At 34.4% G+C, this 68,421-nt stretch overlaps 1 protein-coding gene and 6 long non-coding RNA genes across 7 annotated transcripts; 6 read left to right on the forward strand and 1 right to left on the reverse strand.

Annotated features, from left to right (window-relative positions):
- The first annotated feature begins 5,464 nt into the window (after positions 1-5,464).
- On the forward strand, positions 5,465-7,503 carry LOC124450573. Its single transcript, XR_006950102.1, has 2 exons — positions 5,465-5,680; positions 6,778-7,503. It is a non-coding gene; the product is annotated as an uncharacterized LOC124450573 (long non-coding RNA).
- A 178-nt stretch (positions 7,504-7,681) lies between these two features.
- Positions 7,682-14,650, forward strand: LOC124450574. Its single transcript, XR_006950103.1, has 3 exons — positions 7,682-7,692; positions 9,587-9,592; positions 14,542-14,650. It is a non-coding gene; the product is annotated as an uncharacterized LOC124450574 (long non-coding RNA).
- On the forward strand, positions 9,867-11,299 carry LOC124450576. Its single transcript, XR_006950106.1, has 3 exons — positions 9,867-10,207; positions 10,648-10,746; positions 10,922-11,299. It is a non-coding gene; the product is annotated as an uncharacterized LOC124450576 (long non-coding RNA).
- A 664-nt stretch (positions 14,651-15,314) lies between the features above and the next one.
- LOC124450577 lies at positions 15,315-18,795 on the forward strand. Its single transcript, XR_006950107.1, has 3 exons — positions 15,315-15,583; positions 15,953-16,056; positions 18,740-18,795. It is a non-coding gene; the product is annotated as an uncharacterized LOC124450577 (long non-coding RNA).
- Positions 18,796-21,304: 2,509 nt separating this feature from the next.
- LOC124450568 lies at positions 21,305-23,285 on the forward strand. Its single transcript, XR_006950099.1, has 6 exons — positions 21,305-21,571; positions 21,664-21,814; positions 22,135-22,173; positions 22,293-22,316; positions 22,542-22,612; positions 22,992-23,285. It is a non-coding gene; the product is annotated as an uncharacterized LOC124450568 (long non-coding RNA).
- A 17,259-nt stretch (positions 23,286-40,544) lies between these two features.
- LOC124452084 (protein ALP1-like) lies at positions 40,545-41,258 on the forward strand. Its single transcript, XM_047002677.1, has one exon. It carries the CDS (start codon positions 40,545-40,547, stop codon positions 41,256-41,258), a length of 714 nt encoding a protein of 237 aa, XP_046858633.1.
- A 21,825-nt stretch (positions 41,259-63,083) lies between these two features.
- LOC124450578 lies at positions 63,084-63,965 on the reverse strand. The gene is made up of 3 exons (XR_006950108.1): positions 63,841-63,965; positions 63,540-63,731; positions 63,084-63,463 (listed from the first exon to the last, which is right to left on the reverse strand). It is a non-coding gene; the product is annotated as an uncharacterized LOC124450578 (long non-coding RNA).
- Positions 63,966-68,421: the final 4,456 nt, after the last annotated feature.

Consider the following 68,421-nt stretch of genomic DNA (forward strand, 5'->3'; position numbering starts at 1 on the left):
GGGACATTGCTAGGAAATCCACACGTAATGCGGATGCACGCCTGAAAAAATTGCAAGAAGTCTTAATAAACAGCCATATTCCGATTTCCCGAAATGCGGGAACGATTAGTACCTCTCTTGAAACAAACCCTACAACACCTGCGCTGACACCAGAGGTTATCTGGGATGGGCTGTCCACATCTATTAAGTTCCTCGCTTCAGCTTATTATGATCTGAACACGTGCCGCAGGGACTTGTTCAAAGTTGACCTTGATGAAAATTACAAGGCAATCTGTAGTAACAAAGAACCTGTTGCTGCAGAACTGTTTGGTGATGATTTAAAGGAAAACAGTAAAAGAAAGCAAATGATCAACGGTCGACCAGCTCATATAATTCCAATGTGCCTTTTTTATTCCAACACCGGGCGGTCATTTGCAAAGCCGACCGCAACGACGCAACTATTATCAAAACCAACCCAAGAGGAAAGTCGAGACAGGGGGAAAAACACTAAGAAAACAGTGACTCCTACTCTCGACCGTGTAGGTTCTAGTAAACGCGAGTGTAGTACTTCTATCATATCTGGGGGAAACAATGATTGTAGTATAGTTGCAGGTCGGATACAACAATTTATTGGGAAGTGGAGGGAGCTAACTCACAATCCTTCCAAAGGTTGATTTTTCTATAGACCCAGTCCAGCTGAAACAACTCCACTCTATAAACATGTCTCCTTCGGAAGTCCAAAATGTCGATCGTCAAGTTACAAAATTTCTAGAGAAAGGTATCATTGTTACAAGCATGCATGAACAGGGCGAGTTTATCTCTAATATCTCTCTTAGAGCAAAGAAAGATGGATCTTTTAGAATGATATTAAACCTAAAACAGCTCAACACATTTGTAACATATCACTTAAAAATGGAATCTATCCATACTTGTACTCAGCTCATGTGACCTGGGTGCTACATGGCATCCGTTGACCTTAGAGATGGCTATTACTCAATACCAATACACATAGAACATCAAAAATACTTAAAATTTATGTGGAAAGTTAATGTGTACCAATTCACATGCCTTGCTCAAGGATTATCTTCGCTCAAGATACTCAAGCCTGTATATTCTAAGCTGAGGGAGTTTGGGAACATTTCTAGTGGTTACATTGATGACTCTTTTTTAATGGACTACTCCTATTCAGAATGCGAGCAAAACGTATATGACACTCTGAAATTGTTTCAGAAGTTAGGATTTCTACCCCATAAAGACAAGTCTGTTACAGAACTCACACAGATTTTACAACATTTAGGGTTTGTGTTAAATTCTATAGATATGACTATCTCTATATCCATAGAGAAACACAACAAATAAGCAAGGTTGCCAGGTGAGTGATAAAATCTGACTCTCCTAGCATACGGGAAGTGGCTAAGTTAATTGGTATGATGGTAGCTTGTTTCCCTGGCGTTGGATATGGCCCACTGTTTTATCGTGATTTGATAGGGACAAAACAATAGCTTTTAAGTCTAACAGGGTAACTTTGATGCTACATTGAAACTCTCCCTTTGGCACTGGATGACGTATCTTGGTGGATTAATAATGCATAAGAGTCAAAAAACATCTGAATCACGGCAAGATTGACCACGTATTGTATACGGATGCGTCAACCAAAGGATGGGGCGCAAGTATTGACAAACAGTCCACCGGAGGCGAATGGTCAATCGCCGAAAAAGACTCGCATATTAATTGTCTGGAACTCAAAGCAATACTGTTTGGGCTACAATCTCTCTGTAGAGACCTAACCCACACCCACATTAAAGTAATGACTGACAATACCACGGCCTTTGCATATATTAACCACATGGGGGCTGCCACTCTCACCATTGCGATAAAATTGCAAGGAAAATATGGGCGTGGTGCAGAATCAGGGACATATGGCTAACTGTCAGCTATATCCCTGGGGAACTTAATGTGGTGGCTGACAAAGCTTCCAGAGCATTTGATGATTCCAAAGAATGGAAGCTTGATGCTGAATTATTTCTTAAATAACAGCATATTCTGGGACCCCAGGAGTTGACATGTTTGCTTCTAGACTAAACTATCAACTTAAACCCTATTATCGCGGCACCCAGATTCACAGGCGTGGGCTATTGACGCTTTTTGCATGGATTGGAATAAATTATTTCTTTATGCTTTTCCACCTTTTAGTGTTATATCACAACTTTTACGAAAAGTAGAAATGGCCCAGGCACGGACAATTCTCATCGTGCCAAATTGGCCAACTCAATCCTGGTATCCGATGCTGGCAAGATTAATGATTCACCGACCCATTCTCCTACCCAATAATAAAAGCAACGTGAGCTTGCCATCCAATCAAACAAAAGAGCATCCTCTCAAAGGGAGACTGATAGCTTGTCTCTTATCCGGAGATCGCTTTCAAGTAAGGGCATTTCACCACAAGCTCAAACAACAATACTTAATTCTTGGCAGCCAGGAACACAAAAACAATATCAGGTGTACCTTAACAAATGGCAACTCTATGTTAATAAACGGAATGCAGATCCATTTCATCCAACTTTACAGGTAGTTCTAGACTTTCTACAGCACCTATTTGATCAAAGGATGAGTTACAGTTGCATAAACACAGCTCGAAGTATGTTATCTTCATTCTTTATTACTGAAGAAAATTCTACGATTGGTACACATTAAATGGTTCAGAGATTTATGAAGGGAGTGTTCCATTCTAGACCAGCACTACCAATATATCAAGTGACCTGGGACACTTCCATTGTTTTAGAGTATTTAAAGACATATCACGCCATAGAAGACTTAACCCTACAACAGCTTACTCATAAGTTGGTAATGCTCTGTGCATTAGTCACAAGGCAGCGTGCCCAATCACTATATCTCATGAACCTCTTAACTGTAATGAAGGAAGAGGACTCATACACCTTCTATATCGACCAACTTGTCAAACAGTCTGGACCAACACGCATTCAACTTACTTTAGTGATACCAAACTCCTTGCCGATCACCGACTATGTGTTGTCTGAGTCATGGAAGAATATATTAAACGCACTGTTCCCATCGGGGTCAGGAAAATCAACTATTTCTTAGCACAATTCGATGCTTTCATAAAGTATCAAAGTCATCTATATCTCGTTTGATAAAGGTTGTCATGCAAGCTGCAGGAATTGATATAGAAACGTTCAAACCACATAGTACACGAGCCGCAGCCACCAGGAAAGCGAAGCAATGTGATTTTTCGATAAACTCTATACTGAAAGCTGCAAGTTGGAAGACTGATTGCGTTTTTCATCGGTTTTACAATAAGAACGTTGTGTCTCAACGTAGCGATGCGGAGTTTGGGAATGCCATTCTTTCAGCGTCCTAATAAGAAAGATATTGGATGAGAATTCTCTTTAGTTGAACTTGCTAGGGAGTTCAGAACACATATACTTGCATGTATAGTGCAAAAGAAAAATACTTTGAATTCATATTTGTTACTATTTCTAGGAGTGTTTGATACATCTCCAAATATGTTTATTACTTAATGTCGTATTTGCGTGTAGGCATGAAGTGTGTCCACATGACTTTCAAATCTCGTGGGATCTCTGCGGTAGATGCTAATAGTATTAAGAAATTGAACGAGACTTACCTGAAGTTTAAATTCGATTGGGATTCTATTAGCATCTACAGAGCAGAGATTACACGCCCACCCATCATGTTACTGCCTCCCTGCATATCTTTTATATGCACAGATAGGTTCATGTGGCCACTATCTTTGAAATGTGACCAATGTGCGCATGCGTAGCACCTCGTGTATTCTCATAACCAGGACAAGCAGACAATTTCAAGTAATACAAAATAAAAAAAATTCCAAAGAGGGTATCTCGTTTTCTTGATATTCAAGATAGTACAAGAGTATTCTCTGCTCTGTAGATGCTAATAGATCCCAATCGAACTTCAACTTCAGGTAAGTCTCGTTCAATTTCCTAATTTTCTAAAGAATGATAGAAACTACAATCAGATGGAATTTAGGGAAATCTTTTACAAATTCATGTATTGACATGATTGCTGCTATCCAGACTGTGAATTTTTTCAAAAGGGTGAAAAATTTATGGATGAACTGTAAATGCTTGGCAAAGACGTTCTCGCGAGTGACATTTCAGTTATTGATGTTCAAAAGCAAGCCAACATTGTTTTGAGCTTTATCAGCAGAAATTTACATCCAAAATCGTAAGTAAAGGACAACTGAAGTGTATGCATGAATGTAAAATATCAAAGTCCATTTATGGGAGTATGTGATGCGATTTATGTCAATATGGCGTATGGTAAGCAGATTGATGTTTCTAAAATTGTTGTTGCCGTAGGAATTTTAACTATGATTTCTTTAGTGCTTGGGGAATCATGGCCGTTATATGACAGCGAAATCCTACATTCCTGCAAATATATTTCAATGGACAAACAATCTGTAGCCATAAGGCGCCATACTATTATTTACGTTATCATAAACAAATGTTTGGGACTTTTCAGTTTATGATCGTTGAACATTCGATCATTGGACAGTTATACTACATATTGTTTAAGATTTGATAAAACTAACATTGATTAAATGAGAAGCTGTTTACTATAACCTGTGATTTTGAGTCTCCAGACCAATTCCTGACAAATTGACTGGAATGGTATTAAACCTGAGTATATCACATACATGAAATGTTGTCCCATGTTACATATTGTCCCTTTTTAACTGAGCACCTCATGTAGAGATGTCAAGGTGTTCTGATCTACGGCTCGGTACACTACTGCCTAAAGTATTGTCAGCTACGTACATATACTTGCGCAAAAGCTTTTCTGATACTGAGAATTTTACACAAGTTCTAACAACGAAACATGCGCTGAAATGTACCACAGAGATTAGCATCGTCATCAGGTCTTGAAATTTCACGATAGGTTAGTTTCTAAATGTCGTCTTTGATGCACCCTGTAGATAGCCCGTTCATATAAACGTGCCTGCTATAGTGTATATTTCGTCTACTAGATTTCGGTCGGCCTTCGCCGACGTGCAGTTGTACTACTTAGCGACATACGTACAATTGTACCATCGTTAGTATGTTAAACCTTCAAAATGTGTTTGGCATGACGATTTATTTATGTAACAATGGTTTGAAAATAACATATCAGCTTAAATAGTTGCATTTCGTTTATTATATGTAGCAATAACTCCAAATTTATCTGTGTAAAATACAAAGTACTTTCAATTAGAACTATCCATCTTGTTGTTATTCTAATTAAATAAGCCCGATCTATATATAAGTTATAACTTACCTTTTTTCTTATATAAAGTTTCTCTTTATTGGCGCATGAAATCGAGTTGATATTCGTCCATGGAATAAAATTAAATTGAAACCTCAGTTTTTAACGCAAGTGCGGGAACCAATGGCGCGATTGATTGGTTGAAATAAAAAAGTATTTTTAGTGTTACTTATGTTTCACTTTCTCCCGAGTCCCCCAGACAGACATATTCCGCGCGTACAATCATTGTACAATCGAATTTGCCCGTTTGTTTATAAGTGTTTGGAAAAAGATATGCATGCGAGCAAAAATAGAATAAAAACTGTATGTAAGTGACCACTAAAGATGCAATTTCAAATAAAAAGGAGAACCGTAAATACATTGCGATAAATGTTTACAACACAGTATGAAATATACAGAGGTGAGTTAAATATATTGATGATTTAGTATAGTGGATTTTGAACTAAACCGTATTTTTCAATTTTTTATGAATTGTGATGTATAGTGAAATGTCCGAAAGGCAGCACATTTTTTTGTTCATTTTATTTTATATTTTTAAATGTCATTTCCGCATTCGTTCTAGCCCGGTTTCCATATAATTGTCTCGATCTTCAATCGTCTGAAAGCGTGCAAGGGCGATTAGAGCGATTTTATGGAAACATATTCAAGACTATCGAAACGAACGAGGCCATCAAAGCGATTACAATTGTTAAGATGGAACTCTGTTCTATCTAGACGATTAAAACGACTGCGTGCAATATCGTCCCTGCACGCTTTCAGACGACAGACGATCGAGACGATTATATGGAAACCGGGTTTTATGTGTTAAATTAGACTACACACCAATGACCCAAGAATGTAACAGAAACAAAATATTTAAACAATAGCATCAACCTCTGTTTGGTTTAATACTATGATGTTTTTCAAAGTCATACTTTAAGACTTAACATAAAGTAAGATACTTTTTTACTATTCCCAAGATATTGACTTATAATTATATATTGACTACATATAATTACTATATAATTATATATATATTGACTTGTAATTATAACTAATCTTGCATTCTGAGTTACCGATTGGAACATGGCATTATTTGCATCTTCACAAAACACTGTTACAATTTTACCTTATCATGTGCATTAAGCAAATTATATATTTCAAGTCAATACATGGAATCATAGTGCACTTTTTTATCTTTTTAATAGCATAGTAGGGTTATCAAAATGTCATAAAAGTTTAAGTTTGTTTTTGAAGCTAAATTAGTGAATGTTTCAATCTAGATGGCTTTCTATCAATGTTATCAACTATAGATTGCCTTGATTTTTGTGAGAGAAATTTAAGCAAAGGGGTTCCTTCCCTCAAATACCAATTTGAACCCTTTACTATGCCTAACTTGCATATTAATATACGTAAATGATGCATTTGAATTACAGAGTTTTGTTTTACTATGCTTGGAGTATTACAGGAATTTGTTACTTTGTTTTATATCTTCCTAATCTCTCTACATTTCTTTAGATAGCTTCAACCAACTTCTCCAAGAAGCTAGACATTACCTTTGTTTGAAAAATCGTTTGTGGCTATAGTTGAAACTTGTATTAAAGATGAAGCTAGTAGTGTGGTGAATCAACATGAGAATCTCCATTCGACAAATATAATTACCCAAAGTTGCTGCATCCTTGAGGAAACTATGGAAGCAAGGTTTGCCTATAAACAGTGCATTTTTTGGTGTCATTGATAAAGGGGTGTTTTTTATTTCACATCAACTGCATCACAACTTTGACAATTTGACTATCTTCTGTTTTGATAGGTGAAATTATAACCTGCCTTATTTTTACAACAATATTCTACCAATTCACACTTTTCCACAATTATGGAACACTTAATTTATACATTGCAGATTTTTTGCCTTAATTAAGTTATACAATGGAACTTTATGTCCATAATAGCATTTTCAAAGAAAAGACCATGACTAATGTCTGTCAAAGGAAAAAATATGAATCAAACAGAGCTAGTTGTAGTTAATAGGGAGGAAAGGGTTATTTTAAATATATGAACATGTCTGTTGTGGGTTTTCAACTCTTTGCTACCTACTGTAGGAATCAAAAGGCACAAAAAAGTCAACCTTTTTTTTATTAGTTTATTGTCATTATTTATATTGTATAATCCTTAATCACTATGGATTTCAAAAGAAACTAAATAACTAATATAGTAAAACATGTATACGATATATAAATATTAGTGTCCCCCCCCCAATCTTCAATCAATAACCGCTACGCAATAAAATGTCCTCCCCAAAAACATGTTTTCAGTCACGTTTTTTTTCTTACATAATCATCTTCTTAAAATTTTTTTCAAATTGATCCTACCATTGTTGGGACACGTTTTTAAAACATAAAACAACTATTACACTAAACCAAGCATCAACGCAAAGTAATGACAAAAATTCTATTCAATACTATTCTAAAACGATTCTATACTTACCATAAGAAAAATCTTCTCGAGATACCCACCCCCCCTTCCCCTATAATAGCGTCGAAATCATTTAACGCCTCACTGAATCCCGGTTAGCCATGCTCATATAAACAGCCCCTTAAGTGACTAATTTGCCGTTGTTAACATTTCTTTAATTGACGTCATGTCTAAAATTTTTTATTGTGATTGGCTCTTCAGGAGCATGTCATCTTCCACAAAGACTTGCGTTCAAATCACCTTCAATGCGTTTAAATAAAAAAAGTCATTAGAATTTTCAGATATTTTTACGTTTTAATGTCGTTATGCAAAGTAACGATGCATGATGTAGGTTTAGATTCATGAGACGATATTATATTAAATTTGGAACTGTACTTTAATTTTGTCCAAATATTTATTGAATCTTGAAGTCGCATCTTGCTAAATTAAGGTTAGGAGAGGGTTTAAGGATGTTTTGGTTGACTTCACCAACATCTTAATGCCCAAAACGATGATATTTGTGTTGTTTAATAGCCTGAACAACTTTAATTAATCAAGGATTTGCGTAATATCACAGAAAAATGGTCAAGTATCGTTTACATTTTACGTATATTAATGAAGGGAGAACATATTTCTTTTGTTTGGCAACAATATGTTTGTTTTTAAAAATTAGATTTGATAGATACCTGGTAATTTGTTCAAGTACGAACTTTGATTGTTTAACAATCATGTGGAACAAATACATATAATGACATGCTTAACACCATGCATAAAAATACTATTCACTTCAAGTGTTGCCACAAGTAAATCACCTGGCATCGTGGAAAGCAGATGTTGCTCACATGAGATGGAACAAGACTATACACATAGACGACAAGTATAAAGATTTGCGATTGTGCAAAGCAAAATAAAGGTGTTGCCTTCAAACCCTTTTGAAATGTTTACCCACGTACTTGCTTCGGTATCATGTATAAAAATAAATCCCACGGCTGGAAACTAAATGTAAGTGACTACGCTGACGATAAATGATTATTTGCTTCTTGATTTATCTCTATTTTGCTCTTCTGAAAATTTCAATGTTTTTTTATTGATGCTATTGACTTTTGGTTTATTTCTTCAATGTCACATTAGTCATTATTGAATAGATGCAATGATAAATACACTAAATTTGTCGTCTGTCTCCAACGCACTATGTGGTTAAGCGCTAGAGGTGCAGTTTTTTCAGATTGTTGTGAAGAATTGCAATGAACGAGATCCATAATTGTCTTTTTCTTGAATTTCTTACAATATTTTTAGTAGTCGAGAAAACTCAGGGCAAACAGAACGCATTTAAGCCCTCTCCTAACCTTAACCTAGCAAGATATGACTACAAGATGCAATAAATATTTGGACAAAATTAAAGTCTAGTTTCTACATTAATTATCGTCACTTGAATCACAACCTACAACATCATATCCCGTTACTTTGCATAACGACATATAAACGCAAAAAAATCTGAAAACTTTGACGAATTATTTTTATTTAAAAGCACCGAAGCCTTCACTGAAGGATTACTTATTGTCTTTTTGAATGGGTGACATGCTCCTAAGGAGACAATCACAAAAAATTTCAGTCATGAATTCAATTAAAGAAATGTTAACAACGATTTATTCACTTTAATGTTAGAAAATAAGGTAAATTCTCTCCTTTTTACTGACTAAGTAGTGAAGTATGAGTTACATGGAATAACAACTAGTCTTATTTGTTGGCTTTGTAATATGAAAGCTTTCACTTTAAAATGCTTCGACCACGATGTTAAGCATTTGATCGTTTGAAAGTTCTTGTTGCATCGTTCAATTTTCAAACTCAACTGACTAATGCTATTCATGAAATGTAGGTAAATGTTTTACCATTTGGATAATCAAGCAGAAAACATATTGTAACTTGCTCATCCTCTATATATCTGATTCATATTTTCTTATATCGTAGATCCCACATGTATGGAGTTGTGAAAGTCCCTTTACCACCTGTGTCATTCACTACAGTTACTCTTACTAGTTTGTCATTACTCATGTGTCATGGTGATTCATGGCCAAGAATGTTCATTTGTAGTTTGGATTCTTTGTTGATGTCAGGTGTTTGTTATTGTAATGATGATGGGCCCCATTGTTATATGAGCCCACCTAAAGGTGGTCAAATGATATTCACAGAAGATTAACTCTGCACTAAGCATTCTTTGAGTGATGATATAACTGGGGTATTGAAATGATCCCTTTTCCTTTGCTTGAAGTTACCAATTGTAAATTATGGAAATAGCGATTCATGATCTCAGTAGCTACTTTATTTGTTAATGATGCTGGTAACTTCGTGTATGGAATGGTACAAACGTTTTGAATGGACATTGTATAACGGCATATGTACGTATGAACATTAACATTGGAGTGATTGGACTAAAAACGTACTGTATTCTACGAAAATGGAAAACAAGCGAGAGGAAAAACACAATCCATGTCTTGAGGTTTGTAGCTTGAGTGGATGAGTGTTAAAATTAACTTCTATAAGTAGTAACTGCATGAGATAGTCGAAAAGGATACTGATTCTTTTATGTAGAGGGTTTTACCAGATCCACCGGTTTTCCCTCACATTTCGTTTTGTTTTGGAAAAACAGTGTCCTCATTTGGGGCCAAGCGAATATTTTATCAGAACACTATTTATTGTAGCTATCATGAACATTCACGTTTCTTTTCTTCATTTCATGGCCTTTGGGTATACCTCCCAAAACACTGCGTTTATTAAATACATGACATACATTTTAAGAAAATAGGTACGCAATGCGTACATGTTAGCCTGCAAGTATATAGCTACTGAATGAAGTAGATTTAATCAACATAGATAAAACAAAATTATATATTTAATATTATTCCTGTCAAACTTTTCAAGATTTGAAAATGCTTTTAGTTATATGACCAGGTAATTTCCTAACCCTGGAATCCGTTACTATACTACCAAGTATTTGCAGCTGCTGGAATCCGATACTACAATCGTTGAAGATCGAAGGTGAATAATTTTAGAATATCTCAAATCTTTTCTTGTTTTACGAAAAAATAGCCTACACCGAAGAAAGCCATTAAAATGCTTGATGCATTTCCACAAAAATGACAACAAACACCGGTTACACCACTTAACCTAATTCATTAAATCTCTTGGAAGCAACGTCATTGCATTTCTTTAGATCGCTATTGGAGCCAGTGTCCTTCTGCCAGAAATAAAGTGGAAGATCACATTCACTGACTTAAATGGTTCAGCCCGTCGGCCTGTTGTGCATACTTTTGGTCCTTAACTTGAAGTTCCAAGCACCTATCAGTGCTAAATGAAGTAGCGGAAGATTCTTTATCCATTCTTCGCGAGAAAAGTTCATGGACGTTCGATATTGTCTAGTGAGGACGTTAAAGTCATATCTACACATCTAAGTTCCCGTTTGCACTATACCGGATTGCTATCGTAGCAGGTTGAATATTCTTTATATTAAAAGGCAGGGAAATTGTTCAATGTCAGAAACACAATCAAATGGACTAAATCTATCAGCTTAATAGGCTTTTACTCCGAGCAGTTACCCTTAAAAGCAAATGAAGATGTCGTGATCAGCGAATACGGTATAGTGTAAACGCAGCCTAAATATTATATGACATTCCGATATTGTATTTGCTGTTTGTGGTGAAAACCATAATATACTGTTGAAACAATTATTTCACCAACTGATTGAATTATTATTTGTATTTTGTAGAAACTATAAATATCTGCTTTAGTTAGCTTTCAGTCTGGGTTTTTTTGCAACAACCATGTAGGATTTTGTCATCACTTCCTTAACAGTATTGTAACGTATAAAAGTGCTTGTAGTTTTGTTTTAATAATTTCTACTAATGTAATATTGTATTGCTTCTTCGATCTTGTGAATGTAAGCTCGGAGTATTAAGTAGCTAGCAATTAACATGTAAACAATTTGTGTTTGTGTATTTTTGTTTGTGTTCGTGTACTTTTGTTTGTGTTCGTGTACTTCTGTTTGTGCTCATGTATTGTGCTTATGGTCATCCTTATCGCGGTAGCTTGATTGCAATTTTTCTTAACCGCACGACTAACATCTGTATCAAACGCATGTAGAGATATAAGTAAAGGAATATTTTGGAATATTATAGGAAGCTAATGAAATTTGCATAATTTTACTTGATTAACTTGTGAACATGTCCTATTTCTTATTGCGAGATCATCTTTATATCTATCATAAATGAAATTTCGCTCTATAAATTGTCTAAGAATTTTCGATGAATTAATACGTCATTTTCAATGAATAAGAACGTTTCAATATAGTGAGTCTCAAGTTGTGATTCTTTTTTCATGCAGAGAACTACCTATGATATATAGTGAAGGTCCTTTATCACTGGTGATGCAAAACGTAAAATGATTTGACAAAAACGTGGAATCAAGCGATCACAAAACCATATAATTTGATCATGAAAACGCAGGAAATAGCGTTTTCGACCCCTATTTTCAATTTTTCAATTTTTCCAGGGAGATCGTGTCCGGCGTGAGATTGTGTCTCAAGCCTGCATCTGCCCCAACGAAGCCCATAAAACAATGGAAGTCTATAGTTTTTTCGTGTCTTGCTGGGTGAATATTTTATTGACAAAAGGAACAGGCAATAGTTAAACTGTCATTTTTTCCAGGAGAAGTTGACATTATAATTTAGTTTGTGATTTTATATGAAGTAAAAGAGCATCAAATATATGAACACATAATACTGCCTTTTATCTATTTAATATTATATTCATATTATTTTGAAACATATCGTAATTAATTCATTTTGTTACATTCGGACACAAATACATGTCATACAGACACGACGAAGCTGTGTCATCATTAATATTTACACAATAAAAGCTCATGATTGTATTAATAATATTTTACAAAAAAGTGAGGTACACACTACTAAAATTTATGTCATCCTGGGGTAGAAATCTCAGTGGTGTCGAGGGGCAACTGCTTCCCCATTTTTTGTCAAATCGCCGATTTTGTCGGAGATTTGAAAACAACTTAATGTACTGAAATACATAGAAATAATGCAAGAGCAGTGAAGAGTGAATAATTCCACTTGGTAATTCATGCATAAACCTTATTATTTTTAATCTATTTTCTTTGTATGTGCTGTTAGTTGCCAGAGAGCTATAACTGCCTCCATCGATTCTAATATTCAGTGAATCGATCTTTGAAAACAGATAATAAAAATGATTTATAAATTTTGTTGATAATAAAAGAATTTTTGAGGTTTATCAAGGAATTCTCAAACCCCCCAAAAATTGTCGAAAAATTTCGACGCTTTGAGCCCCCCTGCCGCCAAAAAATGAATTTCCAAATCCGTTGGGAAAAATCACACTTCACGTGGCGTCTTTTCATCCGCTAATCAACTATTTTCAATGTCAAAAATGTGGAAGAAAACAAACCTTGTTCATCGCCACTCCAGTCTCCTGTACGGGCAATGCGAAGCCGTTCAATTTCGTGGCGAAGACTTTCGTGGTGACTTGAAATGCAAATATCGTTGGAAGATGGAGTGATTGGTGACTCCGAATAGATCTTAGTAAACTCATCACCAGTGATGTTGGTCAAGTCATTATCATCTGGGTTTACATATAATGAGTGGGACTGAGGTTGAGTGGACTCAAAAAGAGACAACTCGTCTTCCTCAAGATTACTATTGACAATTATCATTGCTCTCTACGTTGAAAAAGTTTGAGTGGTTAAGTTAAAAATATAGAAAATGCCAATAAAAATAAAAACTGTTAAATTGCCAATAACTATTAAACCAGCATTATTGTTTGTTAACAATTCTGTTTGTTTAGTTTTCTTAAAAAAATTTAGAAAAATGATTTGCTGAGCATTAAGTTATTTTTTCGTGGATATATATTCTGGGTTTTTTTACGTGCATTGATACCATACTTTGCTATCGCTATCAGGAAAAATATTCCTGTACTTGAATCATAAATTAGACATGTTTCGACATCTTATGATGCCATCTTCAGTACGAGTGAAATAATAAGTGATACAAGGTTTACATAAAAGTAATATTGTACATAAATTACAACAATAAAAAGGAAATTAGATAAATTAATGGGGAGCGTCCAAGCGTATTATAAACTAAATATTGGCACACACTTATAAGCACACACTTGTAGGCACACACTTATAGGCACACACTTTTATAGGCACACATATACGCACACAATGGCACACACTTCACACATTTATAGGCACACACTTTTATAGGCACACACTTATAGGCACACACTTATAGGCACACACTTTTATAGGCACACACTTATAGGCACACACTTATAGGCACACACTTATTTGCACACACCACAGATCTAATAATACACTAGATACTGCCATACAAGTTGAAGCCGGGCAAATTTATTTCCGGAGCCCCAAAGTAGTGAGAATCAATATGACGTTGTATTAGAAAATATGTGGTCCAAGTTAATATCTCGCAATTATTAGCAAATCGCGAAGGTTGCATCAACTTTTTTGCACTATTTATTAAATAAATCATTGTGACTAAAGTTTGTAAGAAAAAAATTGCAGAATACGCCAATACATCGCCGTAAAATTGATTTCAAGTGTAGCTCGATTTGAAAGCATCAGCAGCGACGAAGGCTTAAGTACTGGAATTTGCACATTTAAATATCGTATCACAGCACAATCTGCGATAGTGTGGCTTAGTTCGATTTACACGTTAGAGATATTATGGGGAAAAAGAACTTGATATTTTTTGTATCCAATAATTTCTAGTTAAATAAGGAGGGGCGCCCTATCTGTTGTAACCAAATAAGTTTTATGTTGTCAATAAGTTATTGGAATTGTCAAGGTTAGCCGAGAAGTTCATTAAATATTCAACAATTAACAAATTCAATAAACATTGGGAATAATCAATCATTGTAACTGTACATTAACTTTATTCGTAAGTATGCTTAACATATTGGTCAATGAGCAATGTGTAAATTGGTTATATTCAACGGAATTTTTTATCCCTCTTTTTGTTTCTAAGCACAGTAGATCTGAGATTCATCGTATATATTAATCACATTCTGCTTCTCCTAGCCTTGATAACTTTCTTATGTAATCAACACCTTGGTCCTTTGGGCTTTTAATTCTTGGAAAAAATGTTTTGAAAAAACAATTTCTAAGATGTTGCTGTTTCCGTAGAGCAAGTAATATAATGACTTTAAAAAAGTTATCTATAAAATGGCCATTTTCAGCCGTCTAGAGATCTGAATTTTCAAAGTTTTCTCATGATTTTGCTTCCTCAGATCATTTGCTCATCTAATCATCTAGAGCATATATTTCTTGAACTAAGAATTCCTATTGGAAAAGAAAAAATCATGTATCACAACTTCGTAAAGCATTGTAAACCTTCGTAAGTGAGGGCCTGGGGGATGTTAAAGTAAAATGACACGTGACATCATCAATGACATGCGTGGGCGAATAATGTGTGGTCACAGAATAAGGATTGTAACGTATCTATTCTGTGTTGTGGAATAAATATATCAATATAGCGTCGGCCTTTGGGCTTTATTTTTTTCGCCTCGCTTCGGCTTTGCCAATGGGCCAGTAGCTTTAGAATTTGTACTAGAAATTAGTTTTTTCTAATACGAAGAACTTGCTGTTCTATTATTTTCTTCTCACATTCTAAGTAGCCTTATGTCATTGTCGTGAGTTACATTAAGATCTGACGACGCATTTCACCAAAGTATTTGACTGCTTCGAAATATGGACGAACAACTAACAAGCAATCATCGAAGGCAAACCCAAGCAGATTTTCGTGTACCTTTGACTTCTTCTACAGGTTTGGATGATTCATGAACTTTCTCTAAAATATATTCTTTTGAATATCTTATGTAGTTAAAATATTTTAGCATTTCGATACGATGTGTTGTTTTGAAGTGTCGAACTTGCGTAATGGCGTTGAATTATACGAGCATAGCTCATAGCCGAACCATTTCAAGTTGTTTAGTGTTTGAATCACATCTTCCGCGCTTTGGATGTATTTTATAAGCAAATTTAGTGATATTGAATTATAATGTGAAAAGAAATATAATGTATTTCCGCTTGTAAAAGAAAGCGTCAGCAAGAAATTTCGTTTGCGGTTATCAATATACTGAATATAGTGATGTTGTTCAACATATACTAATCACAATAATGGATGTTTGTTTAGAGTTTTAAGACTTGGTGTAGTTTATGGCTTTATTTTTCGTGGAGTCTTACTGTCTTGTGTTCAAACAGTAGATCCAGGTGGTCCTATTGAAACAATTAGTAAAGGTTTGTCAAATTATTCATCCACTTTACAAACGTCTTTCAAGTAAGTTTTTTTACGTACGTCGTCGTGTACACCATGTGCCATGTGTTTCCGCTTTGGAAGCCAACATCAATATTTTTGAATTTTGATTTGAATGCTATAATTTTAAGTCGTTCGAAAGTAATTTTCTAAATTGGTGAGTGAACTATTGCCGTAAGTTTGAAGCCTAAAATTAAAACTGTAGACGAGACTTGGGCCTGTTTCATACGTCGCATTTTACATGAGCCGAATACATTTAAAAGATAATGAGGAATTTTATCTCAATTTCTTTTGCCTCTAATGCATTTGGTGCATGTAAAATGCGACGTATGAAACAGGCCTTGGTATCTCATAATTCTCAGTTGACAGCACGCTAAAGCTCGAAAGTTTTTAAATCTTGTAAAAGCATGTCTTGTGGTCTTAACTCTTGAGGAAAAGTTTACTTCTTTAGACCGAAATGAAAGTACGTAACACAACATTATTTCTCTTGACTGAGCAAATCTTATAATGAAAAAATGGTGGCCTCTTCTTACGAAGTAATCAAAACTAAACGGTCTAGAAACTATGTTAGTAACGAATAAGTCGTAGAATCAAAATTATTTTTATTAAGAGTTCTTGAAAAGTTTCATGACTTTTTGATAAATTATGACAAAATTTCAAAAGTCTAAGTGTAAGTCAAGTGTAAGTTGCCAAATTCTTTGTAATTTTATTATTCCTGCATTAGTTTTGCAAATTCAGATTCAAATTCCGAACAACTCCGTAGTTCGTACTAAAGCAGCAGAAAGTGAAGCGTTTTCACAAATTATGTGTTTTAAGCTGTGAACAAGCGGTCTATTGGTCTGTATCTAAGATACTGCGTAGCAGGAGAGTCGTGGGGAGCATACCATCACTTCGTCTATTATCAAGCAATGATTTGAGTAAAATTCAGCGTCCTTTCAAATAGTGTATACACTTGTGCTATTGTCCCCCCCCCCTTCTCCACTTGAACGAGCTTTCCTCAGGAAGGAGTGCGTTGTTAGGTCAGTTTCAAACGTCGAAATTTACATCAACCGAATGCATTGAAAATAAAAGTTTTACTGTATGTAAAGTTAAGCTATTTGCAACTTAGGTAGCGCGCTATCTGTCTGAAGTAAATGCAAACACTTGAGTAACAGAGTTTGAATGAATAAGAATAAATCAGTGTAGCTTGTTCCCAATACGACTTTAAACGCAGCAGGATTAAGGGATTGTTCACATGAGCCAAGTAGCCGGGATTCAGCGAAGCGTTAAAGCATTTTGGCAAATGAAAAAGATTAAATACTTCACAATAAAAACCTTATTTGAGCAATTTCTTTGCAAATTTACAAAACCTTTAAAAATCAAAACAAATATTTTAGTCTGATTTGAAAATTGAAACTGGAATGACTTATGACGCTTAAGAAAAGGTTGTAAATTTTGCACTTAAACTTTTTACTCCTTTCACTTCCTCAAAATCATTTCACGCCTCGCTGAATCCCGGTTACTCGGGCTCATGTGAACAGCCCTTAACTAAAAGTTTTTTATGGCTACCTGAAAAAAGAACAAATATACAGGTATAAATTATATCCTGTAGAACCAACGTAATTAATCTTGTCGTAGCATAAAACCACAGTATATAGAACATACATTAGAGCCACTGCATTCAATTTTTTTGTGCCACGCGTATCTCATTGCGCATGTGATTATCATAGTGGCAGCCAGTCAATTGCTTTTTTTACTAATAGTTGCACTGAGCTGGCAAATGACAGCCAGTAATCTAAATATACAACAGCAAGTTGCACAGCAAAGTGGACGTACTGTGTATTCCCTATACTGTGATAAAACAATGGAACATGTCGTGCATCACAGCTTAAATAATCAGTAGCGTTGTGAGATGAGTACTCATTGCTGTCTTATCTCTTGAAGTAATTAGGGGCGTTAAAAACTTCTCTTTTATTAAAAAATACTTTGGAAAGTTTCACTTGATGTTTAAAATGCAAATTATAAAAAAGGAAACTCTGAATCACTATTCATAAGGATTTAGAAGCACATTTGCGCCATAACTGTCATAAATTTTAATATTAGATCGAGCGAGAAAAATTCTTACTCAAGCCAAGTGCATTCGTTCTAAATATAAGTATTTTAATATAATTTTAGTCGTGCTGTACTAGTGTGGTTATTATTAGATATACATCATTTTTTACATGAATTAGATAAGTTTGGGTTAGCCTCTTGGGGCTAACAAATGATTTTACATACGCATGTAAAAAATACGTATGCGAAAAAAATCAAGAAACCATCATATGTAGATTGCATTTTCTTAAAACATTGATATAATCACTATTAGTCACTATATAAAGCATCAAAAAACATAACCTTTGAGGTCATAATATAAGTTATTAAAAAGATATTTTTAAATTTAAATATCATAATTCATGCAATAAACGATTTATTATCATCATAAACTTATAAAACTTGATAAAACTTCAGATTCAATCATGCAATTACTTTTTGGAATGAGCGTTACACAATCAAGCACTAAATGATAACGAATGTTTAGTCTACAAATGTTTGTACGAATGAATGAAGTATATGCATTTAGAAATTCACCACAATCTAAAATTGTTCTTCTAAATCATTTTTCGTCATATCAATGTCATAATTTTACAGTTTTTCACTTTCATGGATTGGGAGGAATGGGTTTATGGCAACACCTTGTTCAAAATCATGCTGTTCCTCACTTTCCTGGATTGGAAGGAGTAGGTTTATGGCAACACCTTGTTCAAAATCATGCTGTTCCTCACTTGCTTTGATTGGAAGGAGTAGGTTTATGGCAACACCTTGTTCAAAATTATGCTGTTCCTCACTTGCTTCGATTGGAAGGAGTAGTTTTTTGGCAACACCTTGTTCAAAATCATGCTGTTCCTCACTTTCTTCGATTGGAAGGAGTGGGTTTATGGCAACACCTTGTTCAAAATTATGCTGTTCCTCACTTGCTTCGATTGGAAGGAGTAGGTTTATGGCAACACCTTGTTCGAAATTATTCTGTTCCTCACTTGCTTTGATTGGAAGGAGTAGGTTTATGGCAACACCTTGTTCAAAATTATTCTGTTCCTCACTTGCTTTGATTGGAAGGAGTAGGTTTATGGCAACACTTTGTTCAAAATGATGCTGTTCCTCACTTGCTTCGATTGGAAGGAGTAGGCTTATGGCAACACCTTGTTAAATTTATACTGTTCCTCACTTTCTTGGATTGGAAGGAGTAGGTTTATGGCAACACCTTGTTCAAAATTATGCTGTTCCTCACTTGCTTCGATTGAAAGGAGTGGGTTTATGGCAACACCTTTTTCAAAGTTTTGCTGTTCCTCACTTGCTTCGATTGGAAGGAGTAGGTTTATGGCAACACCTTGTTCAAAATTATGCTGTTCCTCACTTGCTTCGATTGGAAGGAGTAGGTTTATGGCAACACCTTGTTCAAAATTATGCTGTTCCTCACTTGCTTCGATTGAAAGGAGTAGGTTTATGGCAACACCTTGTTCAAAATTATGCTGTTCCTCACTTGATTCGATTGGAAGGAGTCGGTTTATGACAACACCTTGCTCAAAATTATACTGTTCCTCACTTTCTTCAATTGGAAGGAGTGGGTTTATGGCAACACCTTGTTCGAAATAGGCTGTTCCTCACTTTCTTCAATTGGAAGGAGTAGGCTTATGGCAACACCTTGTTCAAAATTAGGCTGTTCCTGACTTTCTTCAATTGGAAGGAGTGGGTTTATGGCAACACCTTGTTCGAAATTAGGCTGTTCCTGACTTTCTTCAATTGGAAGGAGTGGGTTTCTTGCAACACCTTGTTCAAAATTTTGCTGTTCCTCACTTGCTTCGATTGGAAGGAGTAGGTTTATGGCAACACCTTGCTCAAAATTATGCTGTTCCTCACTTTCTTCAATTGGAAGGAGTGGGTTTATGGCAACATCTTGTTTGAAATTAGGCTGTTCCTCACTTTCTTCAATTGGTAGGAGTGGGTTTATGGCAACACCTTGTTCGAAATTAGGCTGTTCCTCACTTTCTTCAATTGGAAGGAGTGGGTTTATGGCAACACCTTGTTCAAAATTATGCTGTTCCTCACTTTCTTCAATTGGAAGGAGTGAGTTTATTGCAAAACCTTGTTCAAAATCATACAGTTCCTCACTTTCCTGGATTGGGAGGAGTGGGTTTATGGCAACACCTTGTTCAAAATTATGCTGTTCCTCATTTTCCTGGATTGGGAGGAGTGAAATAGCTATGACTGCCTCCATCGATTCTAATATTCAGTAAATCGATCTTTGAAAACAGATGATAAAAATTATTTATGAAATTTTGTTGATAATAAAACAATTTTTGGGGTTTGTCAAGGAATTCTCAAAACCCCTCAAAAATTGTCGAGAAATTTCGACGCTTTGAACCAAGCCCCCCCTTCTGCCTCCAAAAACTGAATTTCCAAATCTGTTGGGGAAACATCACACTTCACGTGGCGTCTTTTCATCCCCTAATGTACTGTTTTCAATGTCAAAAATGTGGACAAAAACAAAATGGGTTCACATATGATGAGTGGAACTGGGGTTGAGTGGACTCAAAAAGAGACAACTCGTCTCTCAAGATTACTATTGTCAATTATCATTGCTCTCTACATTGAAAAAGTTTGAGTGGTTAAGTTAAAAATATAGAAAATGTCAATAAAAATAAAAACTGTTAAATTGCCAATAACTATTAAACCTGCATTATTGTTTGTTAACAGTTTTGTTTGTTTGGTTTTCTTAAGAAATTTAGAAAAATGATTTGCTGATTATTTGATTTGCTGATTTGCTGATTTGCTGATTTGAAGTTATGTTTCCCTGGATATATACTCTGGTTTTTTTACGTACATTGATACCGTACTTTACGATCGCTATCTGGAAAAAATATTCCGGTATTTGAATCATAAATTAATATAGAAAGAGATTACTTCTATTTTATCATTATATACTGTTAAATTCTACCAGTCCTGTTCAAGCGAATGCCACGATGCTGAATCTGTACTGAATACATGATTCATCCGTATCGGATTCGCAAATCGCTATCAGACAATGAATTCAAGTTGATCGAGAAAAAATATTTACACATATCCAATTTCTTCCCAGAAATGATTTCGTCATTTCCCCTCAAACAATTCGCGCTCTTTTCTGACATGCTTTCATAGTTATATGGCGGCAAACAAAAGGTCGACAGTTGAAATGTCAGTGTATTTTGTGTAGAGTGGTTGAACTGCTACCGTAGTGAATCATAATGTTTGATTTAAATTGTGTACATGGAAACAGACCGGGGCAGTGCTCCATCGAAATTTGAGCGAACTCGAAGAATCTGTATGTCCAATGCTACCAGAGGCGATCGTGCAGCGTGGATGACATACACTGGACTAATCTTTCTCTAATCGTTGTACATGGAAACTGCTAATATAATCGTTGTACATTGAAACTGCTAATATAAGGTAAAATATTTGCGATAAAAGCATTGAATGATTGTGGACAGTTGAAAAAGTTGATGGTTACAAAGTTGTCGTGAAATTCTTTATCACTGTAGTGAAATTTGAGCTCCTTATCATGTGACAACTATAATAGAAGGTATGCAGAAATCTTTCAAAATCAGTACATGGTAGTACAATGAAATAAATCACAAATCGGCTGAAGTCCGTTTGGCAGGATACATGTGACATGGATGGATTTACATGCAGGTGAATGGGGTACTACACCCCAAACACTAGATTTCACCCCCTAACTAAATTGTTCGCCCCTCTAATGAACATTTTAATTACCACTCCCCAATTTTTAGTAAAACATATCAGCAGTATGGTTGAGTTTTCAGGGCAAAATTACTACTTTCTACACAACCTTTGATGGCTACACTTCTAGACCACCATAAATTATAGACCCTTACATTGCCTTACATCACTTCCTTACCAGCACCCCCCCAAAAAATTGCTAGCACCACCCCTGTAAAGAATATAAAAATTTGTCCTTAGAGATGTCAAACTTAAATGTATTTTCTTAATAGGTAGCATGGTCTATGTAAGTCTGAAATTAATAGGAGAAAGTAAGCACAGACGAACTCATTATTTTGAGGGGGCTCCCCAACAGCCCCCCGTCTGGTTTAACTGCTCTTTAAATTACATGTTTCACTTGTAAATAAATCTACTTTATTCATATTTTTAGGTGTTTTGAAACATTTTCAGAGAGGTTAGTCAACATTAATGATCATCTCATATCTCAAGTTATTATGCTGCAACTAGGATTTGTAGTTAATGAAAAAATGTTCTAAACAGATATTATTATGGTGCAGAATCTTGAAGCTGTCTATTCTTTGGTGCATTAAAGCAATTATTGTTTGTAATTTTATGCAAATTCAGATGCAAACATAACAATTAGCTTGTGATCATTTGTTCAAATTATTTCTCATTTCAGGACTTAAGTCGAAGTTAAGTGGACCAAAACCAATTAAAACTCACTGACAATTGTAAGCATGGCTTTACTTGGTGAGTGCTCATTGCATATCGCTCAAAAATTATGAAGTGCAAAATTAAGTTACTCAAAATGCTTAAATTCAACCTTTGTGCACTTGACCACCATTTTTGCTCAAGATAACCTTGATTTGAAAATTTTTCTTTTGGTGTGGTTTCTCTTTTAAAATTTGTAGTAGCCACAATCTGCAAGTAAGCAACATGATGTTTGCCTTAAAATGTTACCTTAGAGAGCATTTCATTGCATATCAGCATTTCAATCAAGCTTAAGTTGCCAAGAATATATGCCAGGCTTCTAAACAATTTGATATTATTTATGAAACAATATTTTTCGTCGACACCACCTTGAACATGAGAATGTAGAAATCTTTTATACTAATTTCATCAACTGTAGCACCAACTTTCAAATAAAGAAGCCCTAGTACCTCTGGTCTGTGGCAAACCATGAGGTTTAAAAATGACCATACCTCGCTGGCGTGCGGTTGTACTATTAACGTAGCGACGTATAAATGTACCTTCGTTAGAATGTTAGTGTAATAAATCACCAAAATGCGTTTTCCACGATGAAAATGCGATTGTAACAATGTTTTGAAAATAACAAATCAGCTTATTTACCAACATTCTGTTTATAATCATGTAGCGTTAATTGCAAATTTATTGGTGTGAAATAGAACGTACTTTCATAGAAGTGCGCATTTTGTGTAATTCTGTAGAATTCCGATCTTACCTTCCGAAGAATCCGAACTTTTTGATTTTCTTTCCTAGACTCGGATAATTCTCTTTGTTGAAACGCGTAGGTGGCTGTAGGTATTGTTTGAACGCGAAAATTTCCCGCCGCTCTTTGATTGGGTGATTTCGTTGATACCAATCGTAGATGTAAATATGAGGGCTTTGGTAAATATACCTGTGATTGGTCGATATTAGCTTAAGCCAAAAACATTTGCAACATATCATCCCCCTCCCTTCCCCCCTTACAAAGCAATAGTCTTGGTGCTCATGCCAGCGGAAGTAGTCGTTTCAATACGTGATTTAACATTTTTTCCTTAATCTTGTGTTTTTGTCATCGTTTATGGGGTTGTTTGGTTGTATGAGTTATGAAAAATTATATGTGTGTATGAAATTTATGAAATGAAAGAGAAAAGAAATCGTCAGAATGTGCGCGCGAGCGATGCAATTTTCAAACGTCGCATGCTTCATGATTCCGTAAACACATCGTCATTAATGTCTGTAAAACGTACAGTGGTAAGTAAAGTTTTTTAATGATTTATAATATAGATTTTGAACAAAATTATCTGGCGAGTGCATTTTATTTTATATTTGGTCATAAATGAAACAGTAATTTTGAACATTTTATGAATTATGCTGTAGAATGTTGTCATTGTTATTGAGGTTTAGTTGAGAAGGACCTAAAAGGCAACACATTTGTTTTTTTTATTCATTTTATTTTAAATTTTAATTTATCAACGCTGCATTCGTTTATGTGTTAAATGAGACAACACGTCTTTGAATATAATGGTAGCAAAATATTTAAACAAAAGCAACAACCTCAGTTTGGATTTAATCAAATTAATGCCCAGTACAATTATATTTTTGAAAACTTTGAAATACTTTGAGACTTATTATAAAGTTACCAGTCACACAACATCTCTTACTAATCTTGCATTCTGAAATATCTGTTGGAACATGGCATTTTTTGCTTCTTCACAAAAACACTGTATATGTTGGTTTTATAAATTGTTATATGTATGTATGTATGATCTCAAAAGCACCAGATTAATTATGAATTTGAAATAAACAATAAAATTTTTTATTATAAACATGTTTCAACTTTCCAGTCTACTGAAGTTGACTTAATGTAAGTTGATGTTTACAATAAAAAAGTTGTCGCTTAATTTGTTATTTAAAATGCGTAATTGTTATATGTGTTGGGTTTTTAATTCACCTGACCATTTAGTACATTTTTGAACAATGAAAAATCAAATTTGAATCTTGGAAAAGGTGACCATGTCTACTTAATGTAGGTGTACTGTACAGGAAAGGTCACTTAAATAGTATTTATATTTTGAATTTTTGGGACAATTGCCACACAATTGGCAAAAATAACCACTGTATGAAAAAATGTATGCTCCAAACAGATGTTTTCAAACAAGTCACTTTCTTACATAATTCATTCATATTTAAATTGTTATACATCAAGATTGTTCAGTTGTAGGGAAAAGTGTTTCAGTTCCTAAGTCCCTGACATAAAACAACTATATTACAATAAACCAAGCACCCACAAAGTAATAAAAAAATTACATTTAAGACAATTCATTTAAGAAAGACTGCCAAAAATAAATCCAGTGCCACATCTTCCTCTATGGTATGTCAAAACTACACATTATTATTCCCAATTGCTAATTATTGCTCTAACTAGTAAATCAAATGAATACAATATTTGTCACATTATCACTGTCTTGAGAAATTACATTTTTATTGTCTTTCACATGTATAAATATTCTGCTTTAGTACATGTTTCTCTTGCTAGAAACTCTTTAAGAAGAAATTTCTTTACTCAAGAATTTTAAAATGAAACAAATAAACTAAAGACTGCTGAATCTTATGGCAAAGACAGTAAATATTCTGAAGATGGTATGTAAAAATAACAAATTTGTAAGAAATTTATAATGTACAAACTTACGAGTGGCGAACGTTTGACATTTTCTAAAGAAATGAGTTCTACAGAACTTGCAGAACTCGTTATAAATGTAAAATATGGGCTGGCCCTATATCAAAATTTTGTGTTACTAGGCATAGTAAGAATGTGAGAAAGTTTCATACTTGTATCATTAAAGTGAAGAATTTTGTCATTAACAGCTGGACTATAACGTTTGATATTTTCTAAAGAAATGAGTTCTACAAAATCAGCATAGCCTGTTGATAGATGTCTCGAAAGCAGACTGGGATTTTTTCTCTCTAGAACAGAGCATGTGCTCAATACTGCCAACAATTACAAGAGATACTATCTAGCTATGTACAAGCTTAAACCGTTAGCTACTTATATATGACCAACAGTGAGATATTAGTTATCGTGCTAATTTCACGTTTTTTGCAAAGTTTTCATGTAGCTAATATTTTTCATTGTATATTTAGCACACCTATCTAAAATTCACAGACAACGTATGTAGTTCTGGGTATGTGGTTATTGAGCAAAAACATGTTAAGATCACAACTTACGTTCATTCGTATGCAATATAAATTTCTTCATGTCATGGTGTACGTTGAACTTTCATCTTTGAAAAATGTTGCTTAAAAAAGAGTGTCGCTATTTGTTGGCAACGTTAAAATTTAACTATTACGAATTTGCAATAAAAGTAAAATAATCTCTACCGAAGTCTTATGCTGTATATTGTGGAATAATTCTTGTGAAACCAAAAATTCTTTTATCAATTTGACTAATTTTCGTCAATTATTGAAAGAAATTAGGTTCCACAAGATCGAAATATCTTCGAGTCTTCGACAGAAGATAAAAAACATTTAATAAACATTCGCTCCTAGAAATGTTGGGACATAACACTTCCCAAATTTGAATTTATTGTTACATGTTTCGTTGTACTAATCACTGCAAAGTTTGATGAATTTTTGATATTCGTTTTTTAAGTGGTAATAGTTGATATATGTCATTCTACAATTGTTTTGATGTGAAATGAACAAACGCGCGCTATGCATGATGGTTGTTGGCAAATTCTATTTCAAAAATGAAAAGAGTTTATCTGTTGAAATTCAATTTTATTCTTATGGTGTCGACAGCAGTAGACTGCATTTTATTCTATCGCTTAGAGTCATCAGTCAACATATTTATTTGAGAAATGACAAAAGGCTACTCTCCTTAACGGCTTTCACTTTTATTATGCACCACGTCTGGGTCCGCAAAGAATGATGGGGATTTGTTACGACATAATGACGCATTTGCACATGTGATATTGTATAGTTCCCAATCTCTTACTTCGTCATGATCATTCTCGTTGAACAGAAATTATGCTCGTTATTGACTTTAATGCATGGCTATAAGCACGGTACTTATTACGTAGTTGCAACTCTAGATGATTTGTAGTCGATGTTTATTGAAATTAAATAATATTTTGAAGTCAAAATTGACCAATTAATCTAGTTTGACGTTTTTTTCTTTATACAGTGAATCATGAGCGCCGAGGACGACGTTGATAACGTTGATCAACAAGAATTAGACAGTGTTTTATGTACTAACAAGGTAACATGTTTGAAATATTAAAGAAATTTTATTGAATTATCAACATAGAGATTAGAGTCCAACAGATGGTTTCAAAGATAACCATAAGCGTTCGATTTCTTTGATATTTATTAAAACAATGCAAGTGACGTTTGTCGTTTTGTCTCGACTCAAGACATCTTCAAATGAGATGTAATTACTTAGATAGTTAAGGTGTGAGGTTTGTGTGGATGTGTACTTACAGTGTAAAGCTGATATTGAGTATTGTAAGGAATTGTAAGAAAGATTGTACAAGATATAAGGGGGGATGAGTAATGGGGGGAAATATACCATGAAAAGAGCAAGGACGGAGGGGGACGTGCATTCTCACCCACCCAACTATTCGAAATACCAATTTAAGAGTTTTTAAGATCTGAAGAGAAAAAAGGGAGTTATAGATAGTTGCTTCCTGTAAAAGGGCACACAGCAAAGTAAAAGTAATAAACCGAAACTTTTGAGCATCGTAGTAAGTCTATGTAATTAGTCTGAGATGTCTTGAGTCAAGACGAAACGTCGCTTGCTTTTTTAAATAAATACTGAAAAAATCAAATGCTGATGGCTTTCTCAAACACGATCTTTTGGGATCTTATCTTTATATTTAGAATTTAATTCACACCTGGCACCTCAATGGGAATATTTAAAATTTTATAAATTCTTATTAATTGTTGTCCACTCATATTTACGATGTGTTTGTATATATTTCTCAAACTCGTCCATTTTAATAGTTGAATTATTATTTGCGATTTTTTATACATGTGAGTCCAATTTTGTGGTAATCAAAAAGCGGAAAGTTAAAGAAAACATTCGTTTTCTTTGAACAACTTGACCGTCGTTTGAGCGATGTTCTTGAGTTCGCAAATGTGCGGAACTCATAAGCCAAGTCAAACGAACTAAACCCTAAACTAGCCGAGTAGCCGTGAGCAGTCATAGCCGAAATGGTAAAAAATGCGCGTTGTGCAGTTGGATATTGCGATAATGATAAACGCTCTCCTGATTATCAAGTTAAGAGGTCTCACGTAGAAAAGTTAGTTTTTCATAAGTGGCCCAAAGATCAAGCACTTGCTGAAATTTGGCGAAAACAAATTGCAAACAGCAGAGCCGATGACTTTAACCCAAAGCCTGGTGCACAAGGTACTTTCGTTTGCTCAAATTATTTTCCCTTAGGAAGAAGAACCCCAAAGAACTGCGGAACGGATTATCCTTCGGTTTTTATTACGCTATCAGAGTACGAGCAATCGAGGACTCCGCTTAAACGTAAAGGAGGAGAAACATGGACGATATCAAAGCGTCCTCATCAATCCTATGACACCGAGGATTCTGATTCAAGTTTTGATGGAAATCCAGCAAAATCTGAGGCATCTTTACTCCCTGCCCCTTTGGAATTTGAACAGTTGACGAGAGAGTATGATGTAAGGTTTCACACCGGCCTCCCATCGACTAACAGTTTTAAGTGTGTATTTGAATACTTGGCTGTTTCTTCTTCTGGCTCTTAAGTCGCCATACATAATAATAAAAATAGCAATGTCACTTTACAAATAATTGGAAATACTAGTAAGAGTTTGCCGTATAGCAGTTCCTCGTGATACTTGCTGACTTTGCTGTAGACATGTGCCTTTGTTGCGAACTCAAGGACATCGCTCAAACGACGGTCAAGCTGTTCAAAGAAAACAAATGTTTTCTTTAACTTTCCGCTTTTAGATTACCACAAAATTGGACTCACATGTATGAAAAATCGCAAATAATAATTCAACATTAAAAACATTTACGTTATTACAGTTAAATTATCGCAAATCATAATCGTTGTTAGAGTAAAAAATTGTAACCGTGAAACTATTTTGAAATAGCCTGCGTTAAAAATGACACCAATAGATTGCAATTGGAACGCATAAGTTTAAAATATGACATATGTTGTTCAAACTAATTAAATTTCAGTAAATTTGGACGATTCTTACACGAACGTACGTCTTCCAAATCGTAGATTAATTTGTGTTTTTCCGTTTATATGACATTTTACATAAATCATCATCAATTTTTCTGTTTATAATGACTCAGGTTTTTTGGAAACTGAAGTTATATACATAATTGAAGAGAGCTATAAAAAGGTATTCAAAAACGAAAACAAAATAATCTGTGATTTGGAAGCTAATTGTTCGTGTACAATTTTGCAAAATTCCCTGAAACTTCATTTGCTTGAACAAAGTGGGACATATTTTAATCCTATGTGTTTCAATTGCTTTTAGCTTTGTCATTTTTGTGCGTGAGCTACTTCAAAAGCACTTCTCTGTGACACATTCCTCCCTGTAAAAAGGTTATTATTTGAAACAATTTTACCTAACTATCAGATGAAACATTGAAAGTCCAACTGCCTATTTCCACTTAAAGTTTTTACAAATATTGCGCGCTGATGAATTAAGCAAAGTTTTTCGTCACTGACTATTTTTCTGATACCCCCGCACATGCATCTCATAGTCACGGCCACCTGGTAAACGTTGATTGGTGGGGGAGGGTGTGTTATTCATATATTCAATTGTGCCTGACTCATTTCTTTGAAAGCGAGTTATTTAATTTCCTAAAGTGCCTATGAAACAAAAATTTTGCTATCTGAGTAGTACTTTTATTGAAGAGATATTTTAAAATGACAATGGACATTCTAAACCAGTTTATGCACATTACATAGTCATGTATGGAATTTTTATTAATGAAATGAAAAAAACATTTGCCTTTTCCAAAATCTTGCCTAAGTATTGACAATCAAATCCTGTCTTAAATAGTTGATCCTCAACTCCTGAGTGAAATTAAAAGTTGCGCAAATATCTTCCTTCGTATGAAGCATTAAAATTTGCATTTACAATGTTTTGCTTATGACTGAAAATTGATCAATACATTGAATACACAGACTACAGCTGACACAACACAGATGCTACAGTACCATTTATAGCTATGCTCTTAAAGGTGGTCATCCCTCTTTGGGTTTTTTCATAATTTTTGCCAAAAAAAATTCTGACATAAACATGCAAAGCACATTTAGAAATAAATACTAGTGACTTCCACGCCTTATCTAGGAAAATGTTCGTTGGTCTTCCATAGAAATAACTCAAAAATTAGTCTGTCTCAAATGAAATGCTACCTATGAAAAATTGTTTACTGCGAAGCATGTATTTAAAGTTTGTAAAAGTCTTCTTTCTTTGAATAATCTATAGCATAAAATGCAATAACATATTTAAGACTTATATATTTTGATTAAATGTTGCTGAGTTTGAAAGTTGCGGAGTAATTTGACATTCTAATTTAGGTTTAAAACAACCAAGAATCAGATAACTTTATAAGAGGTGATTTGATTACATGAAAATGGAGTGAATAGACCATTAAAATATTGAAAAAATCAAGTTCCCAAGTTCTGTGTTAACCAGCTAATAGTCGTGATAGCTAACCATTAGCGTATCTTGATTCTTTGCACAAATTATGATTTTTAGCACAGCAAGCAACAATCATGGAAGCAAGCAATACAGTATACTTGAGTGAAGCTTATAATTTTTACATGGTGATAAAGAATAACCTATTAGGTTTCATTTTATACACCTTAACTGACGATTCTATCAAAATCAACTACGCAGTCTTTTGTTGAAACTTTTAGCTTGAAATAAGATTTTTCCGCTAATGAATTTGAAGTGAGACGTCAAGACAAAAGATAATGCAATTTAGCATTTAAGAACTCGTTTTCGAATAAAATTTACATAATTTTATTACGATTTAGGCTTGTTCCATTCTGCTCAAATTTACGCACGTTGTACCAGTGTACCAGATGATACTGAAGGCCAAAGTTTGTCGTTCTGGAAATATTCGTTTGAACTGATTGCGTGTTTCAAAAATCGTTTTCACAAGAAATGTGCCTTCTGCCATTCTTAATTGGAGCCACTGCGTTTGTAAAGCATATGATACAAGAAGTTAAATTTGGATTAGGTCTGCAGTGATGATTTAAAAGCCTTATGGGAGTAAATTTGAAAGAGAAAAAATGGAATTCCCATTGGTGGAAAATTGTGATTTTTATGAACTTTATTTGTAAAGAAATACTCCTTCTTTTCACAACTGAAAGATTCGTACAACATGTCTTTTGAAAGGTAAGTAAATAGACTTAACAAAGTAGCTCCAATATAAGAGCCCTTGGCATTTCAACTGTCAGGTTGAAAGTGAATTGAATTTCAAAAGAAATCAGTAGGGCACAACTGAATATATGAATATAAACCCACCCACCCACCCCCAATACATTAACGTTCTAGTTACGCCTCTGCCTGTTGTAATTCTCAATAAGGCCAAATTTTTTGTTCGATTTTGAATGTTATGCGTATAGTTATTAAATCAGAATATTGTGAAAGTGCTGAAGAACATTCATCTGATGATAAGTATTAAATCTTTACCATTTGCCAAAATCATTTAACGCTTGGCTGAATCCCGGCTACACGGGATCATGTAAACAGCCCCTAAATTTTCTCGTAACTGAACACCTGTATATGTATACAAACTATGTATATATATGTACAAATAGCTGTCAACTTGTAAATATGTCATTCTTTCTGATGATGGTTTTTAAATAAAACCAAAATATTGCCGTGTAATTGTCTTGTTTTATAACTTTATGGTTACATTATGAGTTACACTAGGTTACACTATTTGAGGTTACAAGATGCCCTTTTACGGATTATACTTATTTTTAACTTTTTGGTTACAATTAGTTTTATATGTCTCTTTCGACCATTTTATCATATATATAGTTGTCCAAACTCTTAGGCTCCATATTCAAGTCATTTATGTCTTAAGAGTTGCAGCAGCTAGGACCAACATATTTAGTGTTTGTTTTCGATAAAAAAGGCCCAGGTTTTAACCACACTAACTTTTTCGTCCTCTCTTAGCTTATGGACAGACCTTTTGTGTTCACTATTCAATAAAAACACAATTCAATTAGCAAAATTTTTATTTTGTGGCAACTTCTTAAGTGCCATAGTCACGTTTGTTGCTGTGGAGGTTTCAAATTGACGTACGTTTCCAAGGAGGAAACAAATGTTTCCGCTCGGTGTACTTTGCACGATTTGCAGATGTTCAATTAAGAAATAAAAGATGTTTATTGTGGAAATATTAAAACGACGAGACCTTGGGAATACTCGAAAGCAGATCAGGGCAAAAATATCTTTATATTTCTTTTATAGAATAACAATAATGCAAAAAGATGAATTCAAAGAAAAGTTTTTAATATTTCCTCTAACATGTATTCATGATTGATTAGCAAATACTCTTTGATTGATTTAATTGATGACGCTCAGCTATCGACCAATCAACGCATGCGTTTTATTGCTTTTATTTTATATAATGCAAATTTGTCAGTTTTCATTCGAAGAAGAAAAGGATACGAACTTGATTTATTTCTTCCACTATTATATTAAAGTGAAATGAATAAGGAGTGTTTCGAGGAGAACACACTGAAACTAAGATGGAAACTATTTTGACGTAATTTATTATTATAGAATATAAGATTGCTAGTTGAATTTTCAGGCTTGCATTAGCAAGTTGTTGTGGAAACGACCACATGTAGTGCTCCTGTCATTGCGAATAATTTATGTGTGTAAAAGTTTTATCGTGGCTTCACATTCTTCACTTGCAAAATATTTAAGTTTTATAGAGATGCCAGTTCTATATGTCAAGGAAATGCTAAATACAAATGAGAAGACATATTTTCGGAGAGTTTAGATCAAATGTGTAAACTACAAATGTAAAAACAGCTGTCCATTTACTGAAATCCAATTTTTTTAATTAAATATTTTTCTTGGTAGCAACAGTTGCTAGTAGCATGACTAATTATTTGCCAACCAATAAGATTCGTTCAATTTCATCAACATTCCTTCTATCTTAGCAACCTGCATTGTTTGACTGCGACTCTACGTCTGCTATGATAAGAAGCTTCACAAATTCCAAAAATAGTCGCATTGAAACAGATAGCATCACTTTTCTCAAGACTTTTTACGGTATTTTGACAAATTTCTGATTTGAACAAGTTTTTTCCTAATTATTACTCGCGCAAGCAATGGCCACTAACAGGTTGAATTGTTCGCCATGGCGGTTACTAAATGAAAAATACAGAAGTGAAAACAAATAGAGAAAAGGGAAGCTGTTAAGCATTTTCCCTACAAAATGTTACTATACAAAGTAGAGTTTCAAAAAAATATTCACCAATCTCGGCTAGCCTATGTCATAGACCCATACTTGTTGTACAGCTCTATGCAAATTGCAGTATTAAAGGTGCTTGCTCCTGCATATGACATACTGTCACATCTTCTCGAGAAATTGCATAAATTATACTGCTTTATTCAAGCTTACAGGCATGGTTGCATAAAATATTTCATTTTCTGGGACCACCAGGCCAATAAAAAATTTTCTTCAAAAAAACGTCACATGGGAATTATCACTTATCCAATACAAAGGAAACAATTTATATCAATCAATGGTGACATAGTTAGACAGAGAGCCAGGCCCCCTGGCAAAATTCTAAAATATATTGTTTTATTTACATTAATTACAACAACGGGTTTGGCTCCCCTTTCCTTTTATCTCCGCCCCCTTGACAGAAAATCCTGGCTACCAAAATGATATATCACTGCTGTTAAATACTATAGATGAAAGAATGACTAAGAAGAACTGCAAAGAAGTTCTTACTTTCCAGGCTGCTGTCAAGAGCGGCGAGCAGTTCAAGATGGCTGTCTCACATTGTGCATGTATAAAACTGAAGCTTGTGTAATTAGTTTCTTTTCCTTATAACCCTACTTATAAGAATTCTATAAATTTTTAGTACTTATAAGCAATTTTTTTCTGCACCAACCTCAAATATTTTCTGGGACATGATCCACGAAAACCTCTTTATCTCCAAACTAAAACCTTCACATAACACCCAAGGCAGCTCAATCCCTCTTAAGCTTTTCTAGTCTCAACACCTCAACCTAACTATACATCACATCACACTTACACATCCACAGTAATCTGATACCTCTATTTAAATAACTATATATATACCCACAATTCGTTGTTAACTTCCTTATTAGTCTGAAGATGTCTTGAGTCAAGACGAAGCGTCACTATTTTGAATAAATTTCACAAAACCAATTTGCTTATGGCTATGTTCAAAATTATATGTTGGGCTGTAACATTTATATATAGAATCCGTTTCCCGCCTGGCACCTCACTGGCAACAAGAAAGATAATGCTTAGAAAAAGTTGTGATCTTTTATAAAAACAAGACTATAATTTTACGTAATATTTCAATTACGGTAATACTACAAAGCCATCTTTTCTTCAACACAGAAAAGAGTATTCAGTCATATATGAAGACCATGTGAGGTTTACCCATGATTTTTAAGAAATTTCATGCAATCAATCTACAAGCTTTCTGAAATTTTCGTGCATTCTTTTGCAAAAGCAAAATGTCTCCATAGTTGCGTAAAGACATTTTGAATTGAAGAACTGTTAAGCCGACCGGTGCTTTGTACCCCACTAATGTACCCACTCTATCTGCTAAGCTTCAGTCTCGGATTCCAGAAAAGAAATTTGTCGTGCATTCATGATCGACACGAACACTTTTTGGCATCTTCTATTGAAAATAATTTTCTGAATCATATTGGTGACTACGTTATGCAACGTATTGAAATGAAGAATTAGACGTTTAGGTCATATGTGGTGAGTAAAATTGTATAACACATTAATTTTGAAACGATATTGTTAGCCACTCTACTATTGTATCAAAGTTCTTCGGTTTGGCTAAATTGTGGAATAGTAGGTTTGCGGATACGCATTGTGCATGCTATAAGGCCATCTTAATTCATTATGGGATGATTCCAAGTTCCGTGACAATAGAAATCAATGTCAACTCTCCGACGTGCACGATAAACAGGGCACAGAGCTATGTCCCTATTGAGTTTATTGTCTATAAATTTCGTTTTATACAACGTACAAAGACAAATTTACCGTGAATTTTAGCTAATACATGGTGCATCATTTGCTCATCATTAGAGCACATTGAACATTCAATTACACGCATTGACTTATCAATAGCGTTATAGAATATTCTTTAACACGAATGAACAATCAAGATCACAAATCGATAATCAATAACGTTTATTTATGCCGCTTAGCATAACAATCGAGAATATTCAACTTGCTTTAACGTGCATTCAATAAAACGAAAGAAAAGATCTTTTATATACAAAGCGGACAATCAAATAAGCATGTATACACAACTTTTGCTCATATTAGAGCACATTGGACATTTAATTACACGCTTTGACTTATCAATAGCGTTACAGAATATTCATTAACACGAAGGAGCAATGTAGAGCACTAGTCGACAATCAATAACATTTATTTATGCTGCATAAAATCAGGAATATTTGAGTAGCATTCACGTGCATTGAATAAAATCAAATGAAGGATCATTATGATAAATCTGGCATTTAAATAAACATGTATATGCTTTGTACGAAAGACGTCTTTCCCAACAGAAATAATGTGCCGCAGTATACACATATCTAATTACAACAATTAAACATTTTGAGATAAAGTACTACGAAATATTTGACATTTGCATGACGTGTCTACATGATATGTGGAAATGCTTTTAGTTTTGGTAGTATCTCACGGTGAGATAGAGAACATACAGTAGAGCCACAGTATAGAGAACATACAGTAGAGCCACTCCATTGAATTTTTCGTGTCATGCATATCTTATTACGCAAGTGATTACCATATGGGCAGCCAGTCAATTGCATTGTGTGACCGATAGGATTGACGATATGGCAAACGGCAGCCTGTAAATTAATTAAACATACAGCAGCCAGTTGCACGGCGAAGTAGCCCTACTCAGAGCTCTCTATTTGTAAGAGTTGAGACAACAGTCTGGGGCGAGCGCAGAGCCGCCATTTTCGTTCCTACTTGCAATATAAACTTATAATGAAACTGTGTGAAATCGGCTAAATGAGCAAAAGAATAAAGCAATTCTGCCTTTTTTAATGGAAATTTTAAATATATCGGACTCCACAATGAAGCTTTTGGGGTTTTCGTGAATAATTACTGCAAACCAAACTCAATTTTATTGATTTGAGCTACATTTGTGGTTGATTAGTTCGTGCCTTTATCGTGCTTTGAAACTAATCTTGACCCATTGCTAAGCGTTTTTACGTATTTGAACGTATCTTCTGGTAGTTTTCAACAGCAGCATCAAGATATTTGTTTTCATTGCTTATTATTTTGCCAGCCATAAAGACAATACTCGACATTTTGGTTGCATATTTTGGTCAGGAAAACACGTTACTACACACATACATAGGTCCAGATCTGAATCATTGCTTTGGCAGGTATAGGGTAAGTCAAAATAAATCACTGCAGCTCATTTTTGGTTATATTTACATTTCGAGCATGTGCAACTCTCGACCTTCGGTCTCGGGCTTGCATAGATCTGCTCTCGAATTCTCCCAAAGGTCTCCTCGGTTTGCATAAGCCTGTGCAAACACAATAAACATCTTTTATTTCTTAAATATAGATGCATACTTTTTGTAGTTTCTGCGCCACTGGTAGACGATAATTCATCGTCATTAAAATACGTTTCTTTCCTTATCGGTTGATGTAGAGTGTTTCAAATAATTTGTACAAGCTGTATATCTAATTTATATTATAAAAGATAAATTCTCAGCAGTATATTATTATACTGGATATTTAATCATAAGCGTAAATTTGAACTTTATTGTCATTGCTTTCGATCGGTTGTCTGCTTCTCTAACGGCTCAGGTGTACCAGGAAAAACAATGATCCGATGCATTTCTCGTCAATATTCTTTGCTATTTAACTTGCACTTTCTAATTACAGTCGAAACAAAAATCCTCAAAAAGTGCAGAACAAGCGATCGAGGTAGAGAAAGTCTCAAAGTTTGTCAAGGTTATTTGATACTTATCCGCTGAATTTATTCATTTCCCCTGTCCTTGCCACTTAATTTCTTTGTTAGGAAACAAGTGAATTGATATTTCTTCATTTATTGAGTAATTGGCGCAAGTAACTTAATTAGGTCGGCCAGTAACACAACTTTTTCCATCGCATTTTTTGTATAGATTACTAGTGAAATACGCCATGATGATTCGATGTGCTCAACTATTTACGTCACACCCAGCCTCTTACCCAGGCGCTTTGATATTTTGCTTTGAACTATTTGATACTGTAGTTGCGCGGGACGACATGCGTTAGCAAAAAATGGGAAATCGCTTCCACACGTAATCGGCTTGTTAAAGTCACGCAAATGCGCGATGCCCACACACGCCATGTGAAGCGCCTGGGTACGAGGCTGTGTTACACCCTCTGGTCACACCCGTTAACAAACCATCAAAACGTTTGCAAAAATATGGCTGAAAATCGCAACTTTGAACGTTAATAAAATCACTTCTGGAAATCAGAGTTGAATTATAATTGCAGAAATGGAATCCCCAAAAGCTAGTCTAGTCTTTTAATTCAGCTACTAAATAGGGAGAAGGGCTAAAATTCGTAATATAAACACTTTAACATATTGAACATCTTTTTTAATCAGTAAAATCTTTAATCAAAGTAAGATGAGGATCCGCTAGTTATGAAAAATGTACTTTTGCTTTTTTCTTGTTTAACTTAAATCTTATGTTTTGGCACTTTATCTTAATGTTACCCTGTTAAACTTTTTTGCTGATGAGCAGTCCTTTTTGATTGCATGTATACAATGAATCAGTGGTGTACTAGGAAATACTTTATAATTAAGTACAACAATAATTCAGAGAGCAACTCTAAACTTGGAAAATCTAACGTTGAACTTGTTCACTACAGTATCCAAATCCATGCAGTTCCCTCCCTTGATCACAATAAATTTTTAACATCATTAGCTGTCCAGATGCTTGATGGTGATTTATCACGGGCAGTAGCCGTTATACGTGTAAAACTTTCAAAATCTTATGCCCATTGCTGATTTAAAACTCAAAATTCTAAAGTTGAGTTTTCCAAAAAACAACCGACAGAAAACCAATTGCGGGCGAGCGTTGCGGCGTTTACACATGGAAATTTATCTCATGTGACATTTGCATATCTGTTCTCTAATGGACATTCAAAAGCAATCATTTCACAAAAAATAATTTATTTTTTCTAAATTTGATGTCGGATAGCTGGCGTGCATGACGATTAGTGTCAATGCTAAATGCTAACATTACTACAAACCATTGAACTGAACAAAAGTTTTATTGCTCTTTCTAAAAGGCTATTCAAGTTTTTGGGTGCCTGGAGCATTGCAATATTATACAGTTGTTATCTCCAATACCTTTATTTAACATTTCAAAACTTTAGATAAAAACGGTCTCCCCATCCTCGATACTTTTTGTGTATAAGAGCCCATTCCCCCATGATTCAAGCCTTCCTTAACTTAAACAAACTTTCGCGACTTATGTGTGATTTAAACACATTTTAATCAGCGTCTGCCTTTTTTGTCACAGAGTCAGAGGTAGAATTTAGAATCGTTTTCAAAATTTAAATCGCCAAAACTATGGAAATATTTTAAAAAGTAAATCTTTCACAGCTAAAAACAGTGACGTACTCCGTACAAAACTTTGATGATTGTTCAATAGAAAATCTTCTTTAAAAAGCCTAAAGATCTTTTTCCTTCGTTAGCATAGTCAATTATAAAAGAGCATTGTCGAAGTATCACAAAAATGGGCAATTAATTTGTTAGGGTTTTTTGAGGGAAGGAGCTTAGTCGGGGCGAATCTAGAACGCTAGTGGGCATATATTTATCGCTGCCCTGCTGGTTTCTTTTGGAATTAACATCGCAAACAAAACAAATCAGCAGGGAAGAGGTGAATATATTAATATATACCCCCCAACTAACGTTCTAGTTTCGCCCCGGTGCTCAGTCCGCCAATTTTACGTTTACAAACAGTCGGGAGGAGTTTAACCCTACTCGCCCGGGTTTTTGACGCTCTATGAAATCACAACGTCGACAACTGCCATGTTGACAGGTAATGTTTAGTATCGGAGATCATATGAAATATGCACGCATTGCTTTTAACTTTCTTCAAAACCAGCAACTTTTTCTGCGGAGCAATCATATAGTCATGTTTTGAACGGAACACATCATTGTAATTAAAAACTCTGTCAGTTTTTACTGAAAAACAATTATTGTTACGCTGAAAATGGGTCTTTTGTAAGGAAGACTGTTTTGTTTTAACATTGAAGTAGTTAAATTACGCGACAAAACCCACTGGTTCTGTGAAATCATTGTGCTTTTCATAAATATACTAGCTTCATATTTAGATATTTGACTCATATATTTTTTTTTATGCATACAGCCTTTTTGCTTACTTTGTACATGCCATGATGAAGTTTAGATTTGCAACAAAGGAACGAATGAATAACAATAAAGCCTTCATAGTTGCTCGATCAGAAAAATCAACTACTTTGCTTCATTATTATATACTTCATGTTTTAATACTGTTAACATAATACAATATAACATAAAGTATTTCATTTGTTAAAGTTAATGTTAATTTAGTTCATTAGATATAGATCATTGGACACGTGACAATTGAACGATTTTACATACATCCTGTATATATATATTTTTGTTGTTCTTAGTAGAAAAAGATTATTGTGAAATCAATACTAATCTTAGAATAAAGTTTATAATCTAACAGGTTATGGTCCCAGAAATAGTTCAGTAATAGTAAAGAAATAGTCCAAGACCGTATTTATGTATAGTCAATAAAGTGGCTTGTGTTCGATGGAACAGCCGAAAACTATCCGGCATGGAGCACAAAGTTTACTGCATATATGCAAACGAAAGGTTTGTACAAAGCACTCATTGGGAGAGATGTCATACCCCAAGAAGATACACCATTAACAGTCGACGCTACAAGTGAGCAAAGGGCCGAATGGGAAACAAAAGTACAAGAGAGAAATCAACAAATTGATGAAATTAAAGAAAGAAACAACACGGTATGGTGTCATATTGCATTAGCTCTTGACAACAACAGTCTTTAATACATACGACATGACTGCTTGTCGCCAGATGGTGTCGGAGACGGAGCAAAAGCGTGGCGTCTACTGCAACAAAGATTTTCTAACGTAGAAAAACCAACTGTAGTAAGTCTAGATCGACAAATATCTCGATTGCAATTAGGTGAAAGTGAAAAGTTATCCGAATACTTTATACGATCACAAGAATTAGGGGCCGATTACATGGACCGAGTTGTCCCGACAAGGTGAGTTGTCTCAGGCATCCGGGTTAGCTTTTTTCAAGCGATTACATGGACCGAGTTGTCCCGGCAGGGTTAGTTCTCTAGGGTACTCGGGCTCCTGGCTCCGGGAGAGACTTTGAATTTCTTGCGGGAAAATATGGCGAACATTTTGTAAACAATGAATTTTTCGCATCACTTCATTCTTGTTTCCTGTCTACTTTTTCAATTTTATTGTTTCATTTACTTATGGGCAGCACACGAGCAATACGTTCACAGAGTTTTTTATAGTTACTATGCCACAAAAAAATCAGTAGCTGAGAAAAAAGCACGATACATAAGAGCTAGGAAACTTAGTCGGAAAAAGCGAGCTATATGGACCAAAAAAGGAAGAACTGACTTATGGTGGAAGAATATGTTTGATGGAGTTACCCCAGATGATGAGTGGAAGCGAAACTTTAGAATGTCGAAAGAGCGATTTTTTCAATTGTGCGAGGAGTTGCGACCTTACATTTCTGAAGGAATAAACACTCCAAATTATAGGTCACTCTCTCGTGAAAAAAAACTCGCTATCACTTTATATTACCTAAAAGACACTGGTTCTATTTGGATGACGGCGAATGCCTTTGGTGTTCATCAATGTACAGTTTCTAAAATCGTTTTAGCTGTTTGCAATGCAATTTGTATACATCTTTGTCCAATATATCTGCACCTTCCACAAACGGTAGTGCAAATGAGGAAAAAAGTGGCTGAGTTTGAAACAAGGTTTGGCATTACTCAGGCATTTGGCTGCATTGATGGTACTCACATTCCCATTCAAAGACCACTGGTTGATTCTCAAGATTACTTCAATTATAAACAGTTTTTCTCCATTAATGTTCAAGCTGTTTGTGATTCAAATGGCTTATTCATGGATGTTGACTGCAGGTGGCCTGGCAGCGTCCATGATGCAAAAGTATTTTCAAACTCATTCATAAATAATGAACTAAAATTGGGAAGATTACCACAAACCTTCACTCATGTTTTACCTGGTCATGACAAGATACCTAACTACCTCATAGGTGACCCAGCATATCCTTTAACACCCAACTGCATTAAAGAATACCAATCATGCTTAAGCAATGATTAGGTAGTTTTTAACAACATGCTAAGAGCCGCAAGAAACTCAGTAGAATGTGCATTTGGCCGCCTAAAGGCTAGATGGTCAATTTTGACAAGAAAAATGAACCTTAAACTGGATGCAGTACCAAAAGTTATTTTAGCTTGTTTTGTTCTCCATAATTTTTGTGAGATGCATAATAGAGACATGGATGAGGAGATTGTCCAAAATCAAATAGCTAGGAACAGAGATGAAGAAATAGCCCACAAAAACAGCCCAGATCCAGTGTACTCAAGTACCACCAGGGAAGGAGAACTAGTCAGAGACACACTTAAACAATATGTTAATGCACATTTGCTTTACTAGTCTTTTTAATATTCTCAAAGCAACAGTTTTTTTCTTCAAATTTCATGTTTAATTCATAAACAAAGAACATTTGTTCCACTCTAACAAGAACAATGTAACATAAAGAATTACTCAGTAAGAATTCAACATAAAAAATAAAACAAGCATGATGTTTTTAACAAATAAAATGTTAAAAGTCAATATTGATGTTGATGTGGTTGCAAGGGTTCTCCATTGCTTTCTGCATGGGGAATATAGAAAGACTGGCCAGACATATCAGGTGGAAATATGTAATTAGAGGTATTAATACCTTGGTGAAACTGTGGCATAAGATTTGTGGACTGCATTCGATCTGATGGGTATGGTGGCCTGATGTGCTGTGACGATTCACATGATTTTTGAATTGAAGAAGCAAGAGCAGTCATTGAAGCACTAATTGCCTTCAAAGACTCTGCAAATAATAAATTGGATTCTTTCAAGGAATTTGATATCTCTTTACGAAATTGTTGTTCATCTTTTGATTCTTGCATCAAGATTTTGTCGCGTTGGGAAGCTGATAACTGACGTTCCATCTGCCTACGTTTGTTATCAATCAATGTGGGTACCACATTCATTTTCCACTTGCCTCTTATTGCTTCATGCTTTTCTTTCTCACTAAAAGTATTCTCGCTTTCTGCTATGGATTCATGATGAGAACTATCAGATATGCAAAAAGATTCTTCAATTTCATCAGACAAAGTTGTATTAAAGTCATTAATTTCCCAGCCTTCCTCATCTTCTTTTTCTGCAGATTGTACACCAAATTGCAATGGTTCTGTTGCAGGTGATCCTCCCCATATTTTGACCATAACATCATAAAACTCCATAACCATTTTTCCTGAGCCTGATCTTGTACCTGAGGTAACAGCATTACTAAATTTCTGTCGCAGATGTTTTATTTTTTCTTGAACTCGAGTATATCCTCGTCGAATTTGGGCTTTGAATTTTTCACATGACCTTGTATAATCCTCCTTATTGTCTTCTTCAGTATATGCAGGAATCTCTGTCGGCCCAAACAATGAACCGTCACGATATTTGTTGGCCAAAATAATTCTAACTGCTTCATATTGTTTAACTTTGTCTGCATTGAAGTCTGAGTTTCTACACTCCATTTTAGATTTGTACTCAAGCAACCCTTCCAGTAAATCCTTAACCATTTCTAACGTCCATTGAAAGCGATTATCTATGTCGATCGTGGCAGATTTTTTAGATTTTTTACTTTTCTTTGATTTATCGTTTATAGAGGTTTGCGCCATTTTGCAAATTTAAACTAAGTGCGCATGCTTCACACAATAGCTTTCAACTCGCTTACCCGGGGCAACTCGGGAAAAAGTGATTACATGAGCGAACGAGACAATTTTCATCCCGGATAACCGAGTTGTCCCGGCTTTCAACAGCCGATATCCCAGCAAAGCGAGTTGACTCGTTTCCCATGTAATCACAATGCTGTTTTTAATAGTAATTATAAAAGAGGCCGCGGTATCGGTAAAATTGTCTCACCTCGGCTAACCGGGACAACTCGGTCCATGTAATCGGCCCCTTAATGTGTCGACTCACTGAAGCCGGAGAAAATATATCAGAAACATTATTTAATGCTCTAGTCATTAATGGACTTCCAGAAAATTTTGAACACTTCGTGGTTCAAGAAAGTTTTAATCCAGCAGCTAACTTCTCAGAACTGAGAACTGGACTACAAAACTATGAAGATAGTCGGATTCAAAGAATGCAAGAAGAAGATAGCGCAATAGCAATGCATTCTGGAAATGCATCAGGCAAAAACAAAGCCCTAATCAAGCAAAAAGGAATTTGTTATGTTTGTGGACTCCCTGGTTATTTTGCCAAGCAATGTAGTAAAGGAAGTTCAGCTTTCTGTTCAAAGTGCAAGAAAAAGGGACATCTATCAAAAGCATGTAGGAGTCAGAGTTAAACCAAAGAACCTTCAACAAGAGGACCAAATTTATTCTCATCATACTCTCAATGCATGAACAGTGGCACTGGAATAAATAATGACAGTAGAAGATTGAATTATATCATCATTGATACCGGTTGCACAGATTACATCATTCCTGAAAAGGAACTATTCGACAGCTTAAAACCATGCAATACCAAAATGTTAAGGATCCAAAGGGAAAATTAACATTTATCGAAGGTATTGGTGACGTACCAGTAAAGCTTCTATTGAAAAATGGGCAAGAAGTGGTGATGGTACTGCGAAATGTCCTTTATGTGCCAAATTATGAAGTAAATCTACTCTCCGTCAACCGAGCTGTCAAATTTGGACATAAGTTCGTATTCAAAAGAGTGAAGCAAAGTTGATGTTAAATCATGGTCCAGAAATTGCTCTAAACAAAAATGCAGGTTTATTTTATCTGGAGATCATATTCCAAAGATCCAGCTCCTGTATTTTCATTACAAGCAACCAGAATAAAAGAGAAATCAAAGGAAATTTTCAACTGTGGCATCAACGTCTCGGACATTTGAACAAAAATGATGTCAAACGCACCGTTAACTGCGAAGACAAATTAAAGAAAGTGTGTGAATCGTGCACTTGGAAAGCAATCATGCAAACCTCTACCTAAAGAAGCTCACAATAAGTCCCAGAAACCACGCGAACTGGTATACACAGATATTCTTGGTCCATTTGAAGTGCCTAGCCTCAGTGGATGCAGATATGCAATTACCTTTGTGGACGAATACTCGAAGTATGCAGTCGTTAAATTCATGAGCAAGAAAGCACAAGCATTCGAAAAATTTAAAGAGTACGTAGCAGAATCAGGATTACCTCGAAAATTGAGAAGCGATAATGGAGCAGAATATACATCGAAGCAATTCAAAGCTTACTGTATAGAATCAAAAATAAAGCAGGAATTTACGGTACCCGAAACCCCGCTACGAAATGGAGTTGCCGAACGCTATAATCGAACTCTAGTTGAAATGGGACGATGTCTATTAATCCAAGCACAGTTACCAAAACGTTATTGGGTAAGAGTCTTATCCACAGCATCTCATATCAGAAATCTCACCGTTACTGCTAACAGCGAACAAGGTAAAAGTCCTTTCGAGCTATTCACCGAAAAAACGCCAAGATTAAATCATCTACGCACTTTTGGCTGCACAGCATACGTCATGAAAAGGAAGATCAACCTAAAGAAATTGGATTCAAGATCTGTGAAAGTAAAATTTATCGGTTACGATGACAAAAGCACGGCTTACATCCAGCATAAAAACGAATCAATCAAAGTCATCAAAGCACGCAATGTTGTCTTCAAAGAAAGTGAAATTCAACCTTTTTCAGCAAAAGATACAATAATCCAGAACAACCAAATCTTATGAGCCCCAACATGGATTTCGACGATGATCGTTCGAAAGATGAGAAAACAAAGGAACCGATTCATGATGAAGGGGGGGGGGGGATAATGTACCTATACCCGCTGTTCAACATCAGCAAGAAGATGAAGAAAATCCAGAGGAAGAAATCTCGCTTCCTAGAGAAAGCAGAAATCGGCGGCCACCAGAAAGGTATGGATTATACTATACGTTCAACACAACTAATGAAGAAAGCGTACAAGAACCCAAGTCTTATCGTAAAGCAATTAATACACCGCACGCTGAAAACTGGAGAAAAGCGATGAAAGCAGAATATGATTCACTAATGGACAATAACAGATGGACAATAGTGAACGAACCAGAGAATATGCAAGTCTTACCAGGAAAATGGGTATATAAAGTAAATTATGGAGCAGATGGTCAAATCGACAAATATAAAGCAAGATATGTAGCCAAGAGTTATGCTCAAGTCGAAGGCTTAGACTTTTTTGATACTTACGCTCCAACATGTAAACCCGAAACTTTTCGAATCCTGCTCGCAATGACAGCACAAAAAGATCTACATATTGGCCAGATGGATGATAAATCAGCATACCTTCACTCCAACATAGAAGAAGAAATTTATCTAGAACAACCAGAAGGTTTTCCCAAGAAAGCAAAATCAGGACGAAAGCAAGTTTGCAAGCTAAACAAATCATTCTATGGATTGAAACAAGCGGCAAAGAATTGGTATGAAGCACTGGCTCGTATACTTATTAAAGAAAAATTCAAACGTAGCTGCAACGATTATTGTTTATTTGTGAGAAAGGAAGAAGATGGAACATCCTCATACGTATTAGTTTGGGTAGACGATATTCTAGTGGCTGGTACGAGTGAAAAAGCAGTTAATCATATCAAATCAATGTTGAGCGAAAATTTCAAGATGGACGACCGTGGCATACTACACTGGTTCTTAGGAATGCGAATTCTACGATCTCACGACAAGATTACCGTTGACCAAAAGAAATACATCGAATCTGTTCTTCAACAATTCAACATGAGTGATTGTAAAGCAGTAGCAACACCTGGAGAAGTAAATCTGAAGCTAGTCAAAAGCAACGACGATCAGAAGTTAGTCGATGCAAGGTTATACAGAAGTTTAGTTGGTTCATTACTATTTATTGGTAAATAAACCCGTCCAGATATCCTTCACATTGTTAATCAGCTATCAAGATTCCTAGATAAACCAGACATGTCACATTGGAAAGCAGCAAAGCACGTATTAAGATATCTTAAAGGAACTATCGATTTACAATTAACATTCTTGAAGAATTCCAATCTCGACATCGTTGTTGATTCAGACGCAGATTGGAGTGTTGATCTCAATGATCGCAAATCAACTGCAGGATATTACTTCAAATTTGAAGGGAACGGAGCTGCAATCAGCTGGGAAGTGAAGAAACAGGCAACTGTAGCACTTTCGTCAACCGAAGCCGAATACCAAGCTATGGCAGCAGCTGTAGAAGAAGCAATATACGTACGAGCACTAATGAAAGATTTAGGTTATCCAATGAAGAAACCAACCAACATTGGAGAAGTTAACCAATCTTGTATAAAGATGTGTCACAATCCCGTAATGCATAAACGATCAAAGCACATCGATACGAAACTACATTTCATTCGAGAAAGAGTACAAAGCAAGGAAATAAAGATCAAATACGTTCGAACCGAAGAAATGACAGCAGATATTCTTACAAAGTCATGATCTCGAGTCAAAGTAGAAAAACATCGAGCAACACTTTTAAGGATTTAGTTTACTACATAACAGACTCATCATGAGCAAGCTGAGTCTGAGTGTGGGTGTTAACATGATACAATATAACATAAAGTATTTCATTTGTTAAAGTTAATGTTAATTTAGTTCTTTAGATATAGATCAGTGGACACATGACAATCGAACGATTTTACATACATCCTGTATATATATATTTGTTGTTCTTAGTAGAAAAAGATTATTGTAAAATCAATACTAATCTTAGAATAAAGTTCATAATCTAACAAATACAATAGAAAGCAGTGAAAGGTTTTTCGAAGCTACATTTAGGTACATTTTGGTAGTATTATATTTACAAATTTGACCTCAGTTTAATGAAACGTTATTTACATCTTTCCGAACCTTTAAAGCTCATTTGGACAATGCTTTCTCGTGTTAATTTAAGACTAGATACTTAATCAAAGAATTTATGTTTACTAACTTCAAGAGGTTAGGAAAATTGTAATTCGGACGTCGCGTATTAAATATTTTTTAGCTCACACATATTAACGCAAGCGATCACAAATATCAATTTTACCCCTCCAACGACCGGTACTAGGAACTCGTACTCAGTAGGATGTACTGTCTGTCTGGTATATAGTCCAATTCGGGTTGGGATAAAACACGAAGGTGGGATAAAACGCAGATCTTCTTGAAATTTACTTCTTTTCATGTGGTGGTGTTTAGCAAAATTATCATGAAAATATTTTGCATCGTGTGCTTTTGTTTAAATTGTTCCATGTCCCAAATTGTAGGAAAGTAAAACCAAAATGTTTAAAAACATCAATCTAAAAATGCTTCGCAAAAATTTATTTTACATGTGAATTTAGTTAGCACATAAGTTCTTTTCCAAAGACGTTATTGATATATTGTTTTCCTGCCTGAAAAAGTGACCCTATGTCTCAAGTTGCATGTTAAGTGTTGCGGGTAAAATGAAGTAGAATTGCACTTTTAAAAGTAAATGTTCGTAGAAAAAGTTTTCTGTTGAATTCTCGGGGATTCTTTATTTCTTTATATGCACACTTGAATGTGCATTATGTTCGCTAAGAATCAACGTTCTCTGCTGTTAACACTAAAATATATTCTTAGCGCTTAAACTTCATGATTTGCGTTTGTTATGCACATAAACCCGTTCACACGATCCGATTTGTCGTATCCGATTTTTTCGGTTCCGACTTTAATTTGGTTACTTGCTCAGACGGTCGGATAATTTCTTTGATATTTATGTTCGTTTAGATATTTTTATTTGTGTTATCGAGAAGATTTATCGATATATTTTTCGTATTTTGTTCTTGTTCAAATCTATGTAATTTGACTAGTCAGTTTTCTTTGATCTTGTTTGATGAAAATGAAACAAGCTCTATTTTCATAAGATTTTTTAGAGGGACAAATCAGACTTATTTTTTTGTGTTCCCAAGATCCGTTTTACTAGGATCCGAAAATTTGTCAGTAAACTATGTAATACACTAACAGTTGCACAAAATTTAATTGTTTTCAAGTAACAAACAATGACATCGATTTCATTAAAGTTGAAATACATAAATGCTTCTTTTCTTATGTCATTATCGATATAATAAACATGCGAATGAATTATATTAGTAAATATGAAAAATGGCATTACATTTTACACTCTTTGAACATATCTCTTTGTTCATTTTGTATGAGCGTAAACATACAATACATTAAAGGAAAAAACACACTCCAAAAAACATCATCTTGTAAACTCAAGATTCAATTCATAAAAGCAAGAGACAAGATTTAAAGTAATATTTCGACTTTAGTTCAAAGTCATTATCAAGCTAAGTGATTATTGACAAGTATGCGTGATCTTACAAGGAAATGACGTAAGCAATGAAAAGAAAGAAAGGCGATGAAAGGAGGTGTTACTCTCTAGAATTACATCAATGAAATTTAAAAAAAATAGCAAGTTCTTCAGAAGTCTTTAGTCCAGAATTTACCTTAGGCTGTTTGAAACTTATATAAATCGCATCAAGGAAAAGCAAGGCGATGAGCAAGCTCCTAACCTCCTTTCATCGCCTTTCTTTCTTTTCGTTTCTTACGTCATTTCCTTGTAACAATTATTTAAAATCACGCATGCTTGTAAATAATCACTTAGCTTGATAATGACTTTGAAATAAAGTCGAAATAATGCTTTGAATCTTGTCTCTTACTTTTATAAGTCGAATCTTGTGTTTGCAAGATAATGTTTTCTGCAGTGTGTTTTGTCGTTTATTTTAAGAAATTGTCGGCTGGAAAAGGATTTATACAATAATTTCGTAAGAGCACATTGGTTATAAGAAATTTAAAATAAACGACAATTTTTTTTAAAGCAAACATGTTTCGGCATACTTTATGTCATCTTCAGTGCGAAGTGAATATATACAGGAAGTTTACATGATAATATGTTATAGTGATAAAGCGGAAATATCGACTAGTTATGAATAATTATTTACAGTTGAATGAGGTGTTATAAAATGTTTGTGTTAGGTTTTATCACAAAAAATGAAAAATATCTGATAAGGTAGGAAAAGATATTTACAGTTCAAAGATAGTGTTAAGATGTTCTATTTGTTTGTTGAGGTTAGGTTTACGCTTCTTGAAATAAAGCGCTTCTTTGAGTTTGAGGGCGTAAAGAGCGTGAGCGGTGTCTAAGATACGGAAACAGGATTGTGTGTAACTGTTTTTGCAGCGTGGTGACGAGAGTAAGTGTCTGAATATGTGTGAGTTTTTGTCCGTGGTTGTGTGTTCTTTAACCCGTGTGGAAAGGTGGCGGGTGGTCTCCCCAATGTAAGTGGAATTACATCCAGCACAAGAAAATTCATAAACCACGTTCGATTTTAAAAGAGTGGGAATGGGATCTTTGAAGCTAAAGTGATTTTTGATTTTAAAAGATGAAAAAACTAGTTTGATGTCTAAGTCTGTGCAGTAGCGTTTTATTCAGTTGTGTAATTTCCGTTCCGTGATTTGTGAAATGTAGTCTATGTAGAGTAGTTTGAAGAAGTAAGTCTCGAGTTGGGTAGGTGTGGGTTCGTTTCTGGTGTTTATTTTGTTTGTGCTACACAAAGTTACACCTCGTCATACCGTCCTTCACCATCTGATCTCAAAAAACACCGCATCTTGAAGAACATTAAAAACAACAAGGACATCATTCTACTCAAACCAGACAAAGGAAATGGAGTAATTATTATGAAGATAAAGGTATATAATAATGCATGCTTAAATATAATAGAACAACAAATCTAAATTTAAACCATTAGATAATGACCCCACTCGACCAAGAGAATGCAGATTACAACGCTTTCTCAGAAATCTCAAAAAACAGGGCTCTATAGACAACCATAAATACTATTTAGTTTTCCCTAGGGGCTCACAACTAGCTCGTTTTTATGGTCTCCCCAAACTTCAAACTTTATAAACATAGAGAAAACTATAATGCTCCTCCCATTCGACCTATAGTCTCTTCCACCAACTCATATAACTTTAATGTCTCCAAGTACTTATGCACTCTACTTAACCCTGTCATACCCAACGATTACACTTTATCAGACTCTTTTACTTTTGTTAACGAACTACACACCCAATACCACTACAACAACTACTTCTTTTCTTTTGACGTCCACAGTCTTTTCACTAACATCCCCTTATCAGAAACCATAGACATTGCATTAGATCTTATTTATTCACACCATCCCAACCTTATCATTAAAAAACAAGATTTAAAACAACTTTTTTCCATTGCCACCACAAACTCATTTCCTATTTAACGGACAATTTTTTGACAAAATTGACGGAGTCGCGATAGGCTCACCATTAGCAACACTTCTTGCCAATCTTTTCGTGGGATATCGTGAAAAGAATTGGATCAAGAACTATGACGGACCTAAAGTATTGTTTTACAGACGCTACGTAAAGGACATATTTTGTATTTTTAACAACGAGGATGACGCTCTCTCTTTTTTTAATTATTTAAATTTACAACACAAGAACATTGACTTTACCATAGAAAAAGAACACGACAACAAGTTACCTTTTTAAAACATACTCATTACTAAAAACACAGCCACGAACACATACACGATATCTACTTTTCATAAGAAAACTTACACTGGCCTATTACTTAACTTTTTTAGCTTCACCTCACAAAAGTATAAGACAGGACTGATTAAAACTCTTATAGACCGCATACGGAAAATTAACAACACGTCGACTGGCTATTATCATGATTTAAACGCTCTCATTGACAATCTCAAACAAAACTCCTTTCCCTTGCCTTACATAAAAAAATCCTTAAATCATATGACCATAACAAAAACGCAAACAAAATAAACACCAGAAACGAACCCACACCTACCCAACTCGAGACTTACTTCTTCAAACTGCCCTACATAGGCTACAAAACCTAACTCAAACATTTTATAACACCTCATTCAACTGTTAATATAAATTTATAACTAGTCGATATTTTCGCTTTATCACTATAACATATTATCATGTAAACTTCCTGTATTTATTCACTTCGCACTGAAGATGACATAAAGTATGCCGAAACATGTTTGCTTTAAAAAAATTTATCGTTTATTTTAAATGATTTATACAATACATTTGAATAGAGGAAGTCAGAAATTTTGCATCTCAGAAGTGTCAAAATTTTTGTGCGTAGGAAGTTGGAAATCGGAAATTTTACATCTTGGCATCAAGTCCCTCCTCGACCATTGTACAAATTGGTTTGACGATATGACGTCAAATAAATTCCGTCAGCGCACACGCTGCTAAACCTCAAAACAGCTTAAATGAAGCACCTGAAGGTGCGATTTTGTTCAAAATGAAGCACCTGATTTCAAAATCTCAAAATTTATTGTAACACTTGCATAAAAATACAACTTTCACTACCAACATTCTGTGAGGATGGAGTCCCCTATACAGTTTCAAATCCCCACCACACACATTGAAAAAAGAATGTTTGATTTTATAATTAGTATTTCTCAATCACTATTTATGATTCTAACGATATGTCTTTGATGTGATTATACGTCATTGAAAATCTGTCATTAAATTCTAAGCTGTTTTCTTAGTTACTGGTGTTGACATGGCTTCCGCCTTGATGTCAGAAAATGAAGCAAACATTTTTATGTTGGGGAAATTGATTGTTGATCATGGTGGTGAAGCTTTGAGAATAACATTGAGAAAACAAATGTCAGGTACTAAATTATTCTTTTTCTTGAATATCACTAAAAATAGAAATAAGCTTTTGAGAATAAAGAATAAAATAATCAGGGACGATGCATGGGTTCTTTTGTATCCAGATCCTCCAAGATTACCTAATGAAAACGATTTTGACATTACTTTACTTTGTGTCCTTTTGCGCAATATTTGCAATTTGAAACAACCGCATAATCCTATCTGGACAAACAAACCTAATGCCACCGATCATTCAACCGAAGCCGATATTACCCGTATCAGGTTTTTTCGTAATGAGTGTTATGCTCACATACCTAACACTTCAGTTAGCTTAGGTGACTTTAAGATTTTGTGGAAGGATGTTAGCCAACCAATTGTTCGTTTAGGAATAAGTCAGCAAAAAATAGATCAATTAAACCAGGAAAGAATTCAGTTGATTGAATATATAATGACTATACCTGAGGCACAGGCAGGCCGATATTTTGGAGCCGATATTTTGACGAAAAACCTTGTAACTTGTACTTTTGACAGTGAAATTAGTAATCAATACGAAAAATTTTTACATGGAACACGGGAATGGGTTTTTGATGAGTTTTTAGCTTGGTTTGAAGACAATACTTCTCAAAATCGTGCATTTGTTATTTCTGCTGTTGCTGGAATGGGTAAGTCTGTAATTGCAGCTACTTTATGTAAACGTTATCCAAGTTATTTCGCTGCAGTTCATTTCTTTCAACACAATGACAGTCGTTTCAATGATGCCAATGTACTTCTTCAATCTTTAGCTGGGCAAATTGCTCGTAATTTTCCTGCTTACGAAGAACTTTTAGAGTACACACTAAGAAATCTCTCAGAACCTCTGCATGACATGAATGTTGAAAGACTATTTTCCTTTCTTTTTACTGAGTTGTTTGAAAAAATCACGAAATTTCCTAAGCGGACTTTAATTATGCTGGATGCGCTAGATGAATGTGGTTATCCAGAAAGCCTTCTCCTGGCTGATTTGTTAGATAATCATTTGTTCAAACTTCCGCCTTGTTTCTACTTTGTAATCACAACAAGACCTAACAAAGATTGTCATATCATAATTGAAAAACTAAATCCGCTCTTCATCCATTTCAGTGATGATGATAACTTGAATGATGTAAAATTACTAATTGAAGAAAGAATTGGCCCCACTAACATAGCTTCACAACTTAAGGAAAATTTGCTAGAAAAGTCTGACGGACATATGTTGCTTGCATCTCTTCTCTCCAGTAAAATTAAAATCAGGATTCGTTCAATGGATCCATACCAAAGGATCTCAATGAATATTACGAAATTTCCTTAAAAGAATAAGTGACGAATTCGATTCATTTCAAATCAGCAAAGAAAAATTTCAGTCACTTTTAAATGCATTAGCAGTTGCTAAAGAACCCCTTCCTTGGGAATTAGTTGAGGACATACTTGATTTCAATGGCCTTTCATCTGTGGTTAGAGAAATTATGTTGTGCCTTTTTGCTACCAATGAAGAAGGACATGTGTCGTTTTTCCACAAATCTTTATCTGATTGGTTGGCTGGCGAGTGTAAACATAATTACTCTGTTAATACTACTGACGGTAATCGAGTTCTTTTAGCGTTTTGTTCAAGAACTTTAGACAATCTCAAAGCTGTCGACGTAGACTACAATAACTTCGTTACACGGGCGTCAGTAATGTATTCAGTCAAATATTGGTTTCTTCATATGCTTGCTATTTGTGATAATGATCATATCGTTGAATATGTTGGTAAATATCTTGTTGACTTAGATGTTTTACTTGCCTCTGTATCGATTGATAGACATCGTACTTTGGAAAACTTTCGTCTTATAAGCTCTCATAACATATACTTTCATCTTTCTGAGGGCACTCGATTGTTATTTAATGACATTTATTGTGTTATTACGAGGCGTTTCATAAATTCCATAGTTTTTTTGCAGTACGTTGTCAACGAAATCAAAGATCTTGCGCCAAAAGCTTCCACAATGCTTCAAACACGTTTCAGAGAGTCTTCTTATGTTGAGCGCCTCGATACGCATTTTGTATTAAATCCATTTTTACGTTTAGCGCGAAACTTGATTTCAGTAAATGTATCGCGAAATTATGACTATGTCGTCTGTGGTTATGAAGGGTTCATAGTGCAACTTTTTTCTCTGACAACAAACAGGTGTTTATGGATAAAAGATATATCTGATCAGTTAAGTCTAAGTGAATTGAAAGGATTTTGCGTTGTCTTCCATCCTTTCAACGATTTGATTTTCGTTTCCCAATTGGATAAGGTTCTAAATGTTCACAGGAAAGTTGTCTCTAGTCCTTTTCTTTGTGATGATTCAACTTCTAAGTTCTTTACCAACAGCTGTTTTTCCAAAGATAAGTACACAATGGTCACTAGTTACAAAGATATTTTGACTGTATGGGACGTCGAGAAAGGTGAGAAGATGCACAGTGTTATATGCAGCAATGTGACATCCCTGTGTTTTTGCAATTCAAAAAAATATTTGGGTGTTATTGACGAAAAAAACGTATTTCACACATTTGACGTAACAAAGGATTATAAGATATTTGATTCTTTACCTTTTGAAAATTATGCAAAGCGCTATCGCTATTATGATAGAAAGCTTCGTATTCTTTCCACTGTTGGTCTTCATTCTTGGACTTGTGCTTTGTCTGGTAATGACAAAGTTTTCCTTGTCAATCCTAGTCAAGAGGCACTTCCTGGGTTAGATCTTGAGCCTACATTTGGTTTGTCTTCGCTTGATCCCTTTGATGATAACATGTTAGGCGTTTCTTTGATTAATTTCACAGGATATCATTATAATTTATTGAGTGATAACAATATACTTTTATTTAATTATGGACATGCTTCTCATCTTGTTTTAATGGCGCGCACAATTTTAACAAAATCTTTTGTTCTTGATAACCAGATAGTTTGCTCAAATGGCAACTTCCTGTATCGGAGAGATGAAAAAAAGTCATGCGTAATAGTCAACAATCTCAACACAGGAGACTTTGTTAACAAAGAATGTTTTGTTAATGGCTTGGTTGCCGTAGAAAATGGAGTCATTTTGCTTACGGCAAAAGCTATTCCTGAGCTTTGGAATAATTATTTGACACAACTTGTTTATAGTTTCGATGAACTAAAAGGTACAAACAAAATTTTTGAGGTGAATGATGTATCATTTGCTTGTCAAAAAAGTGATTCTCTTGTGTTTGTCAATATTCAAAACAAACGAAAAGAAATATCAGTGAATTTTGAAAATTATCGAAATGTGCACGTACTTGCATGTAGCTCTAAGTACCACGTGTTTGCGAAAACGGTATTTGAATACAAAAACACTTACTATTTGTGGCAAAAAGATAAACTAGTTGATGGTAGGCCAATACATAGATTTCGCAGTTTTGATCACGCAGATTTTTCACCATCAGCTGATAAATTATTAACAAGTAACGAGTATTTGTTTATAGAAGTCTTTGACATTAAAACCATGCAAGTTATTTATACTTTAAATGAGCGCAATTTGACAGGTAAGTTTGTCTTTATTGATGATAGATTTATAATTTGTAGTAGCTTAACGCTCATTGATTTGAAGTGTGGTAAGAAAATAAAATTAGATTACCCGTTTGTCAATAAAAATCGGAGTACTTTTTATTTTTGTCGTAAAAGCAAACTTGCCTTTACCTTATTTACTGACTTACAATTCCCAGTAAATTGCATGAAAATCAGCTTACCCCGAGAATAAATTTCATCGTCATTTCAACTAAATTAGCTGAAAGTAAATCTCATTTATTTAGTGATCATATTTCGGGTATTATGATTTCATTGTACAACAACTCATATTTTACATCATTTTTGTTCGTTATTGGTAAGAAGTCAATCATTAACAAAATTTAAAACAATCTAAAATGCAATTCACAATTGCAATGATACATGTGTAAGTGAAAAATATTCAGTATCAACAATAAGGAGGATTACGCATCAAAACTAAAATTCTCAAATGAAAAATGAAACTTGGATAACAATAATATAGAACAGGGCAACACACAAACAAATTTTGCGTTTAAACAAACTAAATTAAACATGATGAGAAATTTACTTCAACGACAACACAGATTTATTATAAAAAAGTTCTACTACAACGCCAGCAAACTATTTGTAGCCAGTTGTCAATCGAAATATATGTGAGTATTGCTGTTTTACGTACTTCTATGTCCACAGTGCTTTCTGTAGGCTTTCTCCCTACATGTTAAAGCATTATTGTAGCCATACTTGTTTTTACATTGAATATTTTGGAATTGTAGAAGAACTCACATGATAATTTGCATTTTATATGTATGCTTGATAAGATATAGTAACAAAACATTATTTGTTTTCTGAGTAAAATCATTATCTAACAAAAGTCATTTTTGTCCTTTTTTGTTAAATCATTAATAATGAATTTGCATCTTTCATTGATTAATTTTTGTTTTTATGCATGATCAAATTGTTGGCACTATCATCAAAATAAGGCATCTGTTAGAACAACCAAATTGTAAAAAAAATCGTGTTATGAAATTCTTTCTCAGGATAGACGTATGTTTGCAAACCTAAGTTGGTTTAGTTGTTTTTCTGTTCGCTGAATGTGAGCAATTTCAGAATGTTTTGCTCTGAAGTCAATAATATAGAAATGAAAACAATTTTTCTATAAACTTATGTACAGCAAAACAATTCATAAAAAAAACTTTTATATACTAGAAAATTAAAAAGCAAAATTTGAAGTTGTAGGCATAATTATCTTGCAATTTATCTCGCATAATTAAAGTGCAAGATTGTTCAATTTTGCATGTTGTACGTTTTTAGTTATTTGCGTTAAAAATAAATTGCTAATCAACACTATCTTGCACTAAAATAATTTTAATACTTTAATAGCTGAAAAGTTATGGTAATAAATGCTTTTGATAGTAAAATACCTAAATATCAATGAAGATATTATAGCTAACAGAGACGAAGCTAGCCCAAACTTTTGTTGTACAAATGTATTTTTTGTGATCATTCATGAACGTTGTTAATTCATCAACAAAATGAATAGTAGCTTTGCCAAATTTTTTTGGAAGAACTACAAATTTGGAATAGCTTCGCCGTTGAGTGTGAAAAATAAATTTGCAAGATTATTAAGATTATGAACTCAATTTAAGAAGAAATTGACTTCATAATCTCCCTTGACCATCATGATAAATAATGGAACCATTTTGGCTGAACACCCCGAACTTTCTTTAAATGTACCTTGCACAAGAAAATAATTTTATTGACTTATATCTTATCACACAAACATATAAAATGCAAACTATTGTTAGTTATTGTAACATAAGTTATATTTTGTTTATATCTACACCATGTAAACATATAATTTTTATGCAAATGTATTCAGTGTAGGATGGTTTCAATATTGCACGTTTTTCGATACTCTTTTACACCAAAAACAAGTTGTTACTAATTAAATCAATGCTATCTTGCACTGAAATAATTTCTTAATATATTTTAATTATTGCATTTTGATATACAAAATATCTATGTGTTGAGTTGTTAAGAGAGACAAAGACAGCCCAATTGTTACTTCGATTATATGAATATTTTCATCTTAATCAATTTGAAAAACGTTAATTTATAATAAAACAATGGTACCTTTGCTAGTTTTTTCAAGAAAAACTAAAAATTTGGCTGTCTATGTCACTGACTGTTAAAAAGTAAACCGTAAGCTCTAAAAGAAAATGACCTATGATTGACGTTCATCATCTTGATAAACAATTTAGCCATTGTGACTGAACAATCAAAACCGTATGAACAGGAAAAGTTAACAAAAGTGAAAGAAAGTTTTGCAATATAGAGAGACAGAAAACAAACGACAATGTCGCATATAGAAGGATGTTTAATGAGAAGTTTTTAATGCTTTTAATGAAAAATTGATATCAAGCATTGTTAAAGTTTGAACACTTTTATTTTGTGAATCTATATTTTATGGAAATTCATTTTTAACAACATCAAGTCAAACATCAGTGGACATACTGCAAGTTACTTTGGATTTATTGTTGTGCTTTGTAACGTCACCTGGTCACATGCTCATTGAAATGTCATCTGTGGTCATAATATTAAGATATGAAGATTTCCTTTTTTAAAATGGTGAAGCTCCTTGTTCATTTTGTTCAATTTTTATAAAACTGAAGAGTGAAAATTATCATCTCATATGGACGTTTCCATGTCAACATAACGGAGAAGTAATAATGAGATTGAATGAAAAAAATTTGATTTTATTGCATTGTGGTTATAGGAATATGCTAAAGTGATTTTTGGAGTTGCATCGTTAATAAAAGCAGTTCTTCATCCAAACACACTGCCATCGTAAAAATCATAACAGTTGGTCGCCTTTGCGCATGCTCTGAAATATTTATGTACTTGGATGATACTATATCCTGTGTGAAATGAATTAACAGCAACATGTCATGAAAATTTAAAGTAATTCTCACCTATGGATGGTTGTAGAATAAAAGTGATCAGTTTAGTTCATGTAAATGGTCAACAAATCATTCACAAAAAAAGTAACTTCAACATGTTAGAACTACACAAAGTTATGAGAATGAAAAATATGGAAAAATTTCAACGTCTTTCTTTTTCAAGATTTCATATTTTTAAATCCTTTGTGCTTTATTTTTATGTAGTGAACAATTTTAGATCATTAAATTTATTTCATATTGTTGTGTACATTGTTACGTATAGTATAGTTACGTTTTGCTTTTTAAATTTCAAATGCTCTGAATAAATGAATCCCACATATCTCAACTCCAATTTTTGTATTAATAATAGATTGCCAACTGCCATGTAAAGAATGAGATTACTCGTGGTTTAAAAAAGGAGTTGTCGTATCTTGAAGTAAAAAATAGCAATTTTCAAAATTAGCATTGAATAGTTGTATATAATAACTTTCACTCACTATTCAACGACATTATTTGTTGGTAACTGTCATTTTGAAAGCAAGTTGAAAAATACCCGTATTGTATCGAAACAGAACAATTGCAGTTAATATTTTAAAGACTCGTTGGGATTCATTCATTTAGCACTTATAATAAATAATGTAAGGAGGAACTTTCTTTTTGCACTGTGCTTTGTTGAACTCTGTTTTTTAAGACGTGTTAACATAGTTTTATCTTATTAGCATTTTAATGTAGGGGATAGTCGTATTAATATGTTTTCTGCAAAATTGTTACAATATATGTGTGTTGATTATATCGTGAAACAGAGACTTTGTCGTGGTGACAAACTTAAAGATAGATTTCAAAATAGTAAATACCATGGTGAATGGTGATAATAACAATGTTATAGTTCTTAAAATAGTTCTATGCATTTCGGCAGACTACTCATCAGGTGTCAACGTCTGCTAAATGAGAACCTCCAAACCATGTTATATTTATAACGTTAGAAAACGTCAATGTCATCTCTATTTTTAGAGGTGACACTTAAAACAGGGAGAGATTAAACACGTAATCCTTTTGTCGGCAAAGGACAGGATTACATTGTTATTATCACCATTCACCATGGTATTTGCTATTTTGAAATCTATCTTTGATTATATTGTGTAATAAATAGCTTTCAAATTTGTCCTACACTAAATCTATATTGAAACTCTCGGGGATAAAACTTGCCATTTCCCCGGGGAGGGTACAGAAAGTGTTTTGTTATTTAGGAAAAAAGATTATAGATTTTGACAGCTTTTCAATAAAATCGACTATTTATTGGGAAATTCGGCCGTCGAAATTTCGTTGCAAAATTCTAATGGTGACCACAACATTTTAGGTCGACTTCCGAGTGTGTTCTGAATCCTTTTTTTATCAAGATTTGATTTTCGTCGCTTAATAAGCTCGAGAAATGTTTTTTTAGTTTCAGGAGCTATATTTAGGGATGAAAGCTTGTGAGAAAACAACAAAAGAACGTAGATAGAACTTAAAAGAGTTGATGTTACTTAAATTGAAATTAAAAGATATCACAAAAAATACTCCAATCTTGATGGAAAAGTAACATTTATATTTATTAGTTAGCACTCTAGACTTCGCTTGATTTCTTCTTATTTGGTGAATGGTTAATTAAAATTGTATTGTTAGTCTTGATTTCAGGACTTTCGTACCAGAAGGAGAAAATGACACATATGCCATGTTGTTCGTCATGGTCGTTTTACCCAAAAACAGTTGTCATAACTTCGGGTAAATGAAGTGCATCCAAATTTTATCAAATTCAACAAATTTTTTGTTCATGTGAGTGTATGTTTCTAATACATAAGTTAGGAACCGAGGCTGTAAGTGATATACGGCACAAAGCGTCTAGGGTGGTATAGTGATTACAGCTGTGGTTCTAGTCCGCTTTTTAACTTATTATACGATTGAAGACGTTTTCCAGGAGGAACAATTTGACTATATTTTTTGTAGAAAATTGTTTGTATAAAAACTAATTGTAATACAAACACAAAACGTGAAACCATTTGCCAACTGCCAACTTCCCTTTATGGAAACAATAAAGAACTGTCCATTAGTATTTGAGTCAAAACAGTGATGAATCCTAAAGGTGTTTATTTAAAATTCATATTTTTTGCATGCTGTTTTCATTTTATTCGAGCTGTGTTGTGGTTAGTAGTGATATCTGAAAAAGAGTGGTCTGGGTAGGTTTAAATTGTTGTAAAGTTGCGAATTTTAAACATTTCTAGACATGATTTACTCTGAGCAAGTTATTCACCGTACTGTAAATGTGCAAGTTAGAGCCTAAAGTTTAAAGTTGCTTGAGAATCATTCTCTATGTCGTTGTGAAATACAATGTTGTTTCTTTTGGGCAAGAACTTGGCTTTTTGAAGTTCTCGAATGTACAGAAATATGAGATTCAATCAATTGACATTAGATCCGACATGTAATGAGCAGCCTAAGAAGCTTTTGGGTGTGTGAAATATTTTGTCGTGGATCTGAGGGAGATGATGATAATTCAAACGTGAGTGAAATATGAATGTAAATTAAATATAGATTTAAAGCGTAATTCTTCAACTAAAAAGATTATGAATTTGCAAGCTGCATCCAGATACAGCCTAGAAATACCGGGCTATATTCAGATACAGCCCGGAAACTTGGCTGTCACAGAGAATGATCTTAATACACACATGAATTCATGCAGTTACGCTAAATACAGCCGGCGGAACATCAAAAAAAACGACTTTTTTCTCTAACAACATTACATAAATAGATGACTATATTTATAATCGCTGATTTTTATTTATACACATAAATAAATGCTTTTCATATGACAAGAGAAGAATGTTAGGAATAAAGCTCAAAAAGATGTTTCATAAAATTAAACTTGGTACTCACGCTACATACGTTTTCATAGAAAGGCAACATTTTGAAAAAAATTGAATCAAATCTTTAAAGCTTCAATATGCTCAACGCAAATATAAAGTAAAGCACATTTTTTGAGTTATATGTCCTTTATAAGAAGCATGTAAAAAATTTATCTTAAGTCGTCCAGTCGTCTTAACCCTACTAAGCATAAAACATCATTTCGTAAAAGCACTATTGCCAATACACATTTAATATACACGACAACTTTTTTGAAAATAGACATGTTTCGACATCTCATGATGCCATCTTCAGTATGAATGAAATAATAGGTGATACAGGGTTTATATAAAAGTAATATGATACATAAATTAGAACAATAAAAAGGAAATAAGATAATATAATGAGGAGCGTCCGAGCGTATTATAAACTAAATATTGTATTGAATTTAAAAACTTGAACATTGAGGTCAGGGTTAGTTTTGTTAATGTGGAGTGCTTTGATTTTAAGGGTGAATGAGGTGTCGGCAGTGTCGATGATTTTGAAACAAGAGGGTGAATAGTTGGTTTTGCATGAGTGAGATTTAAGAAGGTGTCGGTAGATGTGAGAGTTTTTGTCTGTTGTGGTATGTTCCCTGATTCTGGTGGATAAATGGCGCGAAGTTTCGCCAATGTATCGGAAATTACATCCCGCGCAATTGAATTCATATACCACCATAGATTTAATTGAATCAGGGATCGGGTCTTCAAAGTGCACATGACATGTTTTCAAAAACACAATATTATGATAGTTTAGACTATTTTTAGAACATTTGAAATATATTTTATAATTGAAAAGTTTCATCTTCATGGACTTTGGATGCCTTAAAGTTGGTTATTTTTTGAATGTTCGTGATGTCAAAAGGCCTAGGGCGAGAAAAACAAATAACACCGGATCTGACGTCAAATTGGGAACACGCTTTTGAGTGCTTTTCTCGAACAAACACAAGACATAATACTATACTAAAGACACAGCTATAAATTCGCAATTTTATTACACTCTGAGTAGAACCATAAGTTTTTAAATTTTATATTGCGCGCCTGAAAAATTAAAGATGTCTTCGAGCTCTTCGCTTTCAATTGAGAGTCTAAATGATTCAGATAATGATTCGATTTCAAAGTACCTGATGGGAGCCGAAGAAAGTTTGGTTATCGTCGATTACCTAAGTGACTCTATTGATGCGTCTGAACATTTCATTGAATCACAAATGTTGCCATATCAAGATGAACCTGTTGCTGATGAAGAATGGGTTCAAAATTATCATGACGGATTACGTGAACGTCAATTTTTTTTGGAAACGCTGCTTGATAGATTCAACAATCGTGTGCCTTTGGAGCAGTGGTGAGTAGATTTATTTGTTAAAATATTTACAAGTTAGGGCCATAATTCACTTCACGCGAAGTCAATGAGCGTTATCTCAGTTGCGCAGCGTTCTTTGTTCACATTATCAATTCAAACTACAAGTTGTATTCCAACATGAACAAATGCATGCTCTTTGTATTTGTAGGTGCATTTGTGGTAATTGCAGGACTAATATGCTTCAAAATGAAAAGAGAGTCAGTGTTGCCAAGAACTTGACGAATGCATAGAGTCCTTAAACAGTGAAATGGTGCTGGGTGAAATGAAAGTTGTTCCTAAATGTATTACACTTCATCCAGCATTCAATTCAGTGTGTCTGGATATTTGGTCATTGCGAATGGCAGGCCCAAAATTCAGGAAAATAGATGGAAGAAAATATGCGAAAAATGATGATGAGAACAGGTACGTACATACCTATGTGCTTTCATCTTATGTTAAATTTAATTATTGTGAAACAAACATTTGTTTAATTTGTAAATATAGGTATTTAAGAAGTGTTGCCTATCGAGAGTTTACCCAGCTGGTGCATGGTTACTTAGGAAGGAAAAGGATACCACTGCCTGCTTGTGCCTATCATTCAATAAGGACTCGATTTCCTGGAAAAGATTTCCAAGGTTATGATGATGATGAACTTGAGGATGAATAAATTACTATTTGTATGCCAATATTCACCCTCATTTTGGATTCTTGTTTCGTGGACAGTCAAGGACATATTGATGGCCTTTCATTGCTTTCCCACATGCTCGACAGTGTGGACGAGTTCTTTCTTCACTGGTGATGTTATTTGACACTGTTGGTTGGACTAAAATGTTATATTTTTTGTGATTGACATGTAGACAATAAGTTTAAGTTTTAAATAAAGAATGTCTTAGTCATACCATTGGTGGGTGGTACATTTGCAACTACCATTTTCTGGCGGTTGATCTTCTTTTTAATGGCCTTTGCTCTTGATTGTCTCTCAAACATTGTATGCATTGGTGCAGGAGACATATTTGACAACTCTTCAGATGCCTTTTCAAATTGCTTTTTGGTAGCCTTCATCATTGTGTGATAAAGTTCATCAATATAATCTACACACAGATGTTCAATTTTAGGAACAGAAATTGTGTTTTGAACATCTATGAGTGTCTGTTGTAACTGTGCTTGTGTACACAAGTTGTCATTGAAATCATATCTCACCAAAAATTTGATGAACTCTAACACTTCTTACTGTAGCTTCACCATTTTTAAATTAAGGGTACACCACTTTAACTTGTTTCTTATCTTTGACAATCACCTCATCTCTCCTCAAGTTATCGTTAAAATGCAAAACAGCCAAAATGTGTCTAGATAGGTAAAAATCAAAGTATAAATTATTTATTTTTTCATACCTATATTTACAAATATAGGTATGAAAAAATACGAAAATGATTTCATACTCGTTTGCAGGGATGTATTGCGTACCTGCAATACATCCCTGCAAACGAGTATGAAATCATTTTCGTTTCCTTTTCACAAAATCAACCCAAGCTTTTCTACGTTTGTTAGCTTCGGGTCTTTTGTCATTCGCATATGGGATTCTATGGAGAGCAATACCCTTCTTCAAATTTGACGTGTTTGAACATCCAAACACGACGCATCTGTGTGGCATTTTCACAAAAAAATTCTTTCGCAAACGTATTAAAAAAATATATTTTTTGTGGTGCTTTAAGACAAACGTTACTGAATAGCATAAGTGTGTTCCCGATGTGACGTCACACATGCAATTAGTTACATTGTTGTTACCAGTCTTTTTATACTCACGGTCAATAGGAAGAAATATTAAAAATGCGCAAATTCAAGGTGCTCAAAGTCCATGAAGATGAAATTTTTCAATTATAAAATATATTGAAAACCTTCTTAAAATCATCTAAACTATTATAATATCATATTTTTGAAAACATGTCATGGGCACTTTAAATGAAAAAAGGTTTTTGATTTTGAATGATGTGAAAATTAGTCGAATGTCAATATCTGTACAGAAGCGATTCATAATGTTTGTAAGTCTGCGTTGTGTGTGTCGTGAGTAATGTCCGATGTAAGGTAGTTTGAAGTATAGAGTTGTTATTTTGGAATTTTCATTTGTGTTGGTTGTGATCGTCGTGTCAGGAGTTTCGGTGTCTAGGTTTAGGTTAAGCCTATTTACTAACATACCACTTACTGAAACCATCAACCTAGCAATCGACTTAATATTCACTCACAACCCCACGTTCAGTATAAACAGTACCGACCTCACACAACTGTTTTTAATAGCAACAGCACAGACGCATTTTTTATTTAATGGAAAATTTTATGACCAGACGGACGGTGTTGCGATGGGCTCTCCCTTAGCACCCATCCTTGCTAACATTTTCATGGGCTCACATGAACGAAACTGGCTAAACAACTACAACGACACTAAACCACTATTTTACCTCAGATACGTTGACGATATTTTTTGTGTTTTTACTAACGAAACTGAGGCCATGAAGTTTTATAATTACATTAACACACAGCACGCAAACATTAGATTTTCTTTTGAAACTTAACAACAAGATCAACTGCCATTTCTTGACATTTTACTAACAAAATCTCACGACAGCTGTACAACATCTACATACCACAAACCAACGTACACAGGACTTCTGACGAACTATTTTAGTTTCACACCACTTTCATACAAAACCGGACTTATACGCACACTAATCGACAGAGCATACAAACTTAACAATACGAACAATGGCTTTCAACGAGACATAAAAACATCACATCCACTCTTTACGAAACTCTATCCCACTTCACTTTATTAACAGAACCGTAAAACGATATCTCGACAACAAACATAGCAACAACCTCAACCTAGACACCGAAACTCCTGACACGACTATCACAACCAACACAAATGAAAATTCCAAAATAACAACTCTATACTTCAAACTACCAGACATCGGACATTACTCACGACACACACAACGCAGACTTACAAACATTATGAAACGCTTCTGTACAGATATTGACATTCGACTAATTTTCACATCATTCAAAATCAAAACCTTTTTCATTTAAAGACCCGATCCCTGATTCAATTAAATCTATGGTGGTATAATTCAATTGCGCGGGATGTAATTTCCGATACATTGGCGAAACTTCGCGCCATTTATCCACCAGAATCAGGGAACATACCACAACAGACAAAAACTCTCACATCTACCGACACCTTCTTAAATCTCACTCATGCAAAACCAACTATTCACCCTCTTGTTTCAAAATCATCGACACTGCCGACACCTCATTCACCCTTAAAATCAAAGAAGCACTCCACATTAACAAAACTAACCCTGACCTCAATGTTCAAGTTTTTAAATTCAATACAATATTTAGTTTATAATACGCTCGGACGCTCCTCATTATATTATCTTATTTCCTTTTTATTGTTCTAATTTATGTATCATATTACTTTTATATAAACCCTGTATCACCTATTATTTCATTCATACTGAAGATGGCATCATGAGATGTCGAAACATGTCTATTTTCAAAAAAGTTGTCGTGTATATTAAATGCATAAAACATCAATTTATGAACGACTAAGGCCCGGTTCAAACGTCGCATTTTACATGCGCCGAATCAAATCTGAGTTTTAGTCGACTAAAATAGTTTTATGCGTAGTTTGATTCAGACGTCGAATTTAATAGTCGCATTTATTATAGTTATGCTTCCACTTTTTCATAGTTTATTTATTTTCTTGTACTAATTTCCTAAAATGGCGAACAGAAAAATGTTGAGTTTATGCATTTCAAATATGATTCGTGTTAATAGGAAAAGACGAATATTGACGCATGTTACAGCAAATAAACTATTAGAAACGAGACGGCAGCTTCTGCAAATGTTTTTCTACCGTTAATTGGTAAAAAAAAAGCCTTCATACGTAGCCCTCCTTATCGATCATGTCGAAGACAAGATAGAAATTCCGGCTGGTGGAAGAAAGTTTGGAGTATTTATTCTGATTCAAAAAAACATTTCGTGTATCTCGAGGAAACTTTCCTTGTACATATAAATTTTTTGCACTTTAAACAAGTGTATTTTGTTAAACTTGTGCACGAAATACAAGGGCCATTACCATCACTCGCCGCCGCCATGTTTTTACAACTTTGCGCATGGCATTTAGCATGGAAATAATTGATTTTTGCTTAGAAATATCTTAAAATAAATTATGCATTAAATTCGGCTCATGTAAAATGCGACGTTTGAATCAACATCGAATTTCCGTCGAATATTCGACTAACTCAGTCGAATATGCGACTAAAGTCGCATTAAATTAAAATCCGTCGAATTTAATTGATTCAAACGTCGCATTTTACATGCACATAATTCTCGCATTTGACTCGGCGCATGTAAAATGCGACGTTTGAACCGGGCCTAAAGTCGCATTAAATTAAAATCCGTCGAATTTAATTGATTCAAACGTCGCATTTTACATGCACATAATTCTCGCATTTGATTCGGCGCATGTAAAATGCGACGTTTGAACTGGGCCTAATCATGAGACACTGGATAAAACTTTTTAAGGCGTGGTCGGCATATTTTAAATGTTGATGTATGACCTTATTTACCCGACTTTTCAGGGAATATTGCCCAAGTGCCTTTGTTGTTTAACAGTTGGGTGGACGGGGAGATTTGAACAAAGAAAAACATTACTAAGGCTAAATATAACGGTTTCTCAGTTAAATCGAAAACCCAGATATCACATCGTCTTCGCTGTTTTCACGTGCAATCATCAACTGATAAAAGATATTCTAATACCTACCATAGTGTACATTTCGCAAACTAAAGTACGGAGATCGCTGGCGTGCGTTTTGTACTTTTAACGTAGCGACGTATAAATGTACCTTCGTTAGAGCGTTAGTGTAATAAATCACCAAAATGCGTTTTCTTCGACGAAAATGCGATTGTAACAATGTTTTGAAAATAACAAATCAGCTTATTTACCAACATTCTGTTTAAAATCATCTATCGTTGATTGCAAATTTATTGGTGTGAAATAGAACCTAGTTTCATAGAAGTGCGCATTTTGTGTAATTCTGTAGAATTTCGATCTTACCGAACTTTTTGATGTTCTTTCCTAGACTCGAATAATTCTCTTTTTTGAAACGCGTAGGTGGTTGAAAGTACTGTTTGAACGCGAAAAGTTCTCGCCGCTCTATGATTGGGTGATTTCGTTAATACAATAGTAGATGTAAATATGAGGGTTCTGGTAAATATACCTGTGCTGCGATTGATCGATATCAGCTTAAGCCCAAAACATTTGCAACATATCACCTCCCTCCCCACAAAGCAATAGTCCTGGTGCTCATGCCAGTGGAAGTAGTCGTTCTAATACGTGATTTAACATTTTTTCCTTAGTCTTGTCTTTTTGTCATCGTTTATGTGGTTGTTTGGTTGTATGAGCTATGAAAATTTATATGTTTGTATGAAATTTATGAAATGAAAGAGAAAAGAAATCGTCAGAATGTGCGTGCGAGCGATGCAATTTTCAAACGTCGCATGCTTCATGATTCCGTAAACACATCGTCATTAATGTCTGTAAAACGTACAGTGGTAAGTAAAGTTTTTTAATGATTTATAATATAGATTTTGAACAAAATTATCTGGTGAGGGCATTTTATTTTATATTTGGTCATAAATGAAACAGTAATTTTGAACATTTTATGAATAATGCTGTACAATGTTGTCATTGTTATTGAGGTTTAGTTGAGAAGGACC

This window comes from Xenia sp. Carnegie-2017, unplaced genomic scaffold, assembly GCF_021976095.1.
Source record: "Xenia sp. Carnegie-2017 unplaced genomic scaffold, XeniaSp_v1 HiC_scaffold_24, whole genome shotgun sequence".
Classification (NCBI taxonomy): Eukaryota; Metazoa; Cnidaria; class Anthozoa; order Malacalcyonacea; family Xeniidae; genus Xenia; species Xenia sp. Carnegie-2017.

Coding starts and splice junctions, on each gene's coding strand:
- LOC124452084 (XM_047002677.1), top strand. CDS start 40,545: ATGTTTGATGGAGTTACCCCAGATGATGAGTGGAAGCGAAACTTTAGA.